Raw genomic sequence first — 72089 nt, forward strand, 5'->3', positions numbered from 1 at the left:
TTGTTCAGGTTTTTAACATTTACTGTGTTTAGGGGACTAGTGAGCAGGCCTCAAACCTCAATAAATGCTTGTCAAATAAATGAATACCTAATTTATTAATAACATGAATATAATTCTCAAAGAAAACTCACTTGGTTCTCAAAGATTTATAGCTAAGTGTTTTCAGGGAACTGTTTTGGTGGAAAAGAAACATATTAGCAATAGTCTTTAGCTATAATAAACTTGTTTAAATTTATTTAATAAGATCAGCCACTTCTTGTCTATATATTTTTGATCACGGTGTTCCTTCTGCTTCAACTGCCTTTCCTTTCCTTTAAAACACTTATCCATCTTTCATGGTCTACACTCAGTAAATTATTTACAAATTATCCAGTCACATGCAATTTCTCCCATTCCTTTGTTTAATTTACTCTATGCCTATAGCTCAATTACAGTGCTTATTAGAATTGACCTTGTTTTGTATACTTTTCTTCTCTCTCTCTCTCTCTCAGTAGATTGAGTAGATTGAGTTCTGACACAGCAGTCATGTCCCATTGATCTTTGGATCACCTACTGTGCCGAGCATGGTGTTTAATAGGAAATCAATAAATATCAATTTAATTAAATGAAGTAATGTATTAAACATTGTACCACTAACTGGTTCTCATTTCTTTTACCACTGCATTTTTCATCTCTTCCCGTTTTGTACTTGTTTTCAATTCCATTATTCCTGAAGTGAATTAAAGCCAACTGAATTCTTTCCAGAAAATGATTTCTTACAGGCATCTAGACAGCTGAGATGCCACATTTGTTGTGTTTGAGCAAAAAAAAAGAAAAAGAGAGAGAGAGAGAAACAGAGAGAGAGAGAGATAGAGAGAGATGTAACTTTGTCATTTGACTATCTGTGAGGACAATGACATGCAACAGCTTCTCAACCAGTTTGAATATGCATATGGTACAAAGAGTGAAAGCCAAATCTTTTTGCCTTCCACAGACAGAAACACTATCTGTGGAAAACTACTGGGCTAAACAGTTAAATCTCTTTTGGAAAGTGGTGGGGGGGGATAAAGATGGAAACTTTTATCAATTGAAATTGTTTCAGATGATCATAAGTGTATGATCATTTAAAATGTGATTTTTGGAGTGACAAGAATAATTTGTTGTTGTTGTTGTTGTTTTTTAAATTGCCACCAAAGGTATGCCAGATGACTCCTTACTAAAAATGACATAGGAAGCCACTTAAGTGTCCTTTCTTTCTTCAATAAATATGTTGATTAACCTGAATTTTCCTATTCACTTGTAACTGAGAGGCTGGCATTTCAATATTTTGACTGATTAGAATGGCAGCTGTCAAATCAAGTATAATTTTAAGTTGCATTTTTAGAAAGTGATTATTGAAGTCTTATTTAATATAGTGTACACATGATTTACAAATTACTTTAGTGATTTGTATTTGGTTCTTTCATTTGTATTTATTGTATTGTATTGTATTTATTGTATTGTACCATATTTCTTTCTTTTGATAAGATCAACTAAACGTTCTCAATACAATTTAAAGGAAACGACCTGTGAATTTGGTACCCATTAGGTAAAGAACACAGGGGAAAAACAGCAACAACAAACATTAAAACTAGGGCTTATTATTTCCTGGGAAAGAACCATATTCATACCCAAACCTTCGGGCCTGCAATCAAGGAAAGCTCTCTTAGTTTATATTCTCGCACCTGCCCTGACCACAAATTTAGGTAGTTCTGTTAAATTCTCCACTTTTAGATGTGCCAAATATCACTGTTTTGTATAAGGAAAGTTATAATATAAAACTGATTTCTCTATGTTGGTAAACTCTCCAAAGAGAAATGGCAACATCAAAATTTGGGGTAATTTTGAGTGAACTATAAAATGTCATAGAATATCTTTTCAAAATCTAAGAAGAATATGCAATAATAGAATGTTTATTCTATTATTGATATTATGAGCAGATTTGTCTTGTTCTTGAAAATCTGAAATATGCTAAACTAAGGACTATACAGGTCATTTGTACAAGAGGTACTTTGCATTATTTTTTGTCCTTTAAATCAACAGACTTACTTTCTTAGAAGAGTTTTCAGTTTTTAGAAAAGTGAGTGTAAAGAACAGAAACTTTCCATATACCTCACCACCCCTACCTAACCAGTTTCCCCTATTAAGGTTTTGCATTTGTTATAAATAGATGTGTTACCTATGTTACAAAATAAGACATGCTCTGCTTTTTAACTAGAATTGGGGGAAAGGAGTCTTAACACTACATCCATTGGGCATGATATTCAAATGTTATTCTAAAATACTGCAACCAAGTAGGGTGGTTAGTAATATTATCTAGAAGATGATTTCTGGTAACCATGTTTTTCTGTTTTGTTTCTTTTTTTTTTTCATTTTTTTTGTTCTTTTGTTTTTAATCATAAAGGAGGATCTATTACTACTTTGGATTCCATTATAGGTTTTCTTTTACATGTTAACTGATACCGTGATCCAGTGTCTCTAGTCCCTATGCCCTCTTACCTCAATGATGTAAAATATTGGTAGTGAAACATAGAAAAAAAAGAAAACAAATTTTGAATGGAACAAAAAGATAAGAAGTTGAATCTTGACAAATCAAAACTCATGGACAGTGAGTAGCAGGCAATTTGTATAAGAATATGGACATTGGGGAGGGTATGTGCTTTGGTGAGTGCTGTGAAATGTGTAAACCTGGTGATTCACAGACCTGTACCCCTGGGGATAAAAATATATGTTTATAAAAAATAAAAAATTTAAATAAATAAATAAAGCTCTATTTTAAAAATAAATAAATAAATAAATGAGCAACAGAAAAAAAAAAAAAAAAGAATAGGGCCTGCTTAGGAATCCCATTAGCATTTTATTTTATGTATAATTTGAACAAATACATATGGGGGCAGGGAGGAAACCTTCTGCAATTAGTTATAAAGGCCTTCATGGAAGAATCATGGCCTGTTGCATACAGGTGAAAAAAATGAATGCACAAGACAGATCCTAACCAGACCAGAAAAGATACAATTCTTTATTCACTCATAGCTGAAGGTTATATTCAAGTGTCTAGAATGGAAGAACTGGAACCTTATAGAACAAGCTTATATTCTATTACTTGTGGGTTTATATGTAAAAATGTGCATGCCAACAATATAGTCAGCACATTAGCTATCATTTTGTAGTGGCTATTTGATCCTTCTCGGTGAATTCTTCAGGTTATCTTCTCACATCTCCGCAACACTTAACTACTGCAGGTTGCTAGAGTTATAAGTAGCTACCTAAGCTAGGTGGAATCCTACTCAGTCTTGCAGACTAGGTGCTGTTTTCCTGGGTGCTAGACTGGGAAACTCTGCTTTAAAAAATTGATGTTCATTTATATATAGTACCAATTACACATGCATAACAAGATCCCATTTACCCTCTCTAAATTTTCTATTCTTATAATTGAAGAATACTATAATGTTTGAAACAACAATAATTTCTCAGTAAACAGTTAATTCCTATGACTCCCAATATCCTAATATTGGTGTAAGTGACAGTCTTATTTTATTTGTAAATCTCATTAATACCCAGTAGGACTTTGGAACCCAGGTTGTCTCATGTATTGTAATGACTTTGTTCTTCACTCAGCTCAACTTGTATTGACTTAACCTTTCTAAAAATCCCAGTTTCAAAGCTTATACAATCGAATTGGTTGCAAATAATTAACTAAAGGTATTATTCAGCATGTAAACATGCTTAGTAATTGGATGCTTTTATTGTATATTCCAAGAATAATTATAATTACCTTATACTCATACACCTTTTTTTCTTGCTTAATACTTTAACAGTATCTATTAGACCTAGAATTGAACTTAAAATTCTGATTACTTTAGGGACTGGATAGCAGGAGATTCTGATGCAGAATTTACTTTGTAAGTGTTCCCTGCTCAATTTCCTTTACTTATTTTTATATTGATGTGTATGTTTTAGAACTAATGAATTTCACTTGTGGCATCTCTCTAGCATGCCTTTATGTCTTATTGGTAAATTTCTAAGGAAACTTTTTGCAATTCTGTACAGGTTCAGACTCTTGACATATTTTACATGATGTGATTTTTAAAAAAATGTTTATGAGCATTTTTTAGCAAGCTGTGGACTAGCAGCTTCAGTGGGGAGGGTTCAGGGCTCGGAATGTTCATTTCTAATCTCCAGCAGTGACTAGTTTCTTCTACGGATGAAAGCAAATTATTAAGTAATATTCCAATCCAGCAAGTGAACCTCTGACTCTGGCTCTAATATGTTAGTTATGTATTAATTAGAAATGAAGCAGGTGGAAACCAGACATTACCATTTGCATTAGCACCTGATTTCTGCTTATTATATGTGTGACCATAAACCTCTTTGCATTTATAGCCTCATATATATTTTTTTTAAAGAGATGAAAGAAAACAGCAATGATACTGAGACAGGCTTTCCCTATTTGAGTTACAGGGAGAAAATATGATTCTCTTGGGAAACCTTAAACACCGGGAAGTGTAAGATAATCATTAACTTGTCAATAATTGATTCGATTGTTTGCAGATTAGTGCAACTGGCAGAAACAGGATATTTGTGATGTTCTACTAATTAACTGTCAGATAACTACCTCTTAATCAGGCATCATTCATTAGGGCTGGGGTGAACCCTTCTGCAGTCACCCAGTTTTCTTAGTTCTAGTCATGCTGAGGGAGCATACTTGAGAGCTGCTAAATCTAGCAATCTTCACAGTATGAAAATGGAGAGACCACATTCGTTTTATTTGCTGGCAGCAATTTCCTCTGTGTCCTTCCTTTTGGGCATAGTCTGCTCTAGGCAACCAGCGTGGACATCTGTGTGTATAGGGAACAATTCTTTTTGCTAATGAGCACCGATGCCTTTGTGGCAAACAGATGATGTCTGCAGATGGTTGGTCCCCTCTAACCTTCTCTGGTGTTTAGTCCTCACAAATTTCTATACAAATATACTCTATTTTAACATATTTCAACAAAAACTTCTTGTATTTCTAGAAAAAGTTCACCGGAAACGGTCTTCCTTTGTTTGCCATTTAAATCTTTATCTTGACAGTTGTAATTAAGATGGTGTGGGGCGGCGGGGGCGGGGGGGGGTGCGCTGAGTTGCTCAGTTGGTTAAGAGTTCATAGTTAAGAGTTCACTTCAGCTCAGGTCATGATCCCAGGGTCCTGGGATGGAGTCCTGCTCAGTGGGGTGACTTTTTCTCCCTCTGTCTCTTCCCCTGCTCATTTGTATGCCTGTTTTCTCTCTCTCTCTCTCTCTCTCTCTCTTTTGTGTGCACACACACTCTCTCTCTCTCTCTCTCTCTGAAATAAATAGGTAAAATCTTAAAAAAAAAATGAAGGGGGTATGTCTGTGTCTTCTAAATACACTAATCATAGTTAATGCATTTCAGCCCTATTTTCTTTCTAAGATTACATACAGCCCCCCCATTTGCTTGTTTCACTATAGATAGGACCAAAAATTAAAAAAAAAAAAAAAAAAGGCATCATTTCCTACCATTGACAAGAACGGTCTGAACTCTCAAGCCTATATACAGGAGAGTAAGGAATCAGAGTTTCTAAAAAACTGCTACAATTAAAAAGGGGGAAAGTCTTTTCTGAATTGTAGATTTTTTTATAATATCTATCCATTTTATACTGGCAAATGCTAAATTTTGGACGGTTTTAGAAACCAGGTTCTTTTTGTTTCTTCCTTACCTTAGGAAAGAATAAATAATAGCTAGTAAACTAACATTTTTAATGGTTACTGAAAAACATGACATTCTCCTTTGCTTTAACTTTTAAGCTGCCCTGAAGTACAGTATTTTCTTGCTGTCAAGCTGAATTTGTCTAATATATTTGTTGTATCACTGCTATTGAAGCCCAATAGTTTGGATCTCCCTGAAACAAAAGGTTATGTTGGTGTCAATCATTTGTTTGTCCTGTCTGACATAAGATAAAATCCGATTTGCCAACAACAGACGTAAAGCTCCTTGGCGAGCTGTAATGGGACCGGAAAAGATCAGGCAGAAGTAGCTCAATGAAGTTAAGTGGAGGTTAAAGGAGTTGCCCCTTGCAGCATCCGGTAGCCTGATTACTGATGTCAGCCACGTAATAATTCCTGACATTAAGAGAGAGATAGTGGTTGTCCAATGTTCTACCATGGTCAGCTATGCTGACCAAAAAAATCATTTTGAGGTTCTTTGTACACATTGAAAATTAACCTTAGTAGTCTTTTTAAGGAAAAAGCAAAGAAAAAACAGTATGAAGTCTATCTTTTCTTATTAGAAAACCTTATTTCCAAGTGAAAAATGTTAACTTTTATCTTGGTTAAGCTTCATTATCCTTTGAGCATATAAGTTTGCTTACTATTGAGCACAGGCTAATGTATTCTACTGTTTGTCATTGAATACATAAACTCTCAATTTCCCTGCATATCTCTCTTTGCCTCTATTAGATTAGGACGAATCCAGCCTTCCAATTGTCTACAGTTTTGTAAAGCATCCAACTCATGATGCAGAAGCCTGAATCAAAACATAGAGAGCTAGATAGAAGAAGATAGATAGATAGATAGATGATAGATAGATAGATAAAGTGCTGTCATTCCTTCTCTGCTTATTCTTTTTTCTTCCCTTATTTCAACATTCATGTAGTATTTTTTTCAGTTATGGAATTTCTTTAAGAATTTGTTTTCTCTTTCACTTAAGTACAAGAGTTGCATTTTAAAATCTAAGTCAAACCTAAGATTCTGCCGTAGACCTAAAGCAAATGCTTCCTCTTTACTTTTGTGCAAAGGATTTATTCCTAAACATAAACAACTGATGTTTTTTTCACCTTTAACTTCTCCAACTTATAGTAAACTAAAACTAATAATCAGAAAAATTTTTCTATGTTCCAACTAAAAGTTATTTTTTAAAAAGTAAAACAAACAAGGGACGCCTGGCTGGCTCAGGCTGTTATGTGTTTGCCTTCAGCTTGGGTCATGATCAGGGGGTCCTGGAATCAAACCCCTTGTCAGGCTTCCTGCTCAGCTAGAGGTCTGCTTCTTCCCCTCTCTCTGCCTCTCCCCCAACCCCACCACTTGTGCTCCCTCTCTGTCTCTCAAATAAATTAAAAAAAAAAAAAACTTTAAAAATAAAGAGTAAAACAAACAAAACACCCTGATGGATTCCAGCAGACACTCTAGCTTAATCTAATTTCAAATAAAATTTTTAAGTCATTTCAATTCTTGTAGACTTGGTGTCTCAGAACAGCTTGAAACATCTTTGAAGTTCAAGTAAATTGTTGAGTGGGTATTTGGATACACATGCCTGGCATTTAGGGGAGAAGTCCAGGCTGAAAATATAAGTTGAGTAGTTTCCAGCTGGTATGAGATAAAGAAAGCCATGCAAGTGGAGGACGTGATCAAAGAACGCATACAGACTGGAAGGCGATCTACTGCATGGGCTTCCGAATGCCTGATGCATCCGTGCTTATTATGGGTAGCACCAGGAATGCGTCAATTGCCTGATCTCTTTGCATCAAATATTAAAAATTAAAAAGAATATGTTGTAGACTAGCTTATTTAGGAACATAATTTTGCCAGATGAAAAGTAGTTGAGAGAGAGTACCATGATGATTACAGGTAAGAGAATAAAACTCTTTTGGAATGGATAAAGGAACTGAATTCGGCGGACTACTTTTGTTCGTGCCACTAGTAATCTCTAACTTGGGCTTTAAGTACTTCATACAATCAATGAGTCCCTCTTCCTTGGTGGACTTTCTATATTTGATAACCAGAATACTAAAATCTTATGGTTCCACTTCTCCAAATTAGCCCCTCTACTTTCTTTTGCTCTTCTCTTTTCTTTAATCTCTAATCTTCTAGAATCCCAAACTCTATCTCTCTTGTACTCAGCCAGTTCCTTTTGTCATCTCTTCCAGTCTCATGGCATTAAATATCTCATATAAGCTAAAAATACATGATTTATATTTTAAGCCCAGATTTCTCCTCTAATTAACAAGCCCATATCTCTAAACATCTACTCCCATCCTTACCTGAACTTCAAATACACATCTCAGATTTAGCATCTAAACCTCCCTCAAACACTTGATTCACCCTACCACCCTCCCATGTTTCCTTTTCTCAGTTAATGGTATTTTTTTTTTTCTACTCGTCCAAAACAAGTATATTTTAATCATCCTGATGCTTCTTTTTCTCTCCTACCCCACATTTACCATACTGGCCATCTCCATGGTGGCTTCGTTTCTATTGATGAAGCAATAAAATGGGCAACATGAAAGGGATAGTCAGAGTAATTCTCAGGAAATTATAACAGGTGCACAAGAAATAGCTGATGACAACAGATTGGAGGGAATGATAAGAAAAGCCTCCAGTTGAAATTAGGTGAATACATAAACTTTCAAATTGATGTCAAATGGACATTTCTCCAAATGGCTGACGGATTATCTTGAATGAGCTAAGCATCATAGTAAGGGACTGCACTGCTGCTCCTAGTAGCCATATAAGAGGTCAAACTCTACAATGCTCAGCTAATTCTATAGGATAATATAACCAATCAATGGTATTTGTCCTTAAATTCTTTTTAACGTATACATACTTTAACTTCATCATTGAATATCTAGGAAAAATGCACTTGTGTGGTAGTGTGACATCAAATTTAAAAAACTTGTACGGTTTCAGACATGCAAAATGTTATTTAGTGCTTTTCACAAAAGAAGTGTCTAATAACTATTTTTGCCTTAACTGGAACATGAAAGTCTATATAATTTATTTAAATATAGTTTTCCTTTTCATTTCAAAAATTATGATTTATTGTGTTATATGAAATACTCAAATGACTGAGAATAAATTAATACACAGTGGTTAATACAAATATAATTTATTATGAAATTTAATTTGGTCAAACTCTCCAGAATTCTTGATAATAAGAAGCTTTTCTTTCATTTAGGTTTGTTGTTTTCAAGTTACCTGCTTCCAGGTACAAAGATGGGATATTACATACACACATATTTTTAGCCTGTATCTTCATCTTTTAGAAAGTCTGGTTAGCTCTGGAAGGAAAGAAATTTCCAATTATAAAACCATCTGGTATTTTGATTTTTAGTTGTAAATTTAAGATTTTAATTCTTTAACTCTGCATGCAGTTAAGCAAATGAAAGAAAGCGCAGGTTTTCAATTCAGCTACAGCCTTTTTATTGTTCCTTTCAATAAACTGCAAAAAGAAGAAAAGAAAAGAAGAAAAGAGAAAACAAACATCTGCCTCTTCCAGCTGCTAGAATGTAGAGGAAATAATGGAATTTCTATATATTGATATGTTTTTGTTCTTCCAGTGAAAGCTGAGGCGTCTTGAACAGTTTTCTCATGACACCTCCCTTCTCTAAATGAGAGAATTAAAGCCAGTGGACAGTGGGAAGGTTGTGTGTTCTGTATTAATACATGTCTTCGAAAGCCTCTCATGGAGATGTATAGTTTCATTCACTGAATTGTCTTTACAGTGTTTTATAATTCACATTTTTAAAGCCTGTAAAATAGGAAATTAAGTAAAACAGATTTAAACTATTTTAATGTTGTTATTACCATGAATCATGCTCATTTACTGACCATACATTTGTGGGCACATTTACAGAACAATTTTCTTCATGCCATAATTTTAGGGGAAGAGTTCAGAGGCTGGCAGTTTTTTCCAAAACATGTTGAAGTCTTTTTGTTCTTTTAAAACTCTATTTCATTTTTTATGGATGGAAATAATCATTATTATATAATTATTAAAAACTATAAAGCACAGTTTTATTTGAATACATGCCAAAACTATGATTATATAATTTTGAGCATTGACTGGCAAAAGCATACCACCCATAAATTAAATTTACATATTTTCTCCTTAAGTGGAGAAAATTACCCATTACTGCACAAAGTAGTAATGTAAAGAAAATGACCTTAAAGAAAAACTTTCTTGTTTTTATAAGAAAAAATATTTCTGGAGAGTTTTCCTTATTGTTCAGTGAAGAGAATATTTGAAATAATTTTTGTGTATTTTTAAGAGTTTCAAAAGACCTTTTTTTCCCCTTTTGGATGGAGAACTTTTAATAGAAGGAAGAAAGGGGAATGCAAGTTATTGGTCCTAATGGTTCTGGACCTTTCTAGGGATTAATTATACTTAGAAATGTTTCTGAATGTGAAAAGGGACAGTTAGGTCTATGAAATCAAATATAGAAGAACATAAAACCTTCTGTACTTAACTAAACACCAAGGGATGGCTTTTTCTTAAATAATGTTGCTAAATGTCTTTCTTCTTCCATCTATCATTGTAATCTGAGTAAAACACCCAGCCATCACCACTGAATACCAGAACTTAATTTAGGTAATGATTTCTTTTGTATAAGTGACTTCCCATGTTTTTCCTCATCACAGTAAGTTACAAATCTTAAGAAAAGCACAGCAATGTCTTACCTCAAAGCAGTTGGGTACAATAAACAGAAAACAAGCATGGAGGAAATTTCTTTAAATAAAGAAAGAGATAAAAATCAGCAAAGTTATCAAATGCATTACAGATGAATAGATAGCAATAGCTCCAAAGAATAAGGAAAATTATATATTCTCAGAAACATATTTGCTAAGAACACCATAGATAGATGGAAAATTAAGCCCAAATAATCAACTCTGAGAGATAGTGTAGTTTAAGTATTTGATTCCAATTACAAAGAATTTTGCTTTTTCCTGGTGCTCTTGATTTTTCCTGGGGATGAGGAGAAAATATTTATTAGGGCAAAAGAATTAGACAAGCATAAGACATTCCAAATTGTCATAGGAATCAAGTCAACAGTGGAACAATCTTTTTAAAAATAGACAACAGACACACAAATCAGTGAAACAGAATAGAGACCCCAGAAATGGACCCTCAACTCTCTGGTCATTTCTTCTTTGACAAAGCAGAAAAGAACACCCGACGGAAAAAAGATAGTCTCTTAAATAAATTGTGCTGGGAAAACTGGACAGCCACATGCAGATAAGTGAAACTAGACCATTTTCTTACACTTTACATAAAGATATCCTCAAAATGAATAAAAGACCTCAATCTGAGATAGGAATCCATCAAAATCCTAGAGGAGAACATAGGCATTGACATTGGACATAGCAACTTATTGCAAGACACATCTCTAAAGTCAAGGGAAACAAAAGCAAAAATGAACTTTTGGGGTTTTATCAAGACAAAAAGCTTCTGCACAACAAAGGAAACACTCAACAAAACTAAGAAACAATCCACATAATTGGAGTAGATATTTTCAAGTGACTTTTCAGTTAAAAGGCTGATATCCAACATCTGTAAAGAACTTATCAAACTCAACACCCAAAAAACAAATAATCCAGTCAATAAATGGGCAGAAGAACTGAACAGACACTTATCCAAAAAAGACATACAAATGGCTAACAGAACCTGAAAAAATGTTCAACATCACTAGCCATCAGTGATGTTCAACATCACTAGCAATCAGCCACAATGAGATACCACCTTATATCCGCTAGAATGGCCAAAATTAACAAGACAGGAAACAACACGTGTTGGTGAGGTTGTGGAGAAGGTGAAATCCTCTTGCACTGTTGATGGGAACACAAACTGGCACAGCCACTCTGGAAAACAGTATGGAAGTTCCTAAAGAAGTTAAAAATAGAGCTACCCTACAACCCAGAGATTGCATTACTGGGTATTTATCCCAAAGATACAGATATGGTAAAAAGAAGAGGAACATGCACCCTAATGTTCATAGCAGCAATGTCCACAATAGCCAAACTGCATAAAGTGCTGAGAAGCCCTTCAACAGAGGAATGGATAAAGAAGATGTGGTACATATCTATAATGGAATATTACTCAACCATCACAAAGGCTGAATAGCCAATATTTGCATCAACATGGATGGAACTGGAGGGGGTTATGATAAATGAAGTAATTTGAGGAGAGAAAGACAACTATCGTATGGTTTCACTCATATGTGGAACATAAGAAATAGAGCAAAGGACCACAGGGGAAGGAAGGGAAAACTGAATGGAAAGAAATCAGAAAGGGAAACACACCATGAGAGATTCTGGACTCTGGGAAACAAACGGAAGGTTACATAAGGGATGGAGGTTGGGGGGATGGGGTGACTGGGTGATAGGTACCAAGAAGGGTACATGTGGCGATGAGCACCGGGCGTTATATGCAAATAATGAATTGTTGAACTCTACAACAAAAACTTATGATGTACTATATGTTGGCTAACTGAACATAATGAAAAAAAATAAAAACACACATACAACAAATGAAGGATTCCAAGCATAATCCAAAATTCCTATATCCATCCTAGATCTCCTTGTAACATCAATCTTATAGAAACAGTTTTAAATATGCTTCCATACACACTATTTTATAGCCATGGACCTATATTTGGGGGATTTTTATGGAAGTTTCTTCATGTAGGCATAACCCATCATTAACTCAGTCTCCAGTGTCTGTCCCCTTCCTGGAGTATAAGGGGTGTGGTGAAAGTTCCAAGATTCGAATCAGGGTTCAGTCTTTCAGGTGACCAGCCTCCATCCTGAAACTATACAGGAGCTCACCACATCACCTCATTATGGAAAAACAAAACAAAACAAAAAAACTCCTCTCACCTAGCCAAATTTCAGGAGTTTTAGAAGCTCTGTGCCAGGAATAGGGACAGAGGCTGATATTTATGTTTTCTCTTTCATGTAACTTCACTGAAAAGAGCTGCAGAGGGTGCTAACCTAAGTAACCTTGAAATAAATGTAGACAAGACTATAGTCAGAAGAAATTATACATATTCACTGTACTCTCTTTTGTAAAGGTATTTCTCATGAAGATTAAGAGCTAAAAATTCTGAAACAACTATATATCTACAGTGGGGTTGGAACTATTAAGGAAATAGGTGGCCGATGGTGGAAGCCAGGTTTCTCACCATTAGAATGAGAAGTTAGAGAAAAACAAGGTGGACAGTTTAGAATGAGCCATATCATCCAGAATTAGAGTGCAGATATCAGTATGAACTCATGCTCAGTGTCAATAATTCAATTTTATGGTAATTCACATAGTAATATAATTTTATGTAGTGAAATGTAAAAATAATATATCAGCTTTAAAACTAGAAAATAACACTTCATATTTCTTGCAACCTTTATTCTAAACAGAGGGTTATCTTCTCAAATGAACCTTCTGGTAGATAAGATGACTGTTACACCCATGTAACCAGTGACACAAATTATACATTGGTATATTCATTGATTTCTCTAGATGCATATATGTAGCCATGAACATCTTCTCCCACTCAGGAGAGTGATTTAACATAAAGAAATCTGTGGCGGTCTTGTTAAACTTATTCAGATGAACAAATGGAGTTACGCATTCTTTGTGTTGCTGGGTAAATTGAACAGTATGCTTAGTTGTCCCGACTTTCTTCCCTCATCTATAAATTGGAAATAATATGAATACCTTATGGAAATGGTGGTGATTACTTGGGTGGCATAATAGAAGTGTTTAGAGCAGTGGTACCTGATACAAGAAATGCCAAATAAACAATATTTACTGCCTTCCCCTTTTCCTGTCCCACAGCTTTCAGTGTGACAGGCTGGAGGGGACAATAATATTTTTTTGTTGACCAATATATTATATCTCCATGGAGAGGTTAGAATCACTGAATCTCAAATGGAAAATTTAGAATGGGACTAACAAGAAATACTGTGTTGCATTATCACTGAAAGAGGTTTAGCAAACATAATACCACAGTTATAGAACATTTAGTTAATAATCACTGCAAAGCTCTGTATTCACAGCAGGTGTGAAGATAATTCCTTTCTTTCTGAATGTAAGAGTTCAATCTTGTTCCCAGACCAGAGCTTCCTCTGTCATGTTTTATCTTAGCAATTCATACCAGCATATTTTTAGACTATTCCGAAAAATGGTGGAAGATAATAAGAAATGAAATCAAGATTAGGAAACGCTCCATCAGTGTAAGTCAATGGCAGGTCAGTGGATAAGATGGAAAACAGTCCCCAAACCTTGAGAGGAATCAACCAGAATTATGTGAAGTCTGGAGAGATTTAACCCAGTCCATTAAGTGACTTCAGATCCTCTAAGAGCAGAAGATTGCCATTTTAGTTTTGCTTTTGCTGTTGTCATGACTTTCTCTGCTAATGTAAGCTTTTATTGGGACATATAAAGAGGGTGGGCATTAGCTGCTGACTTGCTTGCTGCTTTCTATTGATTGTTTCAATCTGTAAATCTTTCTTGTATTGAGCCAACAAGGAATACCGCATTAAGATGCCATGTTTACCAAAGTTGCTTCTCAGCAGTTTAAGACACTGGTTTGAAAAAGTCTGGTAAGAAAATGGACATTTGTTAGTGTAGCAGTATCCAAATACTATCAAGGGAAGCTCTTTAAAAGAAGAGAAAGAAAAAAGATTGATTCTTCTATTATTAAAGGAAAAAAATCTGTGCTATCTTAAATAGAGCATACTGCATGTTTGTGATAAAGCCACGTTTCATTTCCACTAGTTTTAACTTCATAGGAAGGGAGAAAAAAGAGAAAGCTAAATTATTTCTAAAATAAATTGCACAAAGTATTCCTGAAATGCGTTGTAGAAAAGTTTAGGTTGTTTTAATTTAGCACAATGGAGCACTGGATGCAATAGTCTTGCCACAGGAAAAAATTATAAAAGAATGACTTATTGAATTAAAAAGCTTTTGTTCTATGGCCTCACAGAACTCAGGAATTAGCATAAACCTCTTTGATATTTTGTGACATATAGAAGAAGAACCAGAGTAAGTACATTTGATTTTCATATTTGTAATCTAGGTTATATGGGTCTCTTTTACCTTTCTCAAGGTTGAATTTCTTCATGTGTAAAACTGAGATAGCAACACCTACCTCATAGTCTTTTAAGGGTTGAATGTGATGCAGAAAATTGGAGTAAATTGGCTTATTGGAAGTGTTCAATGTGTATTTGAATCTGAATCTTAAACCAAGGAGAAAATTTTCATGGCTGTTGCTTGGTATTGATATTAAGCAGATTCATAATAGCTGTATGCTGTCATTCTTTCATTCATTATTAAGTCAGACTATATTGATTAACTGCTCACAGGTAACTGCATGCATTGGAGTGTGCTATGCTGGGGTCCAAGCACTTTCTACCCTTTCATATTTTATACAGTAATGATGAATTTGTGAGATGCTGATTAAATAATATCATATCACTAATTACATAAAATATTTAATTAAATGAGAGCTCCAAGGCTTAGGAAAATATACCTTATTCTAGAATCCGAGCTCCATATTTATATTAAATATGCAATACCTTTGAAAAATCATGAACCTCTCTGCAGCTCAATGTACTTAACAAAAAATTGGGAGTAACATGTTACATACAATCTTCACAAGTCTCTTGATGAGATAACAATATTAGGTTGTATGTCAAAGGAAATGGCGAACTATAAAAGAATATACAAATATTTAGGCTGTTATCACAATGTGGAATTTAAAAATCTGTCTCAACATAGATTTTTTGGATTTCTTAGATAATAATCTGTAGCACTGGTTTATATATAGAATTCTCAGTGAAGGCTTCCAGCAGGGTGTCTTGACTAAATGAAAATTGACATTTAAAATAATCCAAGAAAAGTGCTAGCCATTGAGTCTGCATCAGAACATATTAGAAAAAGAAAAATTTCAGCTTCTATGTGAGTGTTTTTTGTAAGACAGAAGCAGATCACACTTGCCAACAGATCAGCAGTATTGAAGAATTATGTATGTTCATACTGTAGGAGAGTATTGCAGATACGCTAACACGTAAAATGAGGATGGCAGTTCAAGGAAATATGTTATTAAAATTTGTACTAACTTTAGAGAAACAAAGGGATGACCCCCCCCAAAGTAGTCTGAGGGAAGAATAAGGCAAATAGGAATATTAACAGGACAAGAAAAAAGAGTAGTTAAAAGGAGTTCCAGAATCAAGTTACTATCCCCATTGTCATGATCATCATCACTTTTTCAATGGAGAGATAAAAGACATGTGCTTGAATAGAAAGGGAAAAAGTAAGCCAGGTAAGGATATCAGTTAGAAATCTGGAGTCCAGGGCTCCTGGGTGGCTCAGTGGTTAGGCCTCTGCCTTAGGCTGGGGTCATGGTCTCAGGGTCCTAGGATGGATCCCCGCATTGGGCTCTCTGCTCAGCGGGGAGCCTGCTTCCCCCTCTCTCTCTGCCTGTGTCTCTGCCTACCTGTGATATGTATGCCAGATACATAAATAAAATCTTAAAAAAAAATCTAGAGTCCAATTATAAGAACAATCAGAAAGAGGACATGATGGGCTTCTAGAAGTTAATGATCTGAAAGTGGCAGTGTTGAAATAGAAATCTGAAATCAAGGTACTGGCTGGGTAGAGCTTGTTTCTGGAGGCTCTGTGGGAAAAGTAGAGTCAAATTTCTTGGGGTTTGCAGAATTGAGCTCTTTGTCCTCACTTTCAGCCAGGGACTGTGGAGCAGATCCCTAATTCTACCTAATTATTTGCTGTTGGTTTCCCTCCATCTTTAGTCCAACAATAGAGAATCAAATACTTCCTATGCCTTGAAGTTCTGACTTCCTGGTCTCTGACTTCTAGACCCACCTTTAAAGAACTTGTTTGATTGGGTCAGGAACACTTACATAATTTATTTATTTTAAAGTCAACTAAATTGCGACCTTAATGACATCTGTGAAAACCCTTTCCCTCAATATCTAGATTTGTGTTTGATTGACTAGTTGGTAGAATTTGTTCATATACTAAGTACTGGGAATTTGGGGAACCATTCTATCTACCATAATTAGGTAAAAAAGATAAAAGTCTTAAACTATAGGGTACCTGGGTTGCTCTGTCTATGAAATGTCTGCCTTTGGCTCAAGTCATGATCTCAGGGTCCTGAGATCCAGGCCCAAAAGGGTTCCATGCTCAGGAGGGAGTCTGCCTCTCCCTTCTCCTCTGCCCCTTCCCTCACTCAAGTGCACACTCTCTTACTCTCTCTCAAACAGTAAATAAAAGACCCCCACCTTTTTATCTCTGTAAACAGTTATCTAAAACATATCCAAAATTAATCAAAAGTGGGCTTCAGTCTTAAAGAAACACGAGTTGTAGAAGTTATTGGGTAGACAAGAGCAGAAGAATGTCTCCAATAGAAATAATAGTATGTGCAAAAGAGCAAAGGTGAAAATGCCCCGAGTGAATTTGGAAGACTGTAGAAATCACCTCCAAATATGTTATGAGGCAATATTCCATACAAATTGTAGTTCTAGTTGGATAATGTTTACTTTTAATTGCACTGAGAATTGGTACGTATTTAAATAACATTTAAATATGAAAAATACAATATATCCCTGTATTTTCACACTTAAATGTTATTTAAGTACATACCAATTCTCAACACAATTAAAAGTGAACATTAAAAATAGAGGAATGTATTGCAAAGCTTATATTTTGCAAATAATTTTCTTTAGAATCTTGTTTTTTCAGAAGTTAGAGAAATCTCATGAATGAAAAACGTGCTTTTTTGCCTACCCTGTTATATTCAAGTTATAAGGCTCAACTTGAAAAGAGCAGAAAAAAATATTTAAAAAATATAGATATCTAAAGGTTAGCTGAAGGCCACTCTGGCATATAGAATGTTCTTATTCTGCCATTTTCTGACTGCACTTTGGATGATAATATCTTGGGGAGATATTTTCTTCTATTATTGCTGATTTTTGACGGAATCAAGTGAACCTTAGCAATATCACCACATACCATTTCCCAACTTTATTATTTTTTTAAAGATTTTATTTATTTATTTGACAGAGACAGAGGAATCACAAGTAGGCAGAGAAGCAGTCAGAGAGAGAGGAGGAAGCAGGCGCCCTGCTGAGCAGAAGAGCCCAATGCAGGGCTCGATCACAGGACCCTGAGATCATGACCTGAGCCGAAGGCAGAGGCTTTAACCCACTGAGCCACGCAGGCGCCTGCCCAAACTTTATTTTTAACTCATCTGCTTATCACATTCATGGTTTTAGTTGTCAAGTAGTGGTTTATTAAAAATTCTTCAGTGTAAATATGTGTATGTATCTCTATGTAGTTGTAAACAACAACTAAAAAAAGACCTTCTCGTATTCAATTTACTAAGGAGATTTTAATGTTATGTAATTAACATCCAATTACAAAACAACTCTGGATCAGCAAGTTAAAAGCATATAAGGAAGTTTCTTTTCTGTTTTACATTCTATCTGTGTGTCATTTATGTATATAAATGTATATATATTATATAAATATTATATAAATGTATATATATATTATATAAATAGATACATAAATCTATTAACATATTTTATGGAATTCCAACCATTTATAATAATGGAAAATTGACATCAGTTTAAAATTATAATGACTTAATATATAAACTCTACTTAGCATCTCAAACATAATTATATCCAGAGTGGAAACTACATTGTATTTATGGAGTTACAGATCTTTGATGAACCTGTTACAATTTATCAATAGTTTGTACACCCTTGTGTAATCATTCCAGTTACATTAAAAATATGAACTAATATTTCTGGATAATTCAGTGAATATCATATTGCTTTATTTAAATCCCTGGAGTACTTTGGAACTATGACAAATATAATTGAAAACTCACAATGAAAAAGGACTTAAACTATTGCTCAAAGAATGTAACCACTGGAGGCATAAAGACTCTTAAAACTATGTCAACAGATTTTGTAATAACCATTGGTATGGACTGAATTGTGTCACTCCAAAATTCATATATAGAAGCCCTAACCTCAATGTGCTAATATTAGGATGTGAGACCCCTGAGCGATAATTAGGTTTAGGTGAGTTCTTATGGGTGGGGTCTTCATGATGATATTAGTACCCTTACAAGAAGAGATACCAGAGAGCTGGCCATCTCTCTCTACCTTGTGAGGATACGGCCACCTATAAGCCATCTACATAAGCTGACACCATGGTTCAGAGAATTATCTAATAATATTCACTCAATGTTTAATTGGCTCAAATATTATAATTAGGGGCACCTTGATGGCTCAGTCTGTTAAGCATGTGCTTTCTGCTCAGATCATGATCTCAGGGTTCTGGGATGGAGCCCCACATCCGGCTCCCTGCTCAGTGGAGAGTCTGCTTCTCCCTCTTCCTCTGCCCCTCCACCTGTTTGTCCCTGCCCCCCGTGTCAAATAAATAAATAAATAAAATCTTTTTAATTTTTATAAAATCTTTTATAATTTTAATATGTAACCTTTTATATTCAGCTATATGGATCTTCAAGCTCTCTAATTAATTTCTTCAGGATGTGTTTATAAATACAGAACATAAAAATATTTTTCCCAATAGAACACTTGATATATAAACAATAGGAGAAATTTTAAAAGATGCATTAAGGATATATTTTTTTAAGATTTTATTTTTATTTATTTGACAGATATAGATCACAAGTAGGCAGAGAGGCAGGCAGAGAGAGAGGAGGAAGCAGGCCCCCTACCAAGCAGAGGGCCCGATGCGGGGCTTGCTGCAGGGCTCCATCACAGGACTCTGGGATCATGACCTGAGCGGAAGGCAGAGGCTTTAACCCACTGAACCACCCAGGCGCCCCAACGTTAAGGATATTTTTAAAATACACTATCCTACAGACCGACAAAAATAAAGTGCATTGACCATATGAATGCAATGTAAAGAAAAAAAAAATAAGAATGCGTGGAGAAGTGTAGAAATGAATGCAAATAATCAGAAACATAGTCTTTATATTTTATAGGATTCAGGAAACTGTAACGTGAAAATATCAAAATTTATTTTTAATAAAAGTTGTCCAGAGCTGTTATAAATATATCTGTCAAAGAAACTCTGCCTGCTAACTAAACATCTTGCAAATGTTTAGTTAGGCAAACTTCTCTAAATTGTTTCTGTCTTAAACAAACTGGCAGTGCAAGGTGACAATTTGCTATACTTATAAATTAGATAAAACTAAATTTAATTGGAAATTTGGGCTAGAGCATTAAAAATTATTTGGTTTTGAAGTTAATATAGCACTTGGTATTAATTATTCTTGAACTAAAAACAAATTCACAAAAAAATTTTAAAAAACAATTTGTTCTGAAACATTAAAGAACCTGATTTTTTAAAATGACATTTTCAAACATGTCTCAACAGTATAAATTTTTGAACCTTTTCTACCACTTGCTGGCAGTCAAGCCATAGACATTTACAGAATATCTTTAAGTGAGAGGGCAATGTTGACTTTGGTTTTAAAGTGTGTGTGTATGTGTGTAAACACTTCCTAGGTCCAGGATATAAAATAATCCCAACAACTGTAGAGAACTTTTCGTGTCCCTTCCTTCTACCCATAGGTATCTGCTATTTTATCTCCTCTATCTCCTACCATCAATGACTTTTGACTTTTTTGAATGTCATATAAATGAAATTATAAATCACACACTTTTTTGTATCTGCATTCCTTCATTTGTCTTCTAATGTCATCTCTGTTGTATGGATCCATGGCTCTTCTTTTTTTTCTGAGTATATCTTATTGGAAGAATATATCATAATCTATTTTTTTCCATTCTCATGCGGATGGAAATTTGAATGGTTTCCAGGTTTTGTTAATTATCAAGGAAACTGCTATGAACACTTTTATAAATGTCTCCTGGTGGACATTTTCACTTATTCTTCTTAGGTATACTCTTAGGAGTGCAAATGTTTCATCATGGGTAGGTGTATGCTTTACATGAATGACTTGAATCGTTGAATCGATTTATACTCCCACATCATGGGCTAGGTTTGACCCAGAGTGAGGTTTTCAAATATATATTATTAGCTCTAAAATCACAATAACCCACCAAATATTTTCCAACTAATTATAAAAGTAACACAAAAACACATTCATATGGGTAGAAGGAGTGACTAGTGATATCGTTTTTTTTTTTTTCCTTCATAGGCAGCCTACTACTTCCACCTTCACTCATTGAACTGTGCAGTCTCTGATTTAATTTTAGGCCATGTCTTCTGAAATTCAAACTTCAGATTTTATCAGGAAAATATCAGAAAAACATGTTTTATTTAATTTTCCCAGTCATAAATTGATTTACAAAGGGCTTTTACTTTGTCCGAGTTCTGAAGACTATTTTTTTACCTCTGGACAAACATATTACCTGACAAATACCATTAATACCATCCTGCGTTTCAATGTTTCTTTGTAATGAGAGGTAGAGGAAGCAACATAAAAATACTCCATTTTATCTGAGTTCCTATTAATTCTATTCCAGCATTACATGTATGACTGAGAATAGTACAATTCAAGACATTTAGTTCAAAGATCACTGAAGGCTACCAAATTCATAAAATTTCCACTCAAAGAGTTTCCAAGAGAAGGAAGAAGAACAACATTTTTGTATTTTGGTCTCAGAATATAGTAAAAGAGATACATTTTCTTACCCTATGGAATGTTGACTGCCATTCTGTTTGATAAAAGAGCTAGCCAGAAAAATAAATACTTCATCATTACTGTTGTTCTAAATTAAATGAAAAAAATCTGTTTCTTTAAGGTTTTTATTACTTTAGTTTTCAAATTTATTATGTTGTATCATATTTTAAAAATACAAATTAGTGATTTTGAACTCCTGGACATAATGATTTTATGTTCTATGTATGATGGTGTAATTTTTCTCTAGAAATTCATCTGGAGGCTTAAGCACATAGTTTATAGAAGGTAAAATTGAATAAAATTCAATTTTAAATAAATTCACATGGCTTCTAACATTGGAATGAGTAATATATTGGAAATAGAATTTCATGTTAATAAAAGACTTAACATCATCACAAGGCACATATTCAAGCAGGACATTTAAGGAAAGTTTGAGGTCTTCATATTTGAAATGTTTCTTAGAAGAGCAGAGGATAATGCCTATGAAAAAATAAGGAATAGTTTCCTTGACATGTCATAGTATTAGGTATATCATATTATTATATATACATAGCATTAAAAAAAATATATAGTATATATGATGTATACTATATATTATATATAAATATATATATCATATTATCATATATGCATAGTATTAAAATACTATTTATATATAATATTAAAGTATATATAATATTAAAAATACTATTATATATTATATATACATTGTATTTAAAATAGATATATATATAGTACATATATTATGTATACTATATATTATATACAATTATATATATCATATTATCATATGTACATAGTATTAAAATATTATTTATATATAATATTAATAATAATATTATATATATTATATACATAGTATTAAAATGTATCATGGTGGGCATCTAAACACATGTAAGTAATGATATGTGAGCCCAATGTTTCTGTCTATCTGATACTAGTATGAAGGAAGATTAACTAAAAATCCAGTGATAGGCCCATTTACTTCCTCAAGCTTTCTTCATGTTCCTTAGGAACATCAATTTATTGTTGCCAGTACCTCCTGTCTGCCTTTGCTGGATGCCTTTTCCTGTTCTGTTTTGGAGGCTATTTCTTCATGTCCAGAATAAACAAAAACAATAAGCCACCCATACTTTTGACTTATAATACAAGTGAAAACGATCTTTTAAGATGCACAGAAGGATTTGGCATGAGTGGCAGAATGTATTTAAAGCTTTTACTTCAAAGTAAAGTTTTTTGAGAGGAGCTCCTGATTATAGCACATTATAAGAGATCCAAAGTAGTATTACATACCCATGCTCTTATAGTTTCTTTAGCTATTCTGCTGTATTGCTCAGCCATGCTACTTCTCCTTTCCTAGAGAAATAAAGTAGTATGGTCCTGCTCTTTCCTCTCCATTTCATTTTTTTTCTTTTTTATTGAAGGAGTGAGAGAGAGAGAGAGTGTGTGTGTGTGTGTGTGTGAGCGGAAGCAGAAGGGCCAGGGTGGGGCAAAGAGCAGAGGGAAAGTGAGAAAAAGAAAATCCCAAGCAGACTCTACTGAGGGCAGAGCCTACTCGGAGCTTGTTCTCATGACCCTGAGATCATGACTTGAGCCAAAATCAAGAGATGGAGGCTTAACCACTGAGCCAGCCAGGTACTCCCTCCTTCTTAATACCCACATACCCTTAAATTCTTATTAATTTAAGTTTAGATAGATAGATTGATAAGACATAATCTTTCTATCAACTCATAACCCATACCATGAGTATACCATTTCTATTCCAAAAATTTTCTTTTTATTATTCTAAAACAAAGGTGTTTTCCATGAAATTAATCCTATGATCAGATATTAATATTTTTTCTTATGCCACTAGAATTGTCATGTAACTTCAAGGATTTAAAGTTAACATAATGTTTGAGTTCTGAAAATCTTAAAAAGTTGAAAAAAAGGGAAAAAATGAAGTGAAGAAAAAACTGTTTGTTATGTCACATTAACAATGCCTGTATTTCCTTACCTGAATACAGAACTGAAAACCAAGAGAATATCATTTTGTAGTTTCTGTAGCAGTTTGGCATTTGCTATTCTCAATATTCCCCCATAAGCTGTTTATAAGCAGGCAGCACTGTGAACAGATAGTAGTCAGACCATCATTTAGTCTGCACTAAAATATACATGTGAAATGAGTTCAGCTATTAACTTTGTCACAACAAAACACAGATGAGTTTTAAATGGATCAGCAAAGCATCTCTGGAATATTTTGAATGCATTTCAAAGACACTCTGTGTAATTCTCCTGGCATATATCCTCCTGAAGATAAATGTTAAAGGGTTCGGGTGGTCACCTGTCTTTTAGTACGATAAATTGTGTTTACAGTTCACCACACAAGACATGATTTAGTTTATTTTTTCAGGATGGCCTGAAAAACAGTGAATTCAAGAACAATGGTCCTTTAAAGAAGTGATTTGAGGAAAAACAGTCACATCTCAGTAGTCTTATCTCTTTCGACTTCTCTTTGCTATGAAAGTTCGCAGACTTGCCTTGTCTTTTATTACTTTGACAGTTTTGAGGAGTAATGGTCAGATAGAATGTCCCTCAATTAGAATATATTTAATGTGGGTTTTTAAAAATGATTTTTAGATGTTTTAGCAAGGATTAGGTCCTTTGGGGGAGTAGACAACAGAGATAAAATGTCATTTCCATCACATTGTGTCTAACATACATTTTATTGTCATAATGACCTAGTGTGGAACTTGATCCCAGGACACTGGGATCATGATCTGAGCTAAATGTAGACATTTAAACAACCAAGTCATCCAGGCATCCCTGCTCCTGTATTCCTGTGGCATATCTCAATCATTGCAATTTTTGTATTGTTGATTTTTTTAATCTTTATTAATTATTTTATTGATCATTATTTACCTTGTATTTTGCAGCATTATGCTTTTCTGTGCTTAAAGCTAACTAAACCATATTTTAGATAAGGTAACCTATTTTGTTTTTTAAAGTTATTTATTTATTATTTTTTAAATTAATTACTTTTATTAACATATATTGTATTATTTGCCCCGGGGTACAGAGTAGTGAATCGTCGGGCTTACACACTCCACAGCACTCACCATATCACATACACTCCCCAATGTCCATAACCCAACCACCCTCTCCACAACTCCCCTACCCCCAGCAACCCTCAGTTTGTTTTGTGAGATTAAGAGTTTCTGATGGTTTGTCTCCCTCCCGATCCCATCTTGTTTCATTTATTCTTTTCCAACCCCCTAAACCCCCCTTGTTGCCTCTCAACTTCCTCATATCAGGGAGATCATATAATAATTGTCTTTCTCTGATTGACTTATTTCGCTCAGCATAATACATTCTAGTTACATTCACGTAGTTGCAAATGGCAAGATTTCATTTCTTTTGATGGTTGCATAGTATTCCATTATATATATCTATCTCACATCTCACATCTTCTTTATCCATTCATCCTTTCTAGGTTTTTTCCATAGTTTGGCTGTTAATGTACATTGCTGCTATAAACATTTGGGTGCACATGCCCCTTCAGTTCACTACATTTGTATCTTTAGGGGAAATACCCAGTAGTGCTATGCCTAGGTCATGGGGTAGCTCAATTTTCAACTTTTTGAGGAACCTTCATGCTGTTTTCCAGAGTGGCTGCACCAGCTTGCATTCCCACCAACAGTGAGGAGGGTTCCTCTTTCTCTGCATCCTCGCCAACATCTGTTGTTTCCTGACTTGTTAATTTTAGCCATTCTGACTGGTGTGAGGTGGTATCTCACTTTGGTTTTGATTTGTATTTCCCTGATGCTGAGTGATGTAGAGCACTTTTTCATGTGTCTGTTGGCCATCTAGATGTCTTCTTCGCAGAAATGTCTATTCATGTTCTCTGCCCATTTCATGATTGGATTCTTTGTTCTTTGGGTGTTGAGTTTGATAAGTTCTTTATAGATTTTGGATACTAGCCCTTTATCTGATATGTTATTCGCGAATATCTTCTCCCATTCTTTCAGTTGTCTTTTGGTTTTGTTGACCATTTCCTTTGCTGTGTAAAACTTTTGATCTTGATAAAGTCTCAATAGTTCATTTTTGCCTTTGCTTCCCTTGCCTTTGGCAATGTTTCTAGGAAGAAGTTGCTGTGGGCTGAGGTCAAAGAGGTTGCTGCCTGTGTTCTCCTCAAGGATTTTAATGGATTCCTTTCTCACATTGAGGTCTTTCATCCATTTTGAGTCTATTTTTGTGTGTGGTGTAAGAAAATGGTCCAGTTTATTCTTCTGCATGTGGCTGTCCAATTTTCCCAACACCACTTGTTGAAGAGACTTTTTTCCATTGGACATTCTTTCCTGCTTTGTCGAAGATTAGTTGACCATAGAGCTGAGGGTCTATTTCTTGGCTCTCTATTCTGTTCTATTGATCTATGTGTCTGTTTTTGTGCCAGTACCATGCTGTCTTGATGATGACAGCTTTGTAATAGAGCATCAAGTCTGGAATTGTGATGCCACCAACTTTGGCTTTCTTTTTCAACATTCCTCTGGCTATTCAGGGTCTTTTCTGGTTCCATATAAATTTTAGGATCACTTGTTCCATGCCTTTGAAAAAAATGGATGGTATTTTGATAGGGATTACATTAAATGTACAGATTACTTTAGGGAGTATAGACATTTTCACAATATTTGTTCTTCCAATCCATGAGTATGGACTGTTTTTCCATTTCTTTGTGTCTTCCTCAATTTCTTTCATGAGTATTTTCTAGTTTTCTGAGTACAGATTCTTTGTCTCTCTGCTTAGGTTTATTTTTAGGTATCGTATGGTTTTGGATGCAGTTGCAGATGGGATTACCTCCTTAATTTCTCTTTCTTCTGTCTTGCTCTTGGTATTTAGAAATGCAACTGATTTCTTTGCACTGATTTTATATCCTGACACTTCACTGAATTCCTGTATGACTTCTAGCAATCTTGGAGTGGAGTCTTTGGGTTTTCCACATGAAGTATCATATCATCTGTAAATAGTGAGAGTTTGACTTCCTATTTGCCAATTCGGATACCAATCTGGTACCGTGTGTCTTTTGATTAGGGCATTTAGCCCATTTACATACAGGGTAACTATTGAAAGATATGAATTTAGTGCCATTGTATTGCCTGTAAGGTGACTGTTACTGTGTATTGTCTCTGTTCCTTTCTGGTCTACTACATTTAGGCTCTCTCTTTGCTTAGAGGACCCTTTTCAATATTTCTTGTAGGGCTGGTTTGGTGTTGGCAAATTCTTTTAATTTTTTTTTGTCCTGAAAGTTCTTTTTAATCTCTCCTTCTATTTTCAATGATAGCCCAGCTGGATATAGTATTCTTGGCTGCATATTTTTCTCATTTAGTTCTCTGAATATATCATGCCAATTCTTTCTGGCCTGCCAGGTCTGTGTGAATAAATCTGCAGCCAATCTAATATTTCTACCATTGTGTGAAGGTAACCTATTTTGTTCTACTAATTAGTAGCCCTACTTAACTACCCTGTTTAATTTTATTTTACTATGATAAGATAACATGAGATCTAGCCTCTTATCAAAGTCTTAAGTATATAATACTTAGGGACAAGATTATGCAGTAGATCTCTGTAATTTATTAATCTTGCATAATTCTTTATGATTAGTGACTAACAACTCACTATCTCCTTCTCCCTCAGCCTCTGACAACCATTATCCTACTCTGATTTTATGAGTTTGATTATTTTAGATTCCTCATATAAGGGAATCATGCAGCATTTGTCCTTCTGCAACTGGCTTATTTCATTTAACATGATATATTCAAGGTCCATCCATGTCATTGCATATTGTAGAATTTCTTTTCTTTTTAATGGCTAATATTCCATTGTATGCATAGCATATTTTATTTATGCACTAATCTGTCAATGGACACTTATATTGTTTCCACATGTTGGCTATTGTGAAAAGTGTTGCAATGGATATTGGAATACTCCAATAATCAGGATACTTCTTACAGATCCTGATTTCAGGTCTTGTGGATAAATATCCAGAAGGAGATTACTGGATCATATGATCATTCTGTTTTTAATTTTTTTTTTAGGAATCTCCATGCTGTTTTCCAGTGGCTTCACCATTTTACATTTCTACCAGCCATGTACAAGAGTTCCAATTGTTTCATGTCCTCATCAGCATCTGTTATCTTTTCTTTCTTTCTTTCTTTCTTTCTTTTTTTTTTTTTTTTTTGCTAATAGTCATCCTAACAGGTATGAAGCAATATCTTGTGGTTTGATTTGCATTTTCCTGATGAATAGGTATGCTGAATGTGACATGTTGTCTACTTGTATGTGGTCTTTGGATAAATACCTAGTCATGTCTTTAGCTCATTTTCAATCACGTTACTAGTTTGTGGGTTGAGTGGGGTGTTTTTTGTTTTGATCTTTTGGTTTTTGCTATTGAGTTGTGGGAGTTCCTTATACATTTTGGAACTGACCTGTATATTATTTGACCTGTAAATTATTTGTGACCTGTATATTATTTAACCTGTATATTATTTGTGCAAATATTTATGCCTGGTCTATAGTTGCTTTTTCATTGTTGTTTCTTTCATATGCTGAACAGAAGCATTTTAGTTTGATTTAAGCCTGTTTATTTTTGCTTTTTTTGTCTGTGATATTTTTTCCAAAAAATTTCATTGCTAATATCAACATCATGGAGCTTTTTTCTTATGTTTTCTTGCTGGTGTTTTATAGCTTTGAGTCTTGAATCCGTTTTGAGTTGATTTTTGTGTGCGGTATAAATGAATTTAATATTATTCTTATGCACATGAGTATCTGTTTGTTGGAGACTATCTTTACCCATTGTATATTTTTGACATTCATGTCAAAGATCAGGTGCCCAGTAAGGTATGGATTTGTTTCTGGTTGGCTCTCTATTTTGTTTTATTGGTCTACATATCTGTTTTTATGATAGTACCATACTCTTTTAATTACTATAGCTTTATAATATATTTCCCAATTAGGGTGTGTGATGACTCCAGATTTATTCTTCTTCCTGAATTTTGTTTTGGCTCTTTGGGGTCTTGTGTGGTTCCATATCATTTTTAGTTAGCTATGGTGGTTTTAATTTTTTTTTTTTACTATTTTTATAAAAAGTTGAGGGAACTCACAATTGCGTTTTAAAAATAAATTTCTTTACTTCCTGGCAGATAAAAATATTCCAGGCCCATTTGTATAATTCCTGCCTCCTACTTACAATTGGTAATTTCTCCACCAAATGGTGGTTCCGTTTATGAGTATAATGTTAGAAAACAAGATCTCAGTGATGGATGTGCTTGTTTTTACAGGGATGGTCTTGCTTCTAGGTTGAGACAGAGAAGGGAAATATACATGTGCCCACTAACCTATAAATTCACATGTATCTATAATTATTATTGTGTAATGATTAAACTAAACATGAGTTAACACAGCTGATGTCTTCAACTCTAAGTCATTACCACATAAATGATTCCAACCTCTTTTCCTTGCCCATCTGGAACCTCCCACTCCAGTGATGAGAAACTTGGCTCCCACCATCTTCATACATTTCTTTGATTTTTCAATTCCAACATACATGTATTATTGTATCAGAATTTTTCTTCTGTACCTCCATGGAAAAAGATGTTATTTACTAGAGTACAATGCCTATGAACTGTTTATATTTATCTTTATTATTTTATTATTATTTATCCTTACTGACTTATTATTATTTATTCTTACTGACACCACTCATTTCCAAAGTCATATAGGTCATTACATTTTCCCCTACCATCTACAGTGAGGTTCTTTCATAGATTTGTAATACAGGTAGATTGTTTTGTAACATCATACATTCTTTCCTAAGAATTCCCTAATCTCTCAATATGATTTAAATTATATATTTAAGGTTCAGTTTTTGTGCTTTTAAATTCAGTGAGTTTTGACAAATACATAGTATCACACAACCACAATTATAATATCAACAGAAAAGTTCACTACCCTAAAATATCGTCTGTGCCTTGTCTATTCAAACACCTCAGTCTCCTCAAATCCTTGGAAACCACTGAGTTTTTAAATATATAATATATATATATATATTTGCTCTTTCATGAATGCCATATTATAAATGGAATCATGCATTTTATAGCCTTTTAGTTTGGCTTCTTTCAGTTAGCAAAATACATTAACATTTCACCCATGTCATTTTGTGACTTATTATCTCATCTCTCTCTCTCTCTCTCTTTCTCTCTGTGTGTGTGTGTGTGTGTGTATGCATTTAAAGCAGTTTTAGGTTTATAGCAAAATTGACAGGAAGGTATAGAGATTTTCCACACACACCCTGCTCCCATACATGTACACTGCCACCCATATCAACATCATTCATCAGAATGGTACTATTTTTTCTTTTTTAACAAGGATGAATTTACATTAGTATGTCATAATCACCCGAAGTCCATAGTTTAGAGTTCACTTCAATCTTGGTTTTCTACATTCTGTGGGTTTGGAAAAATGTGTAATGACATATATCCACAATTATAATATCACGCACAGCATTTCTACTGCCTAAAAATCCTGCATGCCCCAATTAGTCATCCTTCCCTTGACCATCATGTCAACCCTGACACCCACTCAACTCTTTACTTTCCTTATAGTCTTACATTTTTTAGAATGTCATATAGATGAAATCATACAATGTGTAGTCTTTTTAGGTTGATGTTTTTCATTTAGTAATAGACATTTAAGGTTCCCCAATGTCTTTTCATGGTTTGGTAGCTCATTGCTTTTTAGTATTGAATAATATTCATTGTTTGGATGTACTACAATGTATTTATCTGTTCACTTACTGGTTGCTTTCAAGTTTTGACAATTATCAATGAAGTTGCCATAAACATCCTTGTGCAGGTTCTTATGTGGACATATTTTCATTCCCATTGGTTAAGTACCAAGGAGTGTGATTGCTAGATTGTACAGTGAGAGTATTTTGAGTTTAATAAGAAAATGCTGACTGAATTCCAAATTGGCTATACCACTTTGCATTTCCACTAGCAGTGCATTAAGTTCTTGCTCCACATCCATGCCAGCCTCTGGCGTTTCCAGTGTTCTAAATTTGGTCATTTTAATAAGTGTGTAGTAGTATCTCAGTGAAGTATTAATTTGCATTTCTCTGATGACATATGATGTGCAACATCTTTTCATATGCTTATTTGCCATGCATCTGTCTTCTTTGGTGAGGTGTCTTAAATCCTTGGCCTATTTATTAATCATATTGTTTGTTTTCTTATTGTAGAATTTTAAGGGCTCTTTGTGTATTTTCAACAACTGTCATTTATCAGATGTTTGTTTTTTAAAGATTTTATTTATTTATTTGACAGAGAGAAATCACGAGTAGGCAGAGAGGCCGGCAGAGAGAGGGAGAGGAAAGCAGGTTCCTTGCTGAGCAGAGTATCTGATGTGGGGCTCGAGCTCAGGACCCTGAGATCATGACCTGAGCCAAAGGCAAAGGCTTAACCCACTGAGCCACCCAGGCACCCCCAGATGTTTCTTTTGCAAATATTTTTTCCAGTCTGTGGCTTACCTTCTTATTCTTTTGATATTGTCTTTGTTTCTCACATGTGTATCGATTACTATAAATTTTCCTCTAAGTATTGCTTTTTCTATATCCATATGTTTTGATCAGTTTTATTTTCATTTTCATTAAACTCAAAATGTTTTTTAAATTTATCTTGAATATTTTTTCTGATCCTTGTGGGATTTTTTAGACATATACTATTTGACCTCCACATTTTTTCAGAATTTTCCAGTCATCTTTTATTATTAACTCTGTAATTCCACTCTGGTCTGAAAGATTAATCAAATATTATATGATTTCTCTTCTTCAAATTTGTTGAATATGTTTAGTGACCCAGGTGAATGTTTCATGTGAACCTAAGAAGCATGGTATTCTGGGATGCCTGGGTTATTAAGTGTGTGCTCTTGTTTTCAGTTCAGGTCATGATTTCAGGGTTGTGAGATGGAACCCCACATTGGGGTCCACACCAGGTGTGGAGCTTGCTTAGGATTTTCTCTCTCCCTTTCCTTTTGCCCTTCTGCCCCTAAAAAGAAAAAAAAGAAAAAGAAAAGAAGAAACATGGATCTTTGCTTTTGTGAAATTGTCTATAGATGTTAATTATATCCCAATGATTGATGATGTCTTCAGTTCCACTTGTCCTTGTTGATCTGTCCCTGTCTGATAGATAGATATTGAACTGTGATAGTGGATTAACCTATTGATTATTTTTTTATATGCACCCCTATGTTTATTGTAGCATTTTTTTTTAGTTTTTTTTTCATTTATTTATTTTCAGCATAACAGTATTATTATTTTTTTCACCACACCCAGTGCTCCATGCAATCCGTGCCCTCTATAATACCCACCATCTGGTACCCCGACCTCCCACACCCCCACCACTTCAAATCCCTCAGATTGTTTTTCAGAGTCCATAGTCTCTCATGATTCACCTCCCCTTCCAATTTACCCCAGTCCCCTTCTCTCTAACTCCCCATGTCCTCCATGCTTTTTGTTATGCTCCACAAATAAGTGAAACCATATGATAATTGACTCTCTCTGCTTGACTTATTTCACTCAGCATAATCTCTTCCAGTCCCGTCCATGTTGCTACAAAAGTTGGTATTTGTCCTTTCTGATGGAGGCATAATACTCCATAGTGTATATGGACCATATCTTCCTTCATCAAAATCAAAAGCTTCTGCACAGCAAAGGAAACAGTCAAGAAAACAAAGAGGCAACCCATGGAATGGGAGAAGATATTTCAAATGACAGTACAGACAAAAGGTTGATATCCAGGATCTATAATGAACGCCTCAAACTCAACACACACAAAACAGACAATCATATCAAAAAATGGGCAGAAGATATGGGCAGACACTTCTCCAATAAAGACATACAAATGGCTATCAGACACATGAAAAAATGTTCATCATCACTAGCCATCAGGGAGATTCAAATTAAAACCACATTGAGATATCACCTTACACCAGTTAGAATGGCCAAAATTAACAAGACAGGAAACAACATGTGTTGGAGAGGATGTGGAGAAAGGGGAACCCTCTTACACTGTTGGTGGGAATGCAAGTTGGTGCAGCCACTTTGGAGAACAGTGTGGAGATTCCTCAAGAAATTAAAAATAGAACTTCCCTATGACCCTGCCATTGCACTCCTGGGTATTTATCCCAAAGATACAGATGCCGTGAAAAGAAGGGCCATCTGTACCCCAATGTTTATAGCAGCAATGGCCACGGTCGCCAAACTGTGGAAAGAACCAAGATAACCTATTGATTTTTGCTTCAGATAATTTGACAGTTCTACTGATTTTTGCTTCAAATAGTTTGACACTCTGTTTTTAAGTGCATACACAATAGCAATTGCAATGTCTTCTTAGAGAATTGACCTCATTTTCATTATGAAAAGTCTTTTATTATAACTGACTTTTCTGGCTTGAAGTGGGTTCTGACTAAAGTCGGTATATTTCCTCCTGTTTTCTTTTGAATGGTGTTAGCGCATTACTTTTTTCTCTTCCATTTACCTTTAAACCATGTGTGTGTTTATATTTAAAATGGGTTTCTGTGAACAACATATAGTTGGATTCTGTTTTTTCCAGTTGAGTCTGACATTCTCTCTCTCTCTTTTTTTTTTTTAAGATTTTATTTATTTATTTGACAGACAGAGACCACAAGTAGGCAGAGAGGCAGGCAGAGAGAGAGAGGAGGAAGCAGGCTCCCTGCGAAGCAAAGAGCCCGACATGGGCCCGATCCCAGGACCCTGGGACCATGACCTGAGCCGAAGGCAGAGACTTTAACACACTGAGCCACCCAGGCACCCCTGACATTCTCTTTTAATTGGTACATTTAGATCATTGACATTCAAAATGATTAGTTATTTTATATAGATTATGATCTATCATACTTGTTACTGTTTCCTATTTGTTGACCTTCTTTTCATTCCTATTTTTGTCTTCCACTCTTTGTTTTTTTGTGGTTTCAGTTGAGCACTTTGTATGATTCCATTTTCTTTCCTTTCTTAGATTCTCAGTTTTATTTTTTAACCCTTTTGAGTGGTTTCACGAAAATTTTCAATATACATTTAAAACTAATTCAAGTCCACTTTCAAATAACAGCATACTGCTTCACATGTTAATAGAGAATCTTAGGGGCACCTGGGTCGCTTAGTGGGTTTGGCTCAGGTCATGATCTTGGGGTCCTGGGATCAAGACTTGCATCGGGCTCTCTATTCAGCAGGGAGCCTGCTTCCTCCTTTCTCTCTGCTTCCCACTCTGTCTACTTGGATTATCTGTCTGTCAAATAAATAAAATAAAATCTTTTTAAAAAAAGAAACCTTAAAATAACAACAAAATAATCCTAAGCCTCCCTTTCACGTCTGGTACCATTGCTGCCATTCATTTTACTCATATATAATCATACATAAACATATATATATATATATGTATACATTTATATATAAATACACATATATTATAAATTATATATATAATTGTATATTTTATATGTATATATTACAAATATATATGTAAATATTTTGTATTTATGCATACATAGTCAAACTCATTAGTATTGTTTTAAACAAAGTATTATTTAATAAATCAATTAAGAATGAGAAAAATATGTTTTTATTTCATCTTCACTTAGACCTTCTTCAGGGCTCTTCCTTTCCTTATGTAGATCTGAGTTTCTGACCTATGTTATCTTTCTTTCCTCTAAAGAACTTCTTTCAACATTTTTTGCAAGGGAGGCCTACTTGCCATAAATTCCTTCAATTTTTGTTTGTCTGAGAATGTCTTTATTTTTTCTTCACTTTTGAATTCTGGTTTGATGCTTCATTTTGTTTTGTTTTGCTTCCTCCTAATTCAATATTTCACTCCATGCTCTTCCTGCTTGCATGGTTTCCTAGGAAAAGTCAGATATAATTCTTGTTTTTGATCCTGTATGGGAAAGGTTTTTTTCCCCCTCTGACTTCTTTCAAATCATTTTCTTTATAATAGACATTTTTCCAAAGGAGACATACAGATGACCAAAAAAAACACATGAAAAAGATGCTCAACATCACTCATCATCAGGGAAATGCAAATCAAAGCCACAATGAGATATCACCTCACACCTGTCAGAATGGCTAAAATCAACAACATAGGAAACAACAGGTGTTGGTAAGGATGTGGTGAAAGCAGAACCCTCTTACACTGTTGGTGGGAATGCAAACTGGTACAGCCACTGGAAAATAATATAGAGTTACCTCAAAAGTTAAAAATAGAACTACTCTATGATCTAGCAATTTCATTACTGGCTATTTACCCAAGGAATACAAGAACATTAATTCAAAGGGATACATGTACCCCTATGTTTTTTGCAGCATTATTTACAATAGGCAAGATGTGGAAGCAGCCCAAGTATCCACTGTTCGGTGAATGGATAAAGAAGCTGTATTATACATATACTATGAAATATTGTTCAACCTTACAAAAACAATGAAATCTTGCCATTTGCAATGAGGTGGTTAGACAGTAGAGTATAATGCTAAGTGAAGTAAATCAGAGAAAAACAAATACCATATGACTTCACTAATGTGATTTAAGAAACAAAACAAATAAGCAAATGGTTTTCTATAGTTTTGAAATGATATGTTTAGGTGTTACTTTTTGGAATTTATCCTCCTTGGTGTTCTCTGAGCTTCCTGGTATGACATAATATTGGGGAAATCCTTAGTCATTTTTGTTTCAAGTAGTTCTGTTCCTTGTTCATTTTCTTCTCCACCTAATAGTTCTGTTGTGTGTATTTATAACTTTCATAGTTGTCCATCCCACTGTACTTAGACACTCTGTTCTGTTTTTTTCAGTCTTTGTTCTCTTCACTTTACAGATTTCAAAGTTTGTATTAATATATTCTCTACCTCAAAGATTCTTTCTTCAGCTGTGTCCCGTCTACTAATGAGTGTACAAGGGCATTATTAGTTTCTGTTACAGTGCTTTTAATCTCTAACATTCCTTTCTTGGAATTTCTATCTCTCTGTTTACATTGCTCATCTGTTCTTACATGCTGTTTAGTTTATACTTTATGCTCTTAAAATATTATTAATACGTCCTTAAAATTTCCAGTTTGAGAATTCTAACATTTTTGTCATTTCTGGCTCTGATGCTTGCTCTGTCTTCATATTCTGTCATTTGCCTTTCGGTATGGCATGTAATTTTTTTTTTTTTTCTGATAGTAGTGTATGTATAGGGCAAAAGGAACAGATATAAATAGGGCTTTATTAATGTAGTGCTCTCTAGGTATATGGAGAGGGGAAGCATTTTATAGTCCTGTGATTAGCTCTTGGTCTTTTAATGAGCCTGTGCGCTGCACTGTGAACTTCACAAGATTTTCTTAGCTTTTTTCTTATTCCCTAGGTAGGGTTATATAGCTAGAGTAGGCTGGAGTTGGTGTTTCCTTCCCCCTGATCAAGTAGGCTCTGATAATACCTCAGCAACTATAGTTCTGGTTTACAAGTTTCCCTGAGGGCAGGGCTGTTAAGAGGAACAGAGTGCTCTCTCAAATTTCAACATGGTTCCTCTTCCCTTTCCCTGACTGAGCACAGTGGATTTTTCTCTAACATTTACTGTAAGAACTTGGTTGAAGTCCTGGCGATAAATCTCATAGTATTGTGTGAGCGCCCTTATGCTTGAGTCCCCCTGGATTTTAACTCTCAGAGTTGTTTACACTGAGATTCCAACAATTTATCAATTACAGTTCAAATTTTCCTACTTAAGTACTAATTTCAGTGGCAGTTTCCACTCCTGAGTCTCTGCTCTGGCTGAAACTGTGCTTTCCTGCATTTGCCTGTGTGTGTATCTCCGACCTTGGGAACAGACATTTGCTCTCTACCCTTGCTCTTTTGGATCCAAAAAGAGTTGTTGATTTTTCAGTTTGTTAAGTTTTTTACTTGCTGTCTGGACACAGTGGTGAATTCCAAACTCTTTACATGTGAAACTAGAAATTGGAGATCTGCTCATTTCTATTTTATTGCTGAACAATATTCCATTGTAATGATGCATCACGGTAAATTTATCTATTCATCTGTTGAAAGATCTCTTGGTTACTTGTAGTTTTGGGTGATTAAAAGAAAGCTTCCTTAGATGTTGCATGCATATTTCTGCATATAAATGCATTTTCAAATAAGTTGCATGGATATCTAGGAGTGTAGTTGCTGAATTACATGATAAGATGATATTGCACTTTGTAAGAAACTTCTAAACTGTCTTTCAAAGAACTGTACCATTTTGCATTCTCAACAGCAATAAATGAGAGTTCCTTTTGTTCCATATCCTCCCCAGGAATAACTTATTTAAGTTTTTTTAGGAATTTGGCTATTCTATTAGATATGTCATTATACTCCATTGTTTAAGCTTTCATAATCATATTTTATGCATTAAATTGCTAGACATCTACTCTCTGAAATTATTATGGATGTTTCCCTTTGTACTTCATTGACAAATTTTGGAGCAAAATGTTTAGAACAGAAAACAATGTAATTCCCAGTCCTTAGTTTGGACATCTCTGTTCTCATACTCAATAACACTGTGAAAACATATTGACTATTTTTTTTTCCATGAGATACCTACTCCTATAGATTAAACTATGAATTAACTGAAATTGGTATCTTTTGATAACTAACTTACTGCTTTTATTACACATTGAGACTCAGTACAAGACCCTCACCTTGCTGTTCCCAATACAAAGCTTTGTGTCATACACTCTACCCAATCTCAACCTGATCCCTTTCCTACAATGCCCATTTTAAACATTTCAGCCCAGCTTCTAAACCCTATAAATAACCTCTTCTGTCTTCCCCTTTTTTAGACACCATTATCACCAATATCACTCTCTTAAGGTACGATATTTCTGACTGTGGTAAGACTAATGGTCCTATCTTCAACTTTTCAGCATGTTTTTCTGGTGATCTTTTGAGGAGTCAGTCTTCAGTGTGCCACTGGAAAATAATCTTTTTGGGCTTTCAAATTCAAAAGAGAATACCAAGTTTACTACCCCCACCCAGTTCGTAGACATTAAAGCCTGAGGGTACTTTTAACTCATCTCCAACTTTCGATCTCACTGAAATTCAGGATTTATTAAATGCCTGGGTGGCAGGGAAAATAGATGTGTAGAGGTTTTCTAAGACCGTGTGTTTTAACGATTGCTCTAATGAGTGCTGCAAACCTGAATAAACCTGTGGCAACTCTTGGCTGGAGTCCATGGTTGTCCTAATAGCAGGTTGACCTCTTTTCTTTGAACTGTTCTTTGGTGTTGGCTTATTGACTGAGACATGAGATACTTATAAAATACAACCCGCTGAAACTGGTGCATCATGTTGTTCATCACATTATATTATTTTCTCAATTAGGATGAATATATGAAATAACTTTCTGCCTCACTCCAGAATAAATATCAATTCTCAGGAATAATTGCTTTTATTTTATTGTATTGGTGTAAAACTGCATAACTGAATTTTTTTCTGTATTCTGTAGATTATACAGTATAAATAAAAAGGATTTTATAGTCTAAATTTTGTGTTATAATCATACCTTGATTTTACCTTACTTTCCAGTCTAAGTTTATATTCTCTATTTCAATCTATAGTTTTATTTGGCTATATTGCATATATCTGTTGTACTTCTACCTAATACTCCATGATGTGACTCTACACATTCCCAGTAATGGCTGACTCTATTTGCCTCTACTTCCCTACTGTCATGAGTAATACAATACCATAAACATGCTAGTGCATTCCCTCTTACGGAATGGTGTGAATTTTTTTCTGTATTGCATATCTAAGTGTGTAGTTCTTGGTCCATAGTCTGTTAATATACTTAAATTGATTGAGTATTGAGTATTGATTACTAGTTTATTCTTCAGAGTAGTTGCCATCAATAGGATGTTTGGGCCTCTAATTCCACTTTTAGGTAACATTTAGTGTTATATGTTCTCTAAGATTTGATAATTAATAGTATACAATGATACCTAAGTTTACTTTTAATTGACATTTCTCACATTACTTAAAGAATCTGAGCATCTCTTTGTTAGTTTGAGAGATCCCTTCTTTTTTTTTTTTTTTTTTAAAGATTTTATTTATTAATTTGACAGAGAGAAATCACAAGTAGACGGAGAGGCAGCCAGAGAGAGAGAGAGAGGGAAGCAGGCTGTCTGCTCAGCAGAGAGCCCGATGCGGGACTCGATCCCAGGACTCTGAGATCATGACCTGAGCCGAAGGCAGCGGCTTAACCCACTGAGCCACCCCTGCGCCCCGAGAGATCCCTTCTTTGTAACTTGTTTATATACTGTATCCATTTATCTTCAAAGGCTACTGTCTTGTTACTGATTTGTATAAGTTACTTATGCATAACGGACAGTAGTGAATCCTTTGTTGGCTTTACATATTGCAACTATGTTCTTCCTTTCTGTAATCTGCTCAATTATGTCCATACTATTCTTTAGTACAAGGAAATGAAAAAACTGTCTCTCATTCTTGGTCATTGATATAAGTTCCTTTATTGTTTTCTACTAATATTTTAATTTTACTTCTCACATATAGTTTGTGTTACACAGTCCACATTTCCATGTAAGATTTTGTTTTATATCTTTTCTCCAAAATGAATTGGTATCCCAATACTATCTACTAAAGAACTCATCAATTTTATTTTTTATTAAATTTTCATGCACACAGAGATCTGCTTCTTAAGTTTCTATTCTGTTCCATATGTCTATCTTCCTGTGCTTATGCTATATCAACACTATTTTACTGCTTTGGCTTTTGCAGCATCTCTTGATATCTGGTGAGCAAGCCAACTACTATCATCCCACCTATTTTCATTTTACATTCTCCTTTTAAGGTTCATGTAGTTATTTGTCTTCCTCTGTGTCTTAATAAAAACATGCTAGGTATAGTTTGCTAATGCTAAGTTTTATTTTAATTGCTGATATGAATATATATTCATATCTGTGTATATTTTTCAATATCACCTGTGTATATTTGTTCAATATCACCATTATTTAATCTCATCTTATTTTTGTGTGAGTATTATTAATATAATTACACATACATATTCGAATTTTTTATATATATATATATATATATATATTCAGGACTAGGTTATTATATCTCAACAGAAAGTATGTCATCACTCTAGTCTATAAGGTTATATTCTCACAGTTTGGGGGTGACTATGAAGAATAGAATGTCCCTTTGTAGCTTGTTTTTCAGTCATTATTTTTTTGTTTTAATACTTAACCCTATCAAGTAAAGTATTTGCTCAAAGTATTTGCTCATCTTTTCTGTGCATATATTAGCACTGGTGGTTCACTGCAGTGAGAAAAAGCAATGATTATCTCAGGGCACTAAATAGGAAAAAGACAAGAACAAGTCTAAAAAATATGTTAATTACTGCTTTCCTTTTGCTCCTGTCTGCTCCAGGCTAAAGCTAGTAGCTCACCCCATATGCTAGAACTATAGAGCATTCGGTATGCTGAGAAGCTTCTCAAAGTTTTGTTTTTTCTCCCAGAGCTTTATTCAGATATAATTGACATTGTGTAGTGTAAGGTAAAAAACATGTTGATTTGATATACTGATATAGTGCACTGTGATTACCACTACAGTGTTAGCTAACACCTTCATCACATAACACAATTATCTTTGGGTGTATGTGTGTGAGAGAGAGAGGAAGTATAAGCAGGAAGAGGAGCAGGGAGAGGGAGAAGCAGGCTCTCCACTGAGCAGGGAGCCCAATGCAGGACTTGATCCCAGGACTCTGGGATCATGACCTGAGCTGAAGGCAGAAGCTTAACCTACTGAGCCACCCAGGCACCCTGTTCAGAACATTTAAGATCTACTTTCTAAGCAATTTTCACTTATGAAATACAGTGTTGTTAACTATAATCACAATGCCGTGCATTAGATTCCCAAAACTAGTTCATCTTCTAACTGGAAATTTGTACCCCATGACCAGCATTTTCCTAATTGTCTTACCAGATCCCTAGCCCCTAGTAGCCATCTCTCCACTCTATCTCTATGAGTTCAGCTCTTTTATATAACATTTGTCTTCTTAATCTGGCTTAATGCCCTCAAGGTCCATCCATGTTGTTTGTCACAAATGGTAAGATTTCCTTCTTTCTGGTGGCTGAGTAGTAGTCCATTGTGTGTATGTCTATATAGATAGACACACACATATATGTATATATGGACAAAGAATATATGTATATAAAGTATATATATATAGACTATATATATATAGTCTCACTCTCTCTATATATATAGTATATATAGTATATATACTCTCTCTCTCTCTCTCTCTCTCTCTCTATATATATATATATATATATATATATAGTCACATCTTTGTCCATTCTTCCATCAGTGGACACTTATGTGTTTCCCTATCTCAGTCAATAAAGCAATCCTACTTCAGAGTATACATCCAAAGGAAATGAAAACAGAATTTAGAAAGGTATCTGTATAGGATGCCTGTATGGCTCAGTCAATACAGTATGCAACTCTTGATCTTGGGGTTGCACATTTGAGCCACAATTTGGGTGTAGAAATTACTTTAAAAATATAAAATCTTTAAAAAGAAAAAAAGAAAGAAGAGGTAACTGTACTTTGATGTTTGTTACAGCATTTTCACAATAATTAAATCTTTGTTAAATATTTATTCATAGGGGTACTTTGTTCTTGTTGTTTATCATTTCGTTTATTTTGATTATTCTAGTTTGTATTGATTTGGTTAGTTTCTGAAATTATTATATAATTCTCAATTCTATAGTTTGCCCATGATTGAAATATTTAAGCTACTATTTCTTGTTCACAGTATCTTGTCAGGTTTCACTTTTTTCTACAAAAGAAAAAAAAATTAAGTGTTGTGGTACTGACCATCAGCCATTTCAGCAAGCTTTAGATCATTTATCTGAGCAATCTTTTATTTATTTTCTGTGTCTTTATATCTAAACCATTCATATTTTCTCCCAGATGTCTTCTTTATGTTTCCTGTTTCTTAAAAAGGAGCACATGATTTTCAAGTTTTTATTCTGCTCCAATGTCTCATGTTTAGATTGTGTATGTTTTCGGGCACCTCGGTTGCTCAGCCAGTTAAGTATCTGACTCTTGATTTTGCCTCAGGTCACGTTCTCAGGGTTGTGAGGTAGAGCCCTGCATTGGGCTCCATGGAGCCTGCTTGAGAGTCTCACTCTCTCCTTCTGTCCCTCCCTCACCCTGCTCTCTCTCTCTCTCTCTCTCAAAACAAACAAACAAAAAACTGCATAGGTGTTCTCCTCTCATGTATTCAAACTTCCAAACTACCAGAGAAGGTTCAGTAGTTCCATAAAGAAAATGTAAATGGAGTCAAGATACTAAAACTATGACTTCCAAGAGTGAAGTATGACTTAGTTTTCTTCCATATGTAAAGCAACGTATTTTATATCAAGAAAAGGTATAAGTAATCAGGGAATAACTTGTGTTTTTATTGTGTTCAGTGACAATCAGTGAAACAAGAAACCTGTGTGGATGTCCTTTGTCATCTTATGTTTCTATCAGAGGTTCAGAGTTTAAAAGATGTCTATACTTCTGAACAGATAACACTTCATAGAGACACTTGCATTACCAGGAAAAGAACAAAAAGAATTTTGATGGAAACACAGGAGAACTTCTCTTTGTATTTGTGTCTGTATAACTGACATTTTGACAGAAACTTAATTTTCATCTGCATATGGCAAATGAATATGTTTCTTAGAGATTTTCAGAAGGAAGTGATAATAATGTGAACTTCATCTAACTGACATGTGAAAATACTGATTTCTGTTCTATCACAAAGTCAGGCAACTTGATATGTACAATCATATAGGTTTATAACTCTTTATTTCTAATTTTCTTTAATATATGAAATAAATTAATTGTTACCCAGATGGCCTAGAATTTTTTTACAAAACAATATTAAGAAATGAAAAGTGGGTAAAATGCTTTTCTGTAAAGGTGTTAGTTACCCAGCTCTAGAAGTTGGAAACATCCCAAGAAAGATAATTAATCCCAGATAATATACATGTATTCTATCTTGTATTTCTGCCAATATGGACTAAGTAGTTCACGAAATAAGTAAATATTTATTGATGTTTCATGCTTCTTAATTATTTTAAGAATATTTAGTCCAGATATCTATATATTACTAATTTAAGTTTTATATTTCAAAATGATACATTTATTTGAGTTTTGTTCTTATTATCTATCTTTCAAATTTACTGTGCAAGCACAAACCTGCCCGTGGTGTGAAAGGTCAGTTAATCAAATGATGATAACGATAAAAATGAAGCTGTAGCCATTTTCAGGTGTGGCTGCACTACAGATGGTCTATGATAAACATGATTGGGACTTAGAGAAATTAGACAAAAATATTAGATAAACATCAGGATGAATGGAAGGCTGGTAGAGCCTATGAAGCTAGTGGACTTCATGTCTAATGCTCATTGTGAAGCTGACTGTCACACTTTCTGAAAGGGAGTATTTAAGTTAGAGCAGACATGTAGAAATGTTGGTGTACAAGTCAGTACACTGTAGGAGTATATAGACGTTTTAAACTAAAAAAAATAAAAAATAAAAAGTTAAAAAAAAAAGGAGAGGAGTTTTCATTAGTAGAAGCCATGCAAAGTTTCAGAGAAGACACATACTTTGAAGGATTAGTGGAATTTTGACATGTGGAGATGGAAATGAGATAATATAGTGGTAGATGTTTTTACTGTCTTCCTATCATCCATTCAACCCCAGGTGATTAGTCTAAGCCAATCATGATTTCTAGTTAATGGATTAGAAAAGGAATTAATCTCAGTTATGGCCAGATAAAAGTGAAGGGGAATCTACTGGTAACATGGAGTCAGGACTGGTTTTGAATAAGATTGCATTTTTCTAATAAAAAGTCATGGAGAGTTATTGGAGCTTTCTCAGTACCGGTCTAATGAGAAAATCAACACCCTGGTATGTTGAGTAGAGATGTAGACATCCTTGTATAGCCAATTCAAACAATTCTGGACCTCAAACTACTTCTGGAATTATTATACATGTAACTTGATGAAAAACTTGAAAAAAGTCAATAAATATAGGTAATAAGTAGAATATCAATTTTTTCATAAGGTGAGAAATATCTGTCATTTGGAAATGTTGGAACTCAGAAAGTAAGCCAGTGGCAATACCACAAACTGGAGGTCTGTATTCTTACAGATAGGAATAAAGATCAAAATACTTCCAAGGTAAAATTAATAAGAAAAAGGCAATACAAAAAAGATTGGGTAGCACCTAAATTTATCAGCTAGGAAGCAAGAAAGCATTCCCAAAGGAAATTTAGGAGTGGTCAGAAGAGAACTAAAACTTTCTAGTATTACAGAAACAAGGAAGAAAAATATTAAAAACAATATTGGGTTGCCACAAGCATCCAGACAATGAAATGGACAAAATAGTGATGTATTTTTTTTCAAAGGATAATGTGGACTTCGAAAGAACTGTGCATTTCTCATCTGGCATGTCCTTATGGAGCAATTCCAGGCAGATATACATACTAGGAGACACAAAAAGAACACTAGAAAATTTTAAATACCTAGAAAATTTTTCTTAGTCCTAAATCATGGCCATTTGAATCCTAAATTAGTGAAGTTTTTCCAGCATCGTGTTTTACATAGAAATAGTACCATAGCATATTCCACATCTATTCTGAGGCCAGGAGGCTACAGAAATAAGTGTTGATCTATTCAAAGGACATTTACTGTTTCCCACTTGACATTACTTTCTGAATTTAGATTTCCCTTCTGTTGTCACAGGCATTAGGTAAGGATTTGCACTACTGGGAGCTTCGGTGTGTATTTTGCCTTAACAGATGGTTGCTGTTGAGTCAGATTGAAATCAGCAATGTTCACTCATTTTAACTTTTTTTTTTTCATTTTAATTGTGTATCAGGAACCTAGTAAACAAAAACCTCCTAAGGTTAAACTGGCACATATGTGTGTCTGTGTGTGTGTGTGTCTGTGTTTTTTTTCAATATTTTCTAGTGCCATGAACTCTGGAGACAATACCAAGTTTTAATAATGATAATAATATACTGGTAGGAACTCTACATGAGATCTGTCTGATGCCACAAATAACTTTTGGTTAAGAGGGAATGAGAAGCAGAAAACAAGTGTGGGAAAGAGACAGAAGAGAAGTTTTCTTATGAGTCTTCAAGCTTTTTTTGTAGGTGGGAAAATCAGACACATGTATGCATGGGAGAAAATACAGAAAAAGTAAATAATGAAGAAATGATGGGATTACATCTCTAGCTATTGAAGACTTCCTTTGTTGCCTAGCACTCCAAGCAGTTACATGAATATTTAGACTGTTAATAGAATAGGATCCTTCAGTTAAAAGAGATTATCAAAACCAACAATGTTAAAGCTATATCTATTGTCCCATTTCTTTGCTCCTTGCAGTGTGAAAACTTGGCCAGGAATGCAGAGGGAAATGTGTAAGAAATATATGTCCTTTTCTAGTCTAATTCATGATCTACTCTCCTATGTCTGTACTTGAAGATATGAATAAATGAACTTGCTAAGAATAGGAGAAACATATAAGAAATTTTACTAATATCTATTTGGGATATTATTTAAATTGGAATTAACATTTCAAAGCTGGATAACCTAAGAGATAGTTTTCCTAATTTTACACCTGGGCAAGTAAGAATGGAACATTCACAGACCGGGCTTCTACACTGAACTTAGTTTAGTCCCACCTTTATTATGTGATGTGTACCTGGGGAAAATTAAACTCTTTGCATTTTTGTTTCTTCAGCTGTGAATTTGAGATAAGAATAACATGCCTCACAGAGTTGTTGTAGTCAGTAAATGAAGCAAAATATATGCAAAGAACCTAGCTCAACAATCAGCTTCGGATAGATATTCTGTAAACATTGGCATTTTTTTCCCCCAGGAATCATCAAATGGTTAGTGGTTAGCTTGATTCTGTATCCTTGCCCTCAAAGTTTCAGACTGCTTTTAAATGAAAATAGAACATATAAATATCTTAATGTCTGAGGTCCTTCTAATTCAGGAGTAGTAAACATGGAGTTACCACATTTGAATTAGAAAACTTTTTAAAATTTAAAACAAATGAAATTGAGAGACCCAGTTCAAATCAGGTTGTACTTTCCTCTTATCTCTACTATGATGGTAGGTGTCACCAGCACTAGATTCCTCCATCCCATGGAGAAAATAAAGAAGGAGGCTATTTACAATCTAAACCAAATGTCTCCAAGCATGTGCCAGTGACTGGAGGAGGAGATAAAGGATGTCTGAATGACACCCCCCACTTTTTCTCTCAGTTTTTCATGGATTATAAATTGAAGGTCCATCTTGACATCCAATTTGAAAACATTTTGATATAGTGACTGGTTACCTAGAGTTCTGCCTAGTTAAGTGGTTTCATCTTTGCTATCTCATCTGTCTCCCTCAACAAAAATATAGATGATAGATGATAGATAGTAGATATATAGATAGTAGATATCTAGATAGATAAGTGGGAGACCAATGGCAGACATTCTAGTTTTCAAAAAGTACTTGCTGTAGGCTTCTTCCTTCCTTCCTTCCTCCCTTCCTTCCTTCCTCTCTTTCTTTTCTTTCTTCCTTTCTTTCTTTCTGGAGGTGCAGAGATAATCTTGGATTGCTTCTTCCATTCATGCTATATTAGAGGGAAGAATTATAATATGACCTTGCCAAGGGAGTCTTAGACTCTATGTCTATTTTAGGTTACTTTGTAAATATCAAAGATCTCAGAACTTCAATTTCATTAATTTCTTTGTGGGCCAAGACATATTCATGTACTACTTTGCATTTCCAGTTTCAAGTAGAGGGATTAGCATACAGTTAAAATTCAATCAGTTACCACTGAACTGAAGAACAGATTTGTATAAGGAGTTATACTAGCCACATTGGCATCATGGGAACTAGTTTAAAATAAAGTTTTCTTAAATTAATTTTACTTTTATATTGTAACCCAAAATAAAGATATGTTTCTGCTAAAGAACTTTGAGGAAGTGAATCACTTTCCTGAGTCACATGGCAAATCAGGTGCTTTGTTGTTGTACTGATAATATTATAGAGACAGGTTTCATAGATTTAATTTTTTAAGATTTTTTTTTATTTATTTGACAGAGAGAGAAAGATCACAAGTAGGCAGAGAGGCAGACAGAGAGAGAAGGGGAAGCAGATCCCCGCTGAGCAGAGAACCCAATGCGGGGCTCGATCCCAGGACCCTGAGATCATGACCTGACCCGAAGGCAGAGGCTTAACCCACTGAACCACCCAGGTGCCCCATCATAGATTTAATTTTTAAAGAACTACATGTGTTCAATCCTGTTCCTGAGACATTTATCAAATGGTAATGACTCAACTACGACATGTGTCCATGAGACCATTTTTCATTAATTTTATAGAGATCTTCAAACAGGGGTCATAAATGCAAATGGTGCCAGATACAGGCAGAAAATAAAAGGAATAAAATAATTGGATTTAAGGTATCTGGGAGTAGGTGGAACTGGAAAAGCCTGAAGTCCATATGCTTTTTTGAAGACATTTTTAAAAATTTATCACACTATGCACATAAAAGGGTCAGTAGGACAAATTCTTCAAGCAATCTGCTTGCAATTTTCCAACCTCTGTTTTAAGAACTAATATTCCACATGGTAACATTTATCTCATGTTTAGTAATTCTGTCATTTTCACTTGAGTTTATGTTTCTTCAGTTAAATTAGAATGAAATTAATATTTTATAAAAATAATCCTGGTAGTTTTATTTAATTTTCCTAAATGCTATCTATACTGAGTTTTTATCAATTATTTATATACATTGGTTGCTAGAAAGATGCTTTCTAAGGGTTAGTTATGCGTATTTCCAGGTAGAGATATAAGAAAACTGTTTTCTACTTATTTCTTCACAGTTTCTGTGTTGCTTAATTTTTGCAATATATACATCTATTTTTTATACAATACATGTTTGTTATTTGCTATTTGTCAATGTTCTCACATGCATAGAGCAATGAACACAGTATACAAAAATTTCTGTCTCTGTGAGACTCATATTCTAGTAGTAGGAGACATAAAAAAATATTGCTGAGAAGAAAAATACAGTATATCAACTAGAGATAATTAATGTGACAAAAAACAAATTAGGGCAGACATAGGGAAGACAAGAATTTGAGGGAATACAATTCTAATTAGGCAGTATATTAGCCAAGGTCTGGTCAAGAGACATAACCACATTAGTTACTGTAATACAAAGAAAATTTACTATGAATTGTTACCTAGTTATTAAAGATATTAAAGAGTAAAAATGAAATGCTAAGGTATTACAATAATAGCCCTGCAGAAACATCTACTTCTTTAGAGCTGTGGGGACAAAGAGAAGAGAAGGGAATTATCGAAACTTAGATGTTTTTAGGAGAAAATCCAGAAAGTTGGAACTTGGTCCTATGAGATGGAGATGCTGCTTCCTTACTACTGATGTCTCTAACCCTTGGAGAAGGGTCCCCGTGGGCCTGGAAATCAGACTTCTGAAGATGAACTGTCCCTGACAAGTTATATTTTGGGTCTAGTTCTGTAAGTTTTGGCAAAACAGCAAGCTAGAGTCAACTGCTACTTCTAGACAAACTTTTACTTGAGAATAAAGAGGGATTGCTTTGGTGACACCAATGGAAGAGAAAACATAGAGGAAACTGGGAGCAAAAACAGATACAGAGTGAAGAGGAGAAACTGTTCCTCCTCCACACTCTTGATTTCAGTATTCCTCCATGCCTGCTATTGGTGGAAGCTAATAATGAGTCGATTGGTAAAGAAAAAAAGTGTCTTGCCAATTACATCTTAGCCTATATTCACAAAACAGAAGAGAGAAAATGTGGGCTTGCAGTTGAGAAACAATATGTTAATACATCATCAATTTTTAATTTTAGATTTTGAAGTTTTTATAGGTCAGTTCATGTAAGTTCCTAGTAATAAATTAAACCATTTGAGAGGAAAGGAAGAAGGGAGTCAACTAGGTCATTTTACAGATTTTACAATGGCTTATCGTCTTCAAAACATCCCTTTCATCATACCGATTTGCTCTACTCTGAGTAGGTGTAAAAATGATAGTCACCGTGTACAAAATGATACATTGATGCATGTTACGTGTTTTCCATTCTAAAAAGAGTTTCTCTAAACTCTAGGGGCCTTAAGGATAGATAGCATATATGGTCATTCCAAACTGGTGAATTAAGTTTCTAAAATGTTATGTCCTGATTTTCTAATAGTCTGGCCAGGTAATCTGGAGTTACTACTACAATAATATCAGTGGATTTGCCTTTTGAAATAAATCAGTTGATGTATAGAAAATCCCTACATACTTAAAATCAAAAGTGATACAATAAGTTCGCTTCAGTCCTTTCATTCTAGACTTTATAGTACTTAACAGCTGTACTTAGTAGATTTTTGTATTTGTCTAGTATCAGTAAACATTGTTTCTTCTTCCTTCCAGTTTTGAAGGAGGGATGTGTGTGTGTGTGTGTGTGTGTGTGTGTGTGTGTGTGTGCGCGCGCATTTAGGGAGATGAATAAAGTAGCTGGGTATTTACCTTCTAAATTATACAAGAAAAAAAAAAGGATTCCATCAGATAAAGAATTCAGCTTCAAGAGATAGGCTTTTCCCAGTGTGGAACCAGCACTTAGAGATATAACATCCTTTTATGAATAACAAGTTCACTACAAACCTTGGATATTTGGACACTGAGGTAGTCATTTGATAAAAATAAGAAAAAATCAAGTGCACAAAATTCAAGGCTTTACACATCAATAAAAATATTAAATTTTAGAAAGAAATGAGAAAAGGCAGGAAGGGAAAGTAGCAATGAGGAAAAAGAGGAAGGAATATATAGAGGGAGGAAAGGAAAGATGGAGAAATAGATAATGGGTGGGAAGAAGGCAAGATGGATATGAAGGAAGAAAAGCAAAGAAAGGGGGGCAAGGACAGAAAAAGAAAGGGACACAGGGAGGGAGGGAGATGAGGGAGAAATGATATTCCTCTAGAATGTTGTAAAAATGTTTTGATTAATCTTGAAATCACTGGGACATATCAGTTATATGTAAGATAGCTAAAATAACTATGAGATAATATACTTGTTTATTTAATTGTTTTCCTTCCTGAGATAGCTATGAACCTCTTGGTTTTCCTTCATCTAGTTAAACAAAGATCTTAATATGTATCTTTTAAATCTAAGCATAGTTGTATTAATAAATCTAATTATATTTAGCTTAATTATATTTATCTGTCCTTCGCGTTTCATTTTCCACCTTGCTTGGTTCAGAGAGTGGTTTGAAAACACTTCATCTCATGGCTGGTTAAGTATACTCGCAGCCATAGAATATGAATATGATGATTTTGGTTGAAAAAATTCACAATAGAAATCTGAGATTTTTTTCAATTGTTGAACATCCTTGATGCATTTCATTTATCAAAATGAAATAAATAAAATGTTATATGCTTATAATGCAAGAATAATATAGCAAATGGAAAGGTATGTAATTTAAGTCCACTTGGTCCTTTTTTTAATGTCTAAGGGGAATATTTTGACATCATAAAACACAGTTTCAGTTTCTTTTGTTTAAATTAATATTTCAGTTTTGTAGTTAAAAACTTTAAATTTCATTTTTGTTGAGGTTTTAAGTTTATTTTAATCTAGCAATTAATTATAAAATAAGATTAGTCATTTTATTTGGTTTTAATTTATGTTCTACTAATTCATACATTTGAGGGATTAAAATCTGTTTAAACTTTACCTATATTTACAAATTTAATTAACATTTACTTAGGCTTTAAGCTACAATCAAAATTTAATTTATCTGATTATCATAATCACTTCAAACATCTAAAAAGGCAAATATATAAATTTTATGAACAAAATATTCCTATGTACTAATAAATGCTTTCAGTTTAATAAATCATATTTTTAAAATTTCATAACTGGCATTAATTTAACCATTCAAATCAACTTTCAACAAGTATGTACATATAATGCAGTAACTCTAAAATTGATTACTATACTTATATTACCAATATAAGTTATATAAAAATTTTCATTAATATACCATGTCTTCATCACAGGCTTATAAATACATTCTCTTGATGAAGTGAAAATAGCAACCATCTCATGCTTGCTATGACAACTTTGATTTTGTACTGAAGTTAATGGCCTAGAGTTCTGTCTTTTGGAACTAGATGGAGCTTCCAGGAAGATTCCACCCAGACTTGACTTTATTGAATATTTTGTACCTAATGCAACCAAATGATGCTTTTTTCCCCCCAACCTGGGTAATCCCACTTCCCCTAAACAAATCAAATATATTGCCTTTATAAGAACTTGCTTAAATGCTGTGTGTGTGTGTGTGTGTGTGTGTGTGTGTGTGAGAGAGAGAGAGAGAGAGAGAGAGAGTCAGGGTGTTGAATAAAATCCATTTAGCCAAACCCACATTTATCCAGTCAATGCGTGAATTATACAGGTGAAAAAAATAACAAAACAAGAAATCCATCAGGTAATTTTTAAACCTCAAAGATGTCATTTCTCCAAGGTGGAATCAATAGTTGGAGAAATATTTCCATGGGTTTAACAAATCAATATAAATCTTTACATTATACTCAATATTTTTGTTGACTTATTTCACCTGCTTGCATTTTTCCTACCCTATCTAGAAGTAGAACTAATCACTTTAGAACTAATCACTTATCAAATAAGTGTGATAAGATTTCATTGTTGACCACACGCATACAACTCAGATATACTCATATTCAGCAATTTCTGTAAACATCAGAAATTTATTTGTACATACCCATTTTTAATGTATTTTTGAGTATCATCATATACTCATGGTTTTCTTATTCGTTTTCTTATTTAATTCTTAGAGTTTCACATTAGGGATCACATTATGGATTAGAGAATTTCCTTTAAGTACCCCTTTGCATCCCTGATAGCCTTCTTATTGTCCAACAACAATTCAATCTTTTCTTGTCCTATGTTTATGTTTCCTAACTCAAGACACAAACAATTCCCAAGAACTTTATCTTCTTTTTGTGAGAATAAGGTTAGCATCGAAGCATTGTAAATGAATAAAGGATTGTAGCAATAGGTAACACTACTTATTGTGACACCCTAATGAGAGAACTAGAAAACATTATTTATAAAGTGAAGAATTTTCAGTGATAATTTCTTACATTTAAGATTAATTTGACTATGAAGTGTGTGTGCTATTTTCTTTCCTTTCCTTCCTTCCTCTCTCATGTCACCTTAACTTTATTATATGAAATGTATAATTATTCATATAGGCTATATACCTGCTTAGATCATGGAATGTATAGCAGGGATGCAATTCCCCATTTCTACTTTTTTATGGTGTTAGCATGTTTCATTGTGCATCACTGACAGTGATAATTTATGGACTCCATAAGAAATATAGTGGAAGTTTGAATTTGCCATGTGTAAATCTCTATTATAAAATATCAAGTGCATTCTGATTAATTTCTTAGCATATGATTGTGGTTTCAGAGGTTTGAGGGAATGCAATACTAAATTCTCATTAGCCTTTTTATTTTTCATTATTATTCATCAGTTGTGGTGCCACTTGCCATGTAATGTTTTTCTTCTTCTGGGGTTTGGCTATGATAGGTTGATTGGTTGTAACATGCTGTTTTTTAACTGCTAGAAGATCATTCTCTGAATAAATATTCACTGATATAGAAAAACATAAAGAATTTCACTAAACTATCCTGAAATCACACAGTTCTCTGTACACATAACCCAGTATATTTATCATAGAGGATATATTTGAGTGAGTAAAATGGACTGTTTATCCAGAATTATCCATTTATTTCAATTGTTTTAACACAATCCTATTTTTTCTCATCTAATTAGCAATGAAAACAAATCAACCAACCAAAAAATGCTGGTAATAAAGTCACACAATACAATTAAAGCTTTGAGAGGTCCAAGATCCCAGAAAGTCTGTTCAGATACCATATACACAAAAATATGATTAGTATAGTACTGACATTGCCAAAATAGGAAGAAATTTGAGCAAGTCCTTTAATCACTTAAAAAATATTAAATATGAGGGAAACATTTCATGTTTGAGGCTGTGGCATTAAACCATATGCTCAGAACTATTGTAGTCAGTCATATTTAATTATTCCTATGGTATATAATCATGATAAACTTTCTTTGTTCTTGGTAGTATTTCACAGACTAAAAGGCAGTAGTCAAATAAAAGTGACCATAGTGATTATGCAGATAAAAATAAAAGTTACATATATATATATTATGAATATATATATATATATATATCCATATATATTTCTTTAAGTGAGCTCCACACCCAAAATGGGGCTTGAACTCATGATCTCTAGATTAAGAGTTGCATGCTCTACAGGTCCCTGGAGATATATTATTTTTATACAAAACAAAACAGAAAAACAAAATAAAACATCTAGTTTTTGCAGGTTTGCTTAATCTCTGTATTTTCTAAAACCAAAATAATGTATTTTCAACTTGTTTTAAATTACATTTTCAAAGCATAAGTAAATTAGACATTTGAAGGATTTTATCTAGTCATCTCAAAATAAAGAAATGAATTTAATATACAATATAACCAGCTTCTCCTTTTTCTTATATTTATTATAAAAGCAACTAATTTTTGTTAGAATAAGAGTTTAAGGCCAAATATTTATGATAACTGCAAATATAAGTCAACTTGATAAGAAACTTGACAGTAATGAAAAATAGGTGGAGAGAATTTTTTTTAAAAATTTTATTTATTTACTTGACAGAAAGAGACACAGTGAGAGAAGAAACACAAGCAGAGGAAGTGGGAGAAGGAGAAGCAGCTTCCCGCCGAGCAAGGAGCCCAATGCGGGGCTCGATTCCAGGATCCTGGGATCATGACCTGAGCCGAAGATGCTTAACAACTGAGCCGCCCAGGCATCCCTGGAGAGAACTTTTTTTAAAAAGATATGATATATTATATATAAATAATGAGAAAGTATCAGAAAATGTTAGGGGAAAATAACATTTTCTATTAATATTGCAAGGGAAATTTTCTGAGATAAACACAGAAAATACATATTTGGAAATAAAGGGTACATTAAAATGATAATCATCATAATAAGCAAGATCTATTTAATATCTACTATATGCCAGAAACTGCCCTTTTTTTTTACATTGTCTTATTTAGTCTTCAAAAAACCCTATGAGATGATAGTACTATTTTTTCCTACTATTGAAAATGAAGAAACTGCATTAGAAAGGTTAAATAATATCCTTAGATTTAATGACAGAACTGAAATTTAAAGTCATGTCAGGGAGGCTAGGTGGCTCAATTGGTTAATAGTCTACCTTTGGCTCAGGTCATAAACTCAGGGTCCTGGGATCAAGCCCCACACTGGGCTCCCTGCTCTGCCATGGAGTCTGCTTCTCATCTCTCTACCTATGCTCTTTCTGTCTCTCTCAAATAAATAAATATAATCTTTTTAAAAAAATAAAAATAAAATCATGTCTATCTAGGTTGAAGAATGAACAGGGATGAGAAAGTCAAACATAGGATGTTCCTGACCTCCCATCTTCCCAGGAGCACAGCAAAGCACAGCTACTCTTGGAACAGTTCCCTCAGAGAAATCCAGAAACTACCTAACCAATTCCTATATACTGGATGAATGAGAAAATATCCACATTGAAATAGGCAGGAAAAGTGAGACACATTCTCACCATAAACCCTACTTCTACAAGAGTGCCATACAATAAAGAAGGAACCCTCAACTCCCAGCTACTCCTGGGGAGCAAAGTGTTTGTGCCACACATCTGGTACCCCAGCTTTTAAGACTCCCATCCAAGTGATAGCCCCAAGACACCTAGGTGTGAAAGCCAGCAACTATAGCAAACAAGCAGTTCTAAAAAACCCAGAAGCCCTCACCATGACTATTCTCCACAGAGCTCAGCACAGAAAGAACAAACAAAAATGCCATCTTACAGTCTTTCTTTCAAATGTTAAAAAAAAAAAAGAAAAAAGAAAAAAGAAAGAAAAGGTGCTCAACATCACTAATCACTGAGAAAATGTAAATCAAAACCACACTGATATATCACTTCACATCTGTTAGCATGGCTATTATTAAAAGGCAATTGGTAACAAATGGAGTGGATATGGAGAAAAGTGAGCCCTTATGCACTGTTGGTGAGAATGCAAATTGGTACAGCCACTGTGGAAAACAGTGTGGAGGTTCCTCAAGAAAAAACAGAACTAGCATATAATTCAGCAGTCTGTCTTCTGAGTATATGTCCAAAGGAAATGAAACCATTATTTTGAAGAGAATATGTCCACTAATATTTGTTGCAACATTATTCACAACATCGAAGATATGGAAACAACTCGTCTGTGAGCAGATGTATGGATGAAGAAAATGTGGTGTTTGTATATACAATGAAACATTAATATATATACAATGAAATATTATTTAACTTTGAGAAATAGGAAATCCTGCCATTTGAGACATGATGGTAGAAACTGGCAGGCATCATAGTTAATGAAACAAGCCAGAAAGAAGGAAATAGGGAGAGGTTGATAAAGTTACAAAATTTCAATTGTAAGATGAGTAAGGTCATAGTATATAATGTATAATATGACTAGTTGATAAGATTTTAGTGTATAATTGAAATTTGCTGAGTAGAATATATATATATACTCACACACAAAAAGGTAAGTGAGATGATGGATGTGTTAATTATCTTAATGGGTACAGGTTCCTTTCACAGTTTATACATATATCAAGTCATCACATTGTGTACCTTAGTTATCCTATTATTGTATTTGTCAATTAAATCTCAGTAAAGCTGAAGTATCATGTCTGCTTACTCTTTGGGTCTTTAACTTTGCCGTGTCAATTTCCATGATTCATTTTTATGAACTGTCTTATAATTGTTGTGGCATCTCTTCTTTACATAGTTTTTCATGGGTAAAGTCTATAAAATTCTAAGGAAGAGGAGCAGCCCGTTCATGAAACATGGTCCTTCACCACATTTTTGCTTAGCCCCTGCTTTGCTTTGGTAGCAGTGTTTTTAGTCAAGCCACATCTTATTCTGTCATAAATATTCTTAATTCTTCATGAAATCCCAAATGCTAAGACTTCTTCATTTTACTAACTTGCTTTATTTATTTATATATAAATTTATATACTAATGCTATGACTAGGCTTGAATACTTGACAAATTATTGATTGGAAGCTTTTATGATAACAAAGTAATATATTTCTCTCATTCAGTGAGAAATGTGGTTGAGGAAAAGAGCCAGAGATAAAGGAAGAATCATGACCACTAATGCTTTGTTAAGCATGAAGCCCAATCTGTGCACTAAACTTGGAGTGGGGGGGAAAGGAAGCTGAATATGCAGGACTTTGACTTTCAAATCCATAATTTTGGACCACATTCTATGATTTGGAGGCTTCTGCTTATTCTCCAGATGTCTCATTACCAGTTCTTTCTGCACATGAACATTGTACTTCTTTAGTAATCACCTAATCTCGTTTCTTTCCTTCACTCCCCTTGGAACGTTTCATATGCTATATTTTCCTGATTTGCTTCAACACTTGAGTCAGTTGACTCAAAACCTTTTTTAGTCTATGCACACAAACTAATACAAATCAGCATCTTATTTCATTGGTGGTGTTAATTTTGATTATCTTATCAGAAAGAACTCCTTGAAAGTATATGGCCTACTAAAATCACTTCTGTTGGGGTGCCTGGGTGGCTCAGCCAGTTAAGTGTCTGACTCTTGATTCCAGTTCTGGTCATGATCTTAGGGTCGTGAGACTAAGCCCTGTGTTGGACTCTGTGCTGAGTGAGGAGCCTGCATAAGTTTCTCTCATTCCCTCTTCTACTCCCTCCCCATATGTGTATGCTATTTCTCTCTCTTAAAAAAAAAAAAAATCACTTCTGTAGTTCTTGCAACTTATTTGTGTTCTGAGTTAAAATAAACCTTCAGTAAGTGTGTATTGAACTGTTACTAAGCAGCAATATCAAGTAGTTCATAATTTTTGATATCTTTATAATAAATAAGCATATTGTTGTTATACTTAAACCATATGTAGATGTCATATGTCTAGTTTCTATCTGTAAGGAATCTTTAAGGAACTTAAAATGGTCTACTTTCTGAAGGAATTTATGGCACAGGGAGAAAAGATAAAGCCTGAAATCACTTTAAGATGTGTATAATTGCTGTTATGTCCATGTCTCTTGGAATAATTATAGAGTTCAGAGATTAAAGAAGGAAGAGAAATCATTTTCACCTAGAGTGATAATAAGAGAAGGTGCCAACCTTTAAATATGAGCCATCCTTTAAAAAACATACAGAATTTCAAGGTGGAGTTTGGGATATGTGGCCATAAAAGTAAAATAGGAATTGACAAGGGCAAATGTGTTAAGGAATAAATGTGTGAAGGTCAATAGCACAACATCGCGATTGACAGTTTTGCTAAAGATTGGTCTACAGTGAGGGGAGTTAGAGCTGTTAAGAATGTCACAACAGAACTGAAAGCTTTCATTCTAGACACAACACATTTTGAAAATGGAAGTAATAAAATTAAAGAGGTGTTATAAAACAAGTAATGTTCGGAGCTCGTTGAAGGAACAAAAGGCAGACAGCTGGAATAATAGAGGCAAAGTGTGAATAAATACCTTCTTTACAAGGAAAATAGTGAAAGTGTAACCAAAGGGATAGGCACAAGTTATCACTTCCTTCTCAGAAGTGGTAATTCATAGTGAATTTACAGAAATTCTCCTTCTTAACTGGGTTGAACTAAAATAAGAAGAGTTTATCCCACTATTTCCATGTCAGATGTTTAAACATTTTTTAGTACATTTTATTGATACTACTTTTTCAGAGAAGTTTAAAGTTCAAAGCAAAGTTGAGGGGAAGACACAGAAGTTTCCCATGTGACCCTAGCCTAGACACATGCATAACTTGCCCAATTATCAACATACCTCACCAGAGTGGTACATTTGTTACAAATGATAATGCTACATTGACAATCCTAATCATCTAAAGTCTGTAGTTTACATTACACTTCATAATTTGTATTGTATATTCTATAAATTTAAACAAATGGATTATGATATATATACATCATGGTTTCTTATTTTCATTACCTTAAAAATCCTGTGTATTCTGAATGTATGTCCATTCATTTTTTGTCCAACCCTAACCCCTAGCAACCATTGATCTTTTTACAACTTCCATTGTTTTGCCTTTTCCAGAATTTCATATACTTGGAATCATATAGTATGTAGATTTTTCTTCTTTTACTTAGTAATATGCATTTAAGTTTTCTCCAGGTCTTTTCATAGTTTGATAGCTCATTATCTTTTAAGCACTAAATAATACTCCATTCTCTGGGTATACCACAGTTTATGTATTCACTCACCTACTAGAGGACATTTTAGTTGCTTCCAAGTTTTGGTGATTATACATGAAACTGCTATTGCTTGATGACCTATGATGTGAACCATCTTTTCAAATGCTTATTGGTCATTGATGAGGTGTCTCTTCAGATCTTTGGCCCATTTTTTAATTGTGTTGTTTTCTTATTGTTGAGTTTTAAGAGCTCTTTGTATATTTGTGATAAAAGTGCTTTATCAGATACACCTTTTGCAAACATTTTCTTCCAGTCTATGACCTATTTTCTCATTCTCTTTACATTGTTTTATGTATGGCAGAAGTTTTTAATTTGAATGAAGTCCAGCTTATCTCTTATTTCTTTCATGGATTGTGCTTTTGGTGCTGCATCTAAAAAGGCATTGCCATCTTCAAGTCCATCTAGGTTTTCTTCTCTGTTATCTTCTAGGTGTTTTATAGTTTTGTGGTTTTCAGTTAAATCTGTGATCCACTTTGAGTTAATTTTTAGAAAGGGTATAAAGTCTATGTCTAGACTCTTTTTTGCTCCGCATGTGATGTCCAACTAAGTAACAAGCTTGTTCTCACTTAGACTTAGATAGGTTGAAAATACAGCAGTTTTTACTATAATATAATCTCAACTAGGATTCACAAATAGGAGGTCTTTATAATGTCAAAAACTTTAGTTTACTTAATAAAGATTCATAGAAAATATATCATGACCTTCAGTATCCCAGTATAAGGAGATCTCAAGTTATATCAAAATCCATATGTTAATTCTTTCAAGTATGTTGTTTTACAGGAGCACAAAGGTTTTTAAATCTTTTTCATTTTGGCTTCACTCCTCTAAACTCATTGCTGTTTAGAATTTATTTGTTGATAAAACCTGTGTATAAATTTATAAAAGTATTTAACTCCAAAAGTTGGATTTGCCTCCCCCAAATCAAAGATTTACCAAGTGTCTTCTGTGCACAAGAAACTGCTAAGCAAAATATTTAAAACTATTGCAATATTTTATTCTTTATTCTGTTCATGTGGTGTATCAAATTAATAGATTTGTATATGTTGAATCATCCTTAAATCCCAGGAAATAAATCCCACTTTGTTATGGTGTATCATCATTTTAGCATGTGAATTAGTTTAGTGAATTAGTGAATTCGTTTACAACATTGTGCTTATAGTTAATTAGTGAATTAGTTTCACATTTAATATGTGAATTTAGTATTCACATGTTTTATTGAGGGTTTTTGCATCTATATTCATCAGAGATACTGGCCTATATATTTTTTTCTTTTATATCTTTGGTTTTAGTGTCAGAATAATGTTAGCCTATAAAAATGAGTTTGGAAATACTCTCTTTTCAATTTATTTTTTAGTTTTTATTTAAACTCCAGTTAGTATACAGTGTTACATTAGTTTTCATATGTACAATGTAGTAATTCAACATTTCCATTTATCATCCTGTGCTCAGCATGACAGGTATTCTCCTTAATACCCATCACCTGTTTAACTCATTCCCCCACCTATGTCCCTTCAGTTAATTCTCTATAGTTAAGAGTCTGTTTCTTGGTTTCTCTCTCTCTCTCTCTCTCTCTTCTCTTTGATTGTTTTATTTCTTAGATTCCACATATGAGTAAAATCATATGGTATTTGTCTTTCTCTGATTGACATATTTTACTTGGCATTATACTTTTTAGTTCCATCCATGTCCTCGAAAAGCAAGATCTCATTCCTTTTTATGGCTGAATAATATTATATTTATAGATGTATGTTATATACAAAGAAAGAGACTCTGTGCTCTGCAGAATGTCTGTGCAAGATTCCCTTCCTCTTACTCTATGCCTCCCTTGCTCACATGCATGCACACCCTCTCTCTCTCTCTCAAATAAATGAATAAATCTTTAAAAAGAAAAAGAATATACTCTGGTGAAAAGGTAGTCTCTTCAGCACATAAGGTTGAGAAAACTGGATATCCACCTGCAAAAGAAGGAGATTAGATCTCTTTTATACCATACACAAAAATTAATTTGAAATAGATTAAATATTTAAGCATAAAACCTGAAACTGTAAAGTTTTAGAGGAAAACATACAGAAAGCTTCATGACATTTGTTTTGGCAATGATTTATTGAGTATGACACCAAAAGCACAAGCAACAAAAGCAAAATAAGACAAATGGCACTACACCAAACTAAATAACCACTGCACAAAAAAGGAAATAATCAGCAGAGTTAAAAGGAAAGTTACAGAATGGGAGAAAATATTTACAAACCACATAACAGATAAGGGGTAAATTTCCAAAATTTGTGAGGGGTAAATTTCCAAAATTTACAGATGAGTAAAAGATGTTTGATCATCCAATCATTAGGGAAATGCAGATCAAAACCACAATGAGGTATCACCTCACATCTATTAGGAATGGCTCTTTATATATGTGTATCATATATCCATATATTTAGTAGTGTTGGTAAGGATGTGGAAAAAATGGAACTCATCCACACTGTTGGTGGGATGTAACATGTAAATTGATGTAGCCACTATAGAAAACAATACAATGCTTTTCTATAAGAATTAAAAATAGAACTATTAAATGATCCAGCAACCCCAATTCTGGTTTACAACATTGTGCCTATAGTTAATACTGTGTTGGGCATGTATTTGTTAATAGTTAAATCTCTTGTTAAGTATTCTTAGTGCATGCACATGCACACACACATACTCATCCAATAACAATCAGTCATCATTATACACTTTTGAGGAGAGTATGATAAACTGATATCTTCATTTTAATAAAGTAATAAAGAATATTACTTTTATAAATTTGATTATGGAGAGAATATACAGTATAAGTAGGTGTTCCTTTAGAAGATTGGTTTGCTATTTTAGCAATCAGACTAAAAGATGGAGACATGATATTGGAATAAAATCCAGAAGTGTGCCTTACTCTGAGATAATAATCAAGAAAAAATTGTTTATAGAGATACCATGGTGTTTAGTGAGTGCTAATGTTCTTCTCCTTAATAGTAAACTTTGAAATGACAAAATATTGGCCATGGTTATAATTAAATCATAAAAAATTTTAGTTTGAGCAATATATTTAAAAAATTAAAGTGATTACTAGAATTTAAAAAGCAAGGAATTAGGATCTGACCTGTTCTTTGTTACACAAATTAACTGCCATGCAGAGAAACTGAAGACTATTCAGAAAAAAGAGCTTAATAGTAATTAGTAGAATGAAAAATCACAGATATTGGGGAAAGTTGAAGGATGTAAAATTGTTTGAACTTAATTAGAAAACTAGAAAAGGACTAAATAATGACCACCAGCAATGTAAAAAAACTCAAGGTAATGATTAGAAAATTTAGATTTCCAATAAGAAAATTATTTATATTTTTGCCTTGGGTTTTTTAAAAAAGTATTTTTACAGACCTTTGAAATAATGGTCTTAACTTAGTTAAAATAAGAAGTTGTAGCAATGTTTTCTCTAGAGAATTATAATAAAAAATAAGATACATTCTCATTTTTCTAGGAGCAGTTTATAGATAGCAAGGGATAAAATCAATGACATTTCCAGTACTTTTTACTCCTTGAGGTTCTTGATTTTCAGTTTATTCAACCATGCTGAAGTTGGAAGTTTCATCTCATTTCTGTATTGTCAACTGGGGAAATAACTGTATTAACTGATAGATTTTTTTCCCCTCAACTTTGTTGTTTCCCATGTGATTCTTCAGTTTTATCCAATATTACTCTTTGAACCATTGCAACATTTTAGCAGATATTAGGTCAATTGATTGAACTATATGTTGACTCTAATATACATGAGAACTATTTTTTAAGGGGAAAAATCCGAAAGTACATTTCAGTCTGTTTTTCTATATTTCCTTATTGATGTGTATTTTAACATAATATAATGTGCATATCATTTTGATTATAACTTTTTATGCTTGATATCTTATACATACATTTTTCATATCTAAAATCTTCAAAATATCATTTGATTAAGTAATATTTGTTTTATGAATTTGTTTTATGAAACATCGCAAAGTCCATTATATATGTTATTTCAATTTTTAACAAAAAAATTTACACATTTTAAACATTAATATTTTTTCTGCCTTGCCTCACTATTTTGAGTTATGTTCTGGTATAGATTCTCCAAGAGAAATTGTTGTCAAAAGCCCTTGACATTTTTAGAGTCTTAGAAAGTATTGCCCAATTACTCTCTAGAAATGTAAGAAAATATCCTAACAATAGAATTACATTTCCAATGTGTTTAAGCTTCTGAATGTATAGGATATTCTCATTAAAATAACAAAGAAACTTTGCTAAATTGAAAAGCAAATTGTTGCATTAATTGCCATGTTTTAGAATACTCATGGACAATAACCAGTTAGCAATTAATTATTTTTAAAGAAAAATGAGGTCACCATTGTGAAATACCACTTATTCAAAATTAATTAATAAAATAAGTAAGTATCTGTTCATATATATGTTAGTGCAAGATGGAGCCTGGGAATCACAGGTGATGAGAAAGTTTTTATTAAAACAATTTTCATAGGTGTAACAAGATTCATTATGTCATTTAATGATGTAAAATAACCTATAAAAGTTATGAGAGTCATTGAAATGGTAAGCATTTCAATGAAGGAGGAAAGATCTAAATAAAACACTAGAATACAAAAACAACCTTTCTTTTGAAATGTAAGAGAATGTAAGGAGCACCCATTGAGGATGGCTATTTTTCTGTACTCCTCAGACATATGTAAACATCTCTTCACAGTCACATTTCATTATCTTTTTTAAGTCTTTAATTTTTCCTTCTTTTTGAGCTTCCTTTACCCTTAAAGGAATTTTGTGGGCTAGAACTTATTCACCCAAATTTCTGATATAAAAAATCTAGAAGTGTATTAGCACTTATGACAAGGGGTGAAAACCCAATTTGAACTGATCAACCAAAAATGGAGATGACCTTGAAGCAACTAGTCAAACTAAAGGAAGGATAAAAGTGGAGATGGATTTCAAGATAACTAAACCTTAGACAGGTGCATCATCAAAATCATTTCCATCAGCATTCTCTGCCCTGCGTTGGTACCTTCCTACTGAAGAAAAAATGAAGGTGAAAAGGAAATAGAAATATTTCAATCGATTTTCTCATTTTCACACCTTTGCAGAATGGAGTACAATTTTTATGTGGAACTGAGTACTTTTCACTTTTCTTCCTGCATTCTTTTTTTTTTAAATTTTTTATTTTTTATAGACATATATTTTTATCCCCAGGGGTACAGGTCTGTGAATCACCAGGTTTACACACTTCACAGCACTCACCAAAGCACATACCCTCCCCAATGTCCATAATCCCACCCCCTTCTCCCAACCCCCCTCCCCCCAGCAACCCTCAGTTTGTTTTGTGAGATTAAAAGTCACTTATGGTTTGTCTCCCTCCCAATCCCATCTTGTTTCATTTATTCTTCTCCTACCCACTTAAGCCCCCATGTTGCATCACCACTTCCTCATATCAGGGAGATCATATGATAGTTGTCTTTCTCTGCTTGACTTATTTCGCTAAGCATGATACGCTCTAGTTCCATCCATGTTGTCGCAAATGGCAAGATTTCATTTCTTTTGATGGCTGCATAGTATTCCATTGTGTATATATACCACATCTTCTTGATCCATTCATCTGTTGATGGACATCTAGGTTCTTTCCATAGTTTGGCTATTGTGGACATTGCTGCTATAAACATTCGGGTGCACGTGCAAAATGTTGAAAATAGAACTGCCCTATGACCCAGCAATTGCACTATTGGGTATTTACCCTAAAGATACAAACGTAGTCTTCCTGCATTCTTATAAGTATGCTAGACGATCCTATATGCCATTATGAGATCAAACTTTGAAAAACCAGTTTAATCAGTTCATTCTCCCAGTTATGTTTCCCACTGTTTATCCAAATTAGCATAGAGGTGTGCCTGGGGGCTCAGTTGGTTAGGCATCTGCCTTCAGCTCAGGTCATGATCTTTGAGTCATGGGATGGAGCTCTGCATTGGGCTCTCTGCTCATTAGGGAATCTGCTTCTCTCTCTTCCTCTTCATCTGTGCTCTCTCTCTTTCTCTCTCTCAAATAAATAAATAAATAAAATCTTTAATAAAAAAAAATTAGGACAGATGTGTCACCTCATCACATTCTCCCATAACATGTTCTTAGTCTACCTTCTTGGCCTTATTTCTCCTACAGGGAAACATACTCCAGATGTTCCATTCAAATAAGAATATTTCCTGTTTCTTTTAGAGACCTCATTTCCCTGCCTTTCAGAATCGTCTCATATGATTTTCTCCACTTATAAAAATTTTTTTCTCTTAAAAATTTATCTGAATATAAATGATACCAACCCAAAGAAGTATTTTTCATAACCCCAATGAGATATGATTGTTTTCCTCCTTTATCTTCCAGAAAACTCATTGTTTTCAGAAAAACACTATAGCTCAATGATTAAGTAGCTGATTCTGAAACCAGTTGCCTGTGTTCCCCTGCTTAGTAGCTATAAGATATCAAGCAAATTGTTTAACCCATTGTTTTATGCAGTACATTCATCAGCAAATAATGAATTTAATACTATCTGCAAAACATGGATTGTTACGAAGATCAAATGAGTTAATACCATTAATACATTAGGTAGTAATTCGTATGTGAAACTCTATATTATTGTTGCATAAAACTCAAAATTTTATTATAACATTTGTATTATCAACCATCAGGTTTCTCCCATGCCCCACAATACACACATATATATGTGTTTTGACAAACACAATTAAGTAAATGTATTAAAACATATATACTGCCTTTCTGCTAATATTTTAAAAATGACTTTGTTTGTGCACATTATATATGATCAGTATATTTGAAAAATTTTCTTGCATAGACAATGTTTCTTTACAGTGTCGCTTAGCAAAACAGGTCTTTAAACAAATTTATTCCAAATACTTGTTCATTCACTCAACAGACACATGTAGAGTATCGACTTCATGCCAGAATGTCTTTCCAGGCCCTGAGAATACATGACAGGAGCAGTATGTTGAATAATGGACTCAAAAAGTTATCTTTCAATTCTCTAATCTCTGGAACTTGTTAGTATGTTACTTCATGGAACAAAAGGAACTTTGCAGATGTGATTCAGAATCTTCAAATGTGGCAAATACTCTAAATTTTCTGGATGGACCTGGTGTGACTACAAGGTGCTCAAAAGAGAGAGGAAAGAGGGTCAAAGTCAGAAGAAGTGATGATAAAAGTGGAGGTAGGAATAATGTGCTTTGAAGATGGAAGAAGTGGTCACAATCCAATGAATGTAGACAGCCTCTAGAACCTGGAGAGGGCAAAGACACAGATTCTTCCCCAGAAACATATTTCTCTTCTAGAAGGAAGCCTAAAATATTCAATAAGTTTGTGGTAATTTATTACAGCAGCAAAAAAAAAAAAAAACTAATTTTTTTCTAGTAATGCCACCATTAAATGTTATATCCATATATATATATATATATATGCTCTTTTATATACTCTCCTACATCATACTCGGCTTTGATCATGGAATTTACCTTAGCCAATGATACATTAACAAACAACAGGACTAGAAGCTTTCATGTAATATATTAAGGCTTGTCTTCCGTTGCTGCTGGAAAATATTCTGCTACCCCATGAAATATCCCACATTTAGCCACTTTGTGGGTAAAGGAAAAAATTGGACAGAAGCCTCAGCTATCCCAGATGACCTAATCATGCCATCCATAACAGCCATGATCCAAATTCATTTTTAAAAGTCCATAAATTGTAGGTGCATTGAGATGAGAACTTGTTTAATTCGATCTGTTTGGATACAATGGAATGAGAAAAGTATAAGGAACAGGAATAAAGTCAGAGGAATAGCAGGGCTATTGAAGCATGACATTTATTGGGATTATGCTTTGAAAGATAAGGGAACCATGAAGAGGCATCATCTGATTTCTATTTTAAAATAACTACTCTTCTGTTAAATAGACAATAGACTGTGGTTGTTCAAGGATAAAAACAGGCAGTCCACAAGCTATATTATAAAGCTGTAATCATCAAGACGTATGGTACTAGCACATAAACAGACACACAGATCAAGGGAACAGAATAAAGGCCCAGAAATGGACTTTCAACCCCATGGTCAACTAAACATTGACAAAGTGGGAAAGAATATCCAATGGAAAAAGACTTTCTCTTCAATAAATGGTGCTGGGAAAATTTTACAGTCACATGTGGAAGAATTAAAATAGATCTTTTTCTTACACCATACACAAGGAAAAACTTAAAATGGATGAAAGACCAAAATGTGAGGCAGTTCTCCTAGAGGAGAACATAGGCAAAGTTTCTGCACAGCAAAAGAAACAGTCAACAAAACTAAAAGGCAACTTATGGAATGGGAGAAGATACTTGCAAAAGACATTATCAGATAAAAGACTGATATTCAAAATCTATAAAGAACTTATCAAAGTCAACACCCAAAAAACCAAATAATCCAGTCAAGAAATGGGCAGAAGACATGAGCATACATTTCTCCAAAGAAGACTATAAACGGCCAACAGACACATGAAAAAATGCTAAACTTCATTTAGCATCAGAGAAAGACAAATTGAAACCACAATGAGATACCACCACACACCAGTCAGAATGACTAAAATTAACAAGACAGGAAACAAATGTTGGAAAAGATATGGAGAAAGGGGAATCTTCTTACCCTATTGGTGGAAATGCAACCTGGTATAGCCACTCTAGAAAACAGTGTGGAGGTTCCTCAAGAAGTTAAAAATAGAGCTACCCTATGACCCAGCAATTGCACTACTAGGTATTTACCCCAAAGATAAAAATGTAGTGATCTGAAGGAGCACCTGCTCCCCAAAGTTCAAAAGCTCTTATGAACTTTTGAACTTCCACAGTTTCCAAACTGTGGAAAGAGCTAAGATGTCCATTGATAAATGAATGGATAAAGAAGATGTGATTTTATATATATATATATATACACATATATATATGTGTATATATATATATATACCTATGTATGTATGTATACATATGTATGTATGTATATATATATGCATATATATTTGTGTATATAACTATATACACACACACATAATGGAATATTACTCAGCTATCAGGGAGGATGAATACTTAATAATGGAATGGATGGATGGAACTGGAGGGTATTTTGTGAGCAAATTAAGTCAAACAGAGAAAGACAATTATCATATGGTTTCACTCATATGTGCAATACAAGAAACAGTGCAGAGGATCATAGGGGAAGGAGGAAAACCTGAATGGGAAGTCAAGAGAGAGGGAGAAAAGCCATAAGAGACTCTTAACTAGGTAACAAGTTGAGGGTTGCTGAAGGAGAGGTGGGTGGGGGATGGGTAACAGAGTGGTATTAAGGAGGCACATGATGTGATAAGCACTGAGTGTTATACACAATTGATAAATTATTGAACATCATATCTGAAACTAATGATGTACTATATGTTGGCTAATTGAATTTAAATTAATTTTTTTTAAAAAAAGCAGAAGTCCAATTAGGATACTATTATAACAATTCAGGCAAGAGATAATGATTGTTTCAATCATGATGAAAAACGTTAAAAGCAGTACAAATTCAAGGGCATTTTGAAGGAGAAGACAGGGTTTGTTAATGGATTGAATATGAGTTGAAGAGAATAGGGTTTATTTTACTTGCTAATGTAGTGTAACAGCAGACTAGTGGTGTGGGGAGGTGAATTTTATCTCAGTTTTGAATGTTTGATGTTGAAGATGCTCAACAGACATCTAAGGGAGATTGTTATGTAGGCCAGAGTTCAAAGAAGGGAAAGGGCTCAGTTGGAGATCGAAAACTAGGAGCCATCAATGTATCTGCAGTTAAGAAAAGAAAAGAAAGGAAAAGGAAAGAAAAGGGAAGGGAAGAATAAAACTTTTTTATAGAGAAAGTGTAGAAAAGGAAAAGAAAAGCCCTACAACTGAGTGCTGGGGCTTTCCAAAGGTGCAAAGAGGCATAGAAGAGAAGAAACCAGTGTTTGTGGAGGAGGCTGTAACTACATGTTATCTGCCACTGATTTCTATGTGATTTCAGCACAAATATCTCATTCAATTTCCTATTTCACAGATGGGAATAACTAAGGTCTGGAGAAGTTAAACAATTTGCCTAATATCATAATTGAGGAAACTAGGATGAATTCCCTAATTTAGTAAATTCCCAAGTCTCAAGTTTTAAGCATAGATCCAAATATTTGTGAAGAATTGAGCCACAGGGCCCTTATCTTCTGTTTTTCTTATACAGAATTATTCACTGCAAATTACTGAAGTTTCACTTGTCATACACAATGTTATTTGAAATTGTAAATCCCTGATTGCTCCCTATTTTACTAACCACAAAACTGCTCACAGCTGGGATATGATCCATTATTACTTATTCACTACTATGTTAGATAGTTCATCCAGAGCATAAAAGGAAGTGAATAAGTCTGGTGGAAGAGAACAGTCACATTACAACAATTCACCGTGGTTACTGTGGCATCAGTTCTCCCCTGTTGGTTATATCCCCTCAACTGTTGAGCATTATCTTACACTTTAAACATCCTTTATATTTGGAGGGACTGGAAAACATTTCATTAAAATTATCATAAAACCAACAACCAATGTCAGCTATAAATAATTTTGCTCTGTAAGCCAATAACATATAAATATTTCCTACTCTAACTTAAAAAGGTGAATAGGATATATGGGGGTATCTTACTGAATCCAGGAGCTCAACTTTACTCTCTCCTGTTTCAGCTGTTGAGAGGGGAAGAGGGAGAAAGGGAAGGTGGGAAAGGGAGAGGGAAAGGAAGAGAAAGGACACAAAGAGAAGAGTTGCTTCTAAAGCAGCTTTTAGTACCTTTGGTTTACCTGAATTTCAGCTCCACAGCAATTAGGATTTATGTTGATAAGAATGCTTATACTGACAAAGAAAAAAATCAGTTTGTGGTGAACATAGCATAGCATATAGTTGTTGACTCAGTATGTTATAAAACCGAAATTAATGTGACATAGTGTGTCAGCCGTACTCAAGAAAAAGTCAAAGCACTTAAAAGTAATCAGTGTCTCAAGATAATTTAAAACATGAAAGTGATATATGGAAATGACTATATTTGGATATATATTAAATAAATAATGACATTTACATGGGGGTGTACTTATTTTTTTCTGTAATCAGAATAAACTACTGAAAAGTAAAACACAAACTCCTAGACAAGGCATAGAATGGTCTTCATGCTTGACCATAGGCTATATTTAAGGATATTCTCAGAACACTATTTCCTTCACTTCTACCAGCATACAGTCCATAACCTATACTGGTCAAATTTGTGAGGATGGGGAGGTGGTTGCAGAGACAGAGAAGAAGTTTAGAATTTTCTTGTGAGGTCTGTGCCCTTAGTCTTAGAAATTCTAAATAATTGTTTCTGGGTTTTGTTCTAAGAATCTGCTTTTTAAAAAGTGTATTTTAAAAAGCACTGGTTTAACCACACTTATATTGGTTATTACTCTTTACTTTGAACCCTTACTTATTCTATTCCCTTTGCTAAGAATATCCTTTATCAAAATGAGGCAGAAAACAAAAAGATAACTACTAAATAGGAGAAGATAATTGTAAATGATATCTGATAAGAGGTTAATATCCAACATATATAAAGAACTTAAATAATGAAACATCAAAAAAAAATCCAATGTAAAAATGGACAAATGATCTGAATAGACATTTTCTAAAGAAGAAATACAGATGGCCAAAAGACACATGAAAAGATGCTCAGCTCACTCATCCTCAGGGAAATGCAAATCAAAACCACAATAAGATGTCATAAGTTTAGAATGACTAAACTCAAGAAGATAAAAGACAAGTGTTGGCAAGGATGCAGAGAAAAAGGAACTCTCATGCACTGTTGGTGGGAATATAAATTGGTACCAAAACCATGGAAAACAATATGGAGGTTCCTCAAAAAATTAAAAAAAGAAATACCATATGATTCAATAATTCTGCTATTGGGTAATTTACCCAGGGAAAACAAAAACACTAACATGAAAATAATATATGCACCCTATGTTTATCGCAGCATTATTTATAATAGCCAAGACATGGAGGCACCCAAACTGTCCATCAATAGATAAATAGTAAGAAGATATGGTACATATGTATACATAATGGAATATTGCATGACTATAAGAAAGGATTAGATCGTGACATTTCGGACAACGTGGATGGTTGTAGACGATATTGGCTAAGTAAAATAAGACTGATAAAGATACCATATGAATCCACTCATAAGTGGAACCCAAAAATGAGTAAACAAACAAAAAGCAAAATCAAAACTAGAAATACAGAGAACAAACCGATGGTTGCCAGAGGGGAGGGGTTGGGGGGTTGGGCAAAATGGATAAAGGGGAAAGAGAGATAAAGGCCTCCAATTATAGAATGGATAAGTCACAGGAAGAAAGAGCAGAGGATAAGGAGCACAGGGTTATTGTAATAGTGATGTAATAGAACAGACTGTGGCTATACTTGTGGTGAACATGGCATAATGCATAAACTTGTCAGATCACTAAGTTGTACACCTGAATCTAATGTAACATTGTGTTTCAATTATACTAAAAAAAAAAAAATCCTTTATCCTTTTGAACAATGAATCTCAGTATATTTAAAATCCAAAATCTACATCCTTTTTCTCTGTAATGATTTTCCACTGTTGTGCTCCATTAGCATTTTGCATGTATCTCTCTTTTATTTCTTATAAACTTTGTACTCAAAGCATAAATTACAAACTGGAAGCATCATCACTTGGAGCTTGTTAGAAATGACGACTCTCATGCTCCACTCCAAATTCACTGATTTAGAATCTATTTTTAACAATATCTCGAGTTGATTCCTGTGGACATTATGAAGTACTCCTTTTCACATTTCACAGTAGCTCTTTTCTCTTTTTTCATTTCTTTTTCTTTTTCTTTTCTTTCTTTTTTTTTTTTTTTTTTGAGAGAGAGAGAGAGAGAGTGCCACTTGAGTATACATGGGGAGAGGAAAGGTAAGAGAGGGGCAAAGGGAGAAATAATCTTAAGCAGGCTCCACATCCCCAGTGTGGAGCCTAATGATGGGCTCAGTCTCTCTACCCTGAAGTCATTACCTGAGCTGAAGTCAAGAATCAGACAGTTAACCAACTGAACCACCCAGGTGCCCCCAAAGTAGCCTTTTTTTAAGGTTCTATTCTCTCTCTCTCTTTTCTATTTTTCTTTCCTCTCTCTCTCCTTCCCTCCCTCCCTCCTGGTTGACCAAGAATTTCTCTGAGACTGAGACTGAGTCTTAGAGAACACAATTTCCTTAGCTTTTAGTGCACACACACACACACACACACACACACACACACAAAATACATAGTAAGTACTTCCATGAATGTATTAACTAGAAATATATTTATGAATGAATTCTTGCACTACAAAGGACACAGAAGAGAAATATAAACATATAAAGAAAAGAAAGAATAAAAATTGATGTAAAACAGGGATAAAGAAGTATGCCCCCAAAATGTGACAGGAATAAATCCGTTGTAAGCTACTTCATTTTCAGATGAAATCGATTGCAAAGGATTTATTTCCTTTTGAAAAATAGCCTCATACAAGCAATATTTAATGCTGCTTGACTAAATTGAAATTTAGTATTCTCTTTTACCTCAAGTTTCAATATTACAATGTGTTCTACCGTGTTAGGTGTAGCACAAACCATTACCATAGAAATATTAATACGTCTGTTTACAATAATAATTTTTTAAGTGAGTTTGTAAAAGTTCCTTAAAAATCCCAGTTTGGGGGCCTTAAAAGTCGTGGTTCAGGGGATCTGGAGTGTGGCTAGGAATCTCCATTACCCTCCTCTCCAGAAGATTCTGATTCATATCATCATGAGAAAACCGATGGCTGAATAGGCAGTTATTCTTTATTATGAGTTGAATTGTGTTCCCTCAAAAAGATCTGTTGAAGTCCT

The sequence above is a fragment of the Mustela erminea genome, chromosome 12 (genome assembly GCF_009829155.1).
Source record: "Mustela erminea isolate mMusErm1 chromosome 12, mMusErm1.Pri, whole genome shotgun sequence".
Lineage (NCBI taxonomy): Eukaryota > Metazoa > Chordata > Mammalia > Carnivora > Mustelidae > Mustela > Mustela erminea.